Below are 72089 nucleotides of genomic sequence, written 5' to 3'. Positions count from 1 at the left end.
GGAAACGGGATAAACTGAGCCGGGGCTGCGGGAAAGTTCTAACGAGATACCGTGGCCCCGGAACGCAAAGGACAACTGAAGGAACGAGGTGGGTTTTAGTCAGTAAAAGTCTGACACTCCCTTCCGTTCCACCCAGAGCGGGAGAGGTCATTTGATGATTTCCCATCCTTAAAAAAAAAGACTTTGTATGACAACTTTCAGTCGTCTCTTTAACATACATAATAACATACATAATTATGTACATACATGCATAACATTAATAACATCACGCCTTTAAATCCCTATTTTGTGTTAACACTACCCATACAAACAGCTAAAAGGAAACAAGTGAAGAGACGAAATTTGTCCGCATCCATTTTCACCTAAATTCTTGACGTTAATGAGATTTACTTTTTATTATCAGGTCAACCTAATAGCCTCACATGTACGTATAACTTCGTAAGAATTTTCTTTCAACTCCTAACCGTTGAGGAGTTGTACCTTCCATCATCAGCTCATTCACATGGGATGATGACTATCAGACGCAAATACTTAAACAGAAGGAAATCCTGTAAGGCCTCTTCGTCCTATAAATCCTGTTTTTTTTTTCTTTTGAGACGATGATTTTGTCTCGCTTTACTTTTTCTATATAGATTTGTATGTATACTAATATTATAAAGAGGAACAATCTATTTTTTTATATGTTTGTTTGTTTACACATGTAATCGATAAACTTCGAAACTACTGAATCGATTTCAAACATTCACCATTAGAAAGCTACATCATCCCTGAGTAACACAGGCTATATTTAATTCCAGTTGTAACAAGATTTCAGCCTGTGGAAGAAAAAGCCCTGTCGAGATCATTAAAAAACGCTATATATAACCGAATTACACGTGGGCGAAGCCGCGGGCGGAAAGCTTGTATGCTTATAAAATTGGGATTCCTCTTGTGGCGAAGGGCAACCTGTCACTATTTGAATCTCAATTCCATCAAAAAAATATATGAGTATGGCCTAACAGTCTCAAGACTGTCGGCTCTTTCTACCCCGTATGGGATGTATTATGACGTCACGCTACTGCGGTTTCCCCTGCGCCCCTCTTCATAGCTCGGGAGCCCTATAAAATCTTCTCTTTTGGACTACTACAGCACGCACCAAATTAAGTAGCTCGCTCTCCTCTAGCGGCTACTTGCTAGATCTCGTGTCTATGGCTAAACCCGCGGCCTCTAATTAAAAAAAAAATTGTTCAAATAAAGGCTGATGCAGTTATTCTATGGATCATTAAATTATCTCTCATCTCTCTTACCTGCGACGTTCTACATAAACGTCACAGTATGTACTCCCTACCGCGATTTGAAGAGTTGAAAACGTGCTAAAATTAATAAAAAAAACAAGTATTACCTATGCTTTTTTTAAACGTTTAAAGGCATTTTAAAGGTTCAAAGGCAAGGCAATATATTATCATAGACTGTTGGCTCTGTCTACCCCGCAAGGAATAAAGACGTGACTATATGATGATGAATGCATGAATATCATAGACCATAACATAGTCCAAGGAACACAGAAGGAACAAAAGCTGTAGATGCTTTAAACTCTATGTCATAGTCAAATACTTCTCTAGCAATTTTGAGGAAGCTTTTATCGGACTAAAAAGTTGTGACTTTCCATTAAGTAGTTTGGAGGAGTCCATAAAGATCGGTGCAAATATTAATTCATCTCTAAGACATCCTTTGATCAGAATTAAAGTGAATATTTGGCTACTGTTATTGGTTGGGTCCTGGGGAATAAGTTGTTTTTTTTTTTACCGAATAAGTACCGTGTCAATTTAATCTAGATTTGTATAGCTGGTCGTGCGTATGACCACTTTCATGGATACTACATATATGTATAAATAGTCACGTCTATATCCCTGGCAGAGTAGACAGGGCCAACAGTCTTGAAAAACTGATAGGCTTTGATCGGCTCATTTGCTTAGTGAAGAATTGAGATTTCAATAGTGACAGGTTGTTAGCTCATCGCCTAAAAGAAGAATCCCAAGTTTATAAGCCTATTCCTTAGTCGCTTTTTACAACATCAAAGATGGAGTGAACCTATTCTTTTTTCACTTGTGCCGGGAACCACACGGCTCGACCACCGCTCTTGGATAAAAAATCTATATCAAACAGCTGAACGTGGCTTAACAGTCTTTTCAAGACTGTTGGCTCTGTCTAACCCGCAAGGGATTTAGACGTGCTGTATGTATTTATATATACACTCATAGAGAAGGACAATTTTGGAGTCACGTATTTTAAATCTGAATCATCTTTCGCCCAGTGACATGAACTCGTCCGTTCCCAAACTTTATCATTTCATATAAAATACCACAAGATTGGAGGATTCCCTGAGGATTTTAACAAGGGCAAGTGAACTTGAAAGGTTGTGTTGATCTCAAACCAAGATACGTATCGAACTTATGGGAAGTCCTTTCAAATATGTATTTGCATTTCGACAGGAGCCATCTTTTGGAAGTGGGACAGATTGTACCTTTATTTAGGGACGATATAGTAAAATTGTTATGGTTTGTTGGCTAAATTCTTGTGCGGTTACAGAGATAGGTAAAATATCTTTTTTTATCTGGAATTTGGATCTCACGTGAAGACCTTTTCATCAATACGATACATACATAAAATCACGTTTATATTCCTTGCGGGTAGACAGAGACAACAGTTTTGAAAATACTGATAGGCCACGATAAGCTGTTTGGATGGACTAGCAACCTGTCACTATTTGAATCTCAATTCTATCATTAATCGAAACAGCTAAGAGTGGCCTACGAGTCGTTTCATGATGTGATGCTATGTATGTATGTATTATAGTCTCTGAGCTAGATACAAACAAACAGACAGAGTGGAATTCACGTTTTTTTGGTTGACTAAGGACCGTTGAACGGTCAGGGACAACGCAAAAGTTATCATTCCTTAAATCTAACGTAAAATTCTTACTAAAGAAAGCGCTTCAGAATACTCGTATGATACGATTAACAAAATTTTACTTGCGAAATTCATATCGCATTCGCAACCAATCGAAAATAACGTTGGAACCATATAAACGAATCAGTATTATGAAATTTAATTAGGGCGTATCAAATTCAGTGCGGTGGGAAGCCTAATATATACTATTATGATCATTTCGAAACGTTTTCGAACGTAATACCTGATTCCCGAGGCAGCCAAATTCTCTACTCGGGTATGTTCTAATGAAATCCATGAGCAGCGCCGACGCCGACTAACAATTATAATTACTATAACATGGAACAATGACCTGTGATAGTTTGCATCGCTAGACTTGTCTGTAAAAAAGAGATGGAGTCTTACGCAATTATACATACATATAGTCACGTTATCCCTTGCGGGGTAGACAGAGACGGTCTTGAAGAGACTGGAATCAGGTATTCGCAATCATAGTTAAAGATAAAGGGTATTTCTTTGGACTCCAAATGGATAATTATTGTGTTAATTTATCAATAATTTCTAATAGCTCAGCTTTAAAGAATGAATGAAAAGTTATCGAACTAATGGCTCTTTAGTTTTTCTTAAACCTCTAATGAGTATTTTAATGTCAGCGTTGTTAGTAAAATCAAATTACTGTCTTATATGTTTAGTAGGACGGCCTCTGTGGCGCAGTGGTGAATACGCTTGGCTGTGACACCGGAGGTCTCGGGTTCGAATCCCGATCAGGGCATAATGAGGAACGAACTTTCTCTGATTGGCCTGGGTCTTGGATGTTTATCTATATAGGTAGGTATTTATTATAAAATATAGTATCGTTGAGTTAGTATCTCGTTACACAATTTTCAAACTTACTTTGAGGCTAACACAATCTGTGTAATTTGCCCCATATATATCTATTTATTAAACGAAAGAAAAGAAAGTATTGCACTAATTCTGTCATTAAGAGTACTGAATTTTACGTTTTAAGTCTAGTGCTGAAAATTAAAGATATCGCTGAGGATGTAACAGTACATACATTTACAAACTGAGGAATATTTGCGGAAGCTAGTCGAAATACAACATTTACGTGGTGTGGTATTTTGAAAAGGTATTGCTAAATAATCGATTATCTATTAGTGACGTTAGTATTTTGCTACATTGGCCATGAATCAGAATTTAAAAAGAGTATATTTAAATATTAACTTGCTTGATTTAAATTGTTGATTTTGATTTAAATTTGATGATTTTTTTGTAAAAAGAGCTATTTGTAAAAAAATATCTTGATTTGTGTGATCAGTAAAATTTATTATAGACTTTTATTTTTACGTAAAGAATAATAATGGGGCCTCCATTATTATTTTTTACGTAAAAATAAAAGATTGGGAAGAAATTTTGATAAAGACTTCTAATGCTTCAAAGCAATGGGTACTATGCAACAAGTTAAAAAATATAACTACGGCCTTCTGTCTATTCTATCTATTCCCTAGAAAGTTCATTAATCACATATTTAACATAGTATATACTTACGCACGACTATATTATTTGCGGGGTAGACAACGCCGAACAGTTTTGGAAAAGACTGACAGGCCACGTACAACTGTGTAATTATGGAATTGAAATTCAAATAGTGACAGCTAGCACATCGATTATAAGCAGAATCCTCCAGTTTATAAGCATTTCCCTTGGTAGCCTTTTACCACATCCATTGCAAAGATATGGTCCTATTCTTAAACAACCGTTGCAACCAGGACTTAAAAAAGTCGTTTCTACCAACCCTTGGTCCAATCGCAAGTATTCCAGACTAAATTTTAAACGAGCCCCAAATTATCCCGTTTTCGACTCGAAAGTTTAAGTTTCAAGAGCAAGTAGATTAGGTTTATATTCTCCCAACACAATTTCCCGGTCGGTTGGCCGCGTATTTCCAATAACCACATAGGATATGTCTGGAACCGAGTATGTTTTGTTTGCATAGTCGCGATAACACTTTATCACTTCTGAATAACGAGGAATAACAGTGTCCTATACACATTTGTCGTGGCTTATGGAAAGATAGCAATCTTGTAGGTTTTGTATTAATAGAGACGTATAGCTTGGCTGTGTGGCGGAATAGTAATTTGATTTTGTCCATACTGATATTTTTACTAACAATATTGATAGAGTTTTCTTTTGAAACTATCTTTCAGCTGTATGGCTTCATGATTAAATTGAAATTCAAATAGTAAGTAGCCCATCGACTATAAGCAGAATCCCCCATTTTATAAACATTTCCCTTGGTCGTCTTTTGTGACATCCATGAAAAAGATATGGATGATATTATTATCTATCTATACTTATAATAAATCTGTAGAGAGGTCAATTCTGTACATGGAATATATTTTCAAAATAACTATCAGGGAGTCATTAGTGATCGATACTGATGCCAAAAATGCAATCAGTAAAATTTTTGTCTGTCTGTCTGTCTGTCTGTCTGTCTGTATGTTCTTTATAGAAACAAAAACTACTTGACGGATTTGAACGAAACTTGGTACAGTTATTCTTCATACTCCTGAGCAGGTTATAGTATACTTTTCATTACGCTACAATCACTAGGAGCAGAGCAGTGAAAAGAAATGTTGGGAAAACGGGAGAAGTTACTTGATTTTTTAAGCTTCCGTCGCGTGTGCAGCCTTAATGGTTAAAGATACAGCGAAACCATGTATAACGGAAATATTCTACATTAAATTATTAAAAAAATATCCCAAGACAGCATAAGTCTATCTTTTTTGGTTGGCTCACAATAACACGTATAATTCCTAATAGCTTAGCAGTTCGGAGATTTCTGATTATATTTCTTTACTCTGACGTTTATAATACCAATAACACTCTCACTCATTCGTAATTCTTAAAAATTAATATAAGTACTGTTGGCGCTTGGGTCTTGAAATGAATGATTCCTTTGGTTCAAATGCCTGTGTAATTCCGTTTATTTCTTTTGATGACAATATTTTTGCGAAATGAGGTTATGGCGAGCACAAGATCTAGCGTGATTTTTTTGTGAATTAAGGAAACGGATATAAATGCAATAGACAACCGCCGCGTTGTCGTTCAGAAACTAATCCTACAAAGTTAAACATTGTCTATGAAATGGTGTAAAAATATTAAATTAATATTCTTTATTTATGTATATATGCTCCAACATGCCCCCGGCCTTGGAAGCTCGTGCTTTCAATGTGTTCTCTGCTACTCGAGCAAAGGACATATCTTGCTGTACGATCGTTTGACAATGCCCGTCGAAGTCCGTATGTCTGCCACTCTTGCAACGCCATCCTTTCCTGGGAAGATGTCGATGATTCGTCCAAGATGCCACTTCAAAGGCGGCAAATTATCATCCTTGATAACGACGAGCATTCCGGGCTTCAACGGAGTATCATCCTTTGTTCTCTTGGTCCTTGCTTGTAGTTCAGAAACATATTCTTTAGCCCATCTGGACCAGAAATGCTGGCGAATCTGTTCCACACGTTGATAGCGAGTAAGACGATTCGTCGAAATTTCAGTCACGTCTTCACAAGCAGGCGCAGTAAGTGGACGGCCAAGCAAAAAGTGAGCTGGGCTCAAAGGAGTGAAGTCTTGCGGATCTGTGGACATAGGACTAAGGGGACGGGAATTCAAAACGGCTTCAATCTGAACCAAAACCGTGCTAAACTCCTCAAAGGTTAAGTGTGCATTTCCTACGACACGTCGTAAATGATACTTACAGGATTTCACTCCAGCCTCCCACAAACCACCAAAATTAGGAGAATATGGAGGAAGAAAAGTAAACTTGATATTTTGACTTATTGCGTAATCTATTATCTCCGATGAGCAATTATTTATAAACTTTTTAAATTCATTCATAAGCCCAACAAAATTTCTACCGTTGTCGGAGAATATTTCTAAAGGTTTGCCACGTCTGGATATAAATCTTTTTAATGCAAGTAAATACCCTTCAGTGGACAAGTCACTGACTAGCTCCAAGTGAATGGCACGAGTCACGAAACAAATAAAAATACAAATATAACATTTTGTAGTCCTCGAACCTTTACCCCTACGATTTAGCATGAGCATTGGCCCGGCGTAATCGACACCACAACGCATAAAAGGAAAAGTAGCGTCCAAACGTTCCATTGGTAAATTCCCCATTAAAGGAGTTGGAGTTTTTCCCCTTAACCGCTTGCAAACAATACAATTATGTACCACTTTCCTAGCAAGATTCCTACCACTAATAGGCCACCAGGTCTCTCGCAAATTGTATAAAAGCGCTTGTGGAGCTGCATGTAACAAACGGGTGTGCTCATACCGAAATAGCAAAGTAGCAAAAGGATGGCTACCAGATATGAGTATTGGATGTTTTTTATCCAACGAGAAAATTTGTGAATTGGAAATACGACCACCTACACGTATTAATTTATTGTGATCAATAAATAAACTTAGCTTTGCTAAATTGTGTTTATGTCCTAAACAATTATTTTTAGTAAGCGACATGTATTCAACTGGAAAAGATTCCAATTGAGACAGCCTAGCTAAAGTTATATCAGACTCTCTCAATTCATCGACACATAGGACGCCTGATCGCGGGTTATTAGTATTGCGTGAATTATAAATAAACCGATTTACGTATGCGACAGCGCGTCTCATGCGATTAAATTGAGAAAATCTATAGAAGGGAAACAAGGAAGACTCGGAAACTTTATCAGGCACAGCAGAAAGCGTCACGCCCGATTTTAACTCTGGTAACTCATCAGGCAAACCATTTATAAATGAAGGCACCAGATCGCATCTAAAATCGGGCTGGCGAAGATAGGCCGGGCCCTCCCACCATAACGTAGAAGTTGAGAGATCTTCTAGCGACATACCGCGGGACACTAAATCAGCTGGATTATTTTTTCCACTTACATGACGCCAAGGAAGTTCCCTCGTCAACTCATGTATTTCTGATGTCCTATTTTGTACAAAAGTTTTTTGTAAGTTAGGTGGCATGTGTAACCAGCCTAGTACAATTGTTGAGTCAGTCCAAAACATAATATTTTTAAATTGTAAATGAAGTGCCTTATTCACTTTGTCGTATAGCCTTGCACCTAATAAAGCTCCGCATAATTCTAGCCGCGGAATACTAACGGGCTTCAAAGGAGCAACCTTGCTTTTTGAGCACAACAGTCTCACCAATGAATTATTGTCACTGCTGACTGAGCGTACGTAAATACAAGCGCCGTACGCTACTTGCGATGCATCGGTAAAAATGTGTAACTCCGAATGTGTAGCAGTAGTGTTAATAACATGACGAGGCACACGAATGGTGTTAAGTTCCGATAGGGCGTTCGCAAACTTAGTCCATGTAAGTAGAACATCGCTTGGCACCACATCGTCCCAACCTAATTGCAATAACCAAAGTCGCTGTAATAATATTTTCACTATTATTATAATTGGACTAACTAAACCAAGGGGGTCAAAAATTTGAGATATGTGTGATAAAATACTACGTTTTGTTATCTTGTTAGTGTCACTCTTAAATTGCGTATTAAAATAAAATTCATCACTAGTGTTGTACCATCCTAAACCCAAAGTCTTGCACTGAACAGTATCACCTAATGTTAACTCCTTACCTGCGCTGAACGGACCTGATGACTGATCACATTGAAAGTTAAATGTCCATTTTCTCAATGGAAAACAACCGGACTGTAAACACTTTGAAGTCTTGTTACAAAATGATAATAATTCATGTTTATCATCCCAACCTGTGATCATATCATCAACGTAAAAGTCCTCAGAGATGATTCTCTTTACATCAGGGTCAGTACACTCAAGTGCCAGCTGTTTGAGGCATCTAACAGCAAGATAGGGTGACGCTGCCATGCCGTAGGTCACGGTGTTGAGCTGGTACATACTTAAAGGCTCAGAAGGATTATCCCGCCAGACAATCAGTTGCATGTCGCGTTGTGACTCATGTAATAGGCACTGCCTGTACATTTTTTGTATGTCTGCACACGCAGTAAACCTATATCGTCTAAACCGCAATAAAATATCAAATAGTTCACTTTGTAGTGGCGGCCCGACAAGCTGAATGTCATTTAAGGATACTCCATTACTAGTAGCAGCACTTCCGTCAAAGACTACTCTCAATCGGGTTGAAGAGCTATGCTCCCGATATACACCATGGTGTGGTAAAAAATAATGTGGTGTTCCATATGAACTTACCTTTTTCATATGACCCAAATCAAGGTATTCATGTATGAAATCAGTGTATAATTTTTTATAAGTAATATTACGTTCGAGGCGTCTTTCTAAAACTAAAAAACGAATTTTAGCCTGAGTGTACGACTCGCCAAGGCTAGCTGGTGACTTCTGAAGCGGCAGATGTACGCAGAACCTTCCATCACTTGTGCGCGTTGTAGTGTTAATAAAATGTTCTTCGCAAGCACGCTCGTCGTCCGTGTGTGTGAGACTAGCCTTAGGCAGTTCCTCTAGTTCCCAAAACTGCCGTAATTGTGTTTCAATAGCGTGCGAAAAATTACATTGGAAAGACCTATCAATATTGTGCGTATTACTGTGTATAGGCCCTGAAATTATCCAACCTAATTTTGTGTTTTGTAAAACTGGGCCATTTGGTAACCTTATTTTACCTTCGCATAATAAATCCCAAAATATTTCTGCGCCAATCAAAATGTCAATATTGTGGGACTCGTAAAATAATGGATCGGCTAGCTGTATATGTTCAGGGATGAATAGTTCGTTTTGATCATATGCAACCGCCGGCAATGTACATGAAATGTAAGGCAACACAAAACATTTTAAACTCGTAGAATAGGCACCGGTGCGCGATCTTATTTTAACATCACAGATCTGTGTTGAGTTTGTAACCGAGTTACCTATTCCTCGTATTTCACAAGTGGACTGTATTAAAGTAACATTAAGTTTTGTACATAAATCCTTAGACAAAAAACAAAGTTGACTTCCTGAATCGAGAAGACAGCGTGCAATATGATAATTATTGTGATTATCCGCTATTTCAATCATAGCAGTCGATAATAAAACAGAATTTATACTTTTAACTGATTGATTATTGAACGTATAGCGAGTGTTATCTATGTGCGGCTTGTTTACCTGTGCCGTGCTAGACCGATGCATGGGGACGTCGACCGCGGGGACCGCGGGGGTCGCGGGCGCGGTCGGTACATCTCTCGGCTCACGATTATTGCAATTTGAATGAAGCGTCATTACTTGAGCGTCATTAGACGTGTCACTATGAATTAGCGTATTATGTTTTCTATTACATTTTCGACACGGACCAAACTTACATGTTTCTAACGTATGTCCAGAGCGTAAACAGTTCTCACACAACTTGTTGGTAGCTATAAAGTGTAGTTTAGTGTCTATATTAGCATCCAAAAACTTTGGACAGGAATACAGTGCATGATCATTGTAACACATTAAACATGGCTTCTTATAGGTAGTGCGACTTTGTTGTGACTTGGTGGAGACATTGCATTGAGCCTTATGTGTAGTTTGTTTTTTGGAATCAAGATTAATCTTACTATGAGAGGCTTGCAATGTTTCCAACATCTCAGCACGGTCCCTGAGAAAGGTGAGTAGATCATCCACCTTTAGTGATGATTTAGTTTCATTGTGTTTACGAATAGTACACTTATATTGCTCCCACTCGCGTTCAGTAGTTTCATCTAATTTAGAAGTGACTATGAATATGACCAGTGTATCCCAGTGCTCAGTGGGTTCACCAAGCATTTTTAAAGCTCTTAAATTCTTAAGTATTGTATCAATTAGGCGCCTGAGCATGTGGTACGACTCCTTAGTTAATTTCTGAATGGTAAATAAGGCCTTAACATGGTTGTGTATTAACATACTGCTATTATTGTATCTATTGAGAAGTAATTCCCATGCTATAGTATAATTGCTGGCTGAGAACTCCACAGAATCTATAACCAACTCCGCACTGCCCTTTAATGAGGATTTCAGGTAATGAAATTTTTGAATATCGCTAATTTCATTAGAATTATGAACTAAAGACATAAATGTATCTCGAAACTCGAGCCAATGCTCATATGAACCATCGAATGTAGGCATAGATATGACAGGTAATTTAATTGATTTTATTTTACTATGACACACACTGGAGCCATCAGAGACTTCGGCTCGGTTAAGTAAGTATTCAGCTCGTGACAAGGCACTATAATAGCTATCCTCAAATAAATCTCGTTGATTTAATTGGCAATCTAAATCAGAGTCTATCACTATCTTCTCAATCATTGTTTGAATATTATTAAATTCAGTAAGTAAGCTGGCTGCGCCTTGCATACGCAGTTTTAAATCAATGCATTTTTGACTATTTAATTGATCTCGAGTTATGCTATTAATAAAGGTTGTTAGTCTTGTGAGGCGACCTTTGATTATGCCTCTGCCTTTTACTAAATCAGTCAACTTCTCACTATCTTTGTCACAGAAGGCGGTAGGGGGCCTACTGTACGGAGACCTATCGCGAGATTTAGGCTTAGCTTCATCATTAACTAGGCTCATTTTGGTTGTTTGTGAAAGGACTTACGGTTTGTGAATATTCCTGTTCGTACTGTGGCGTCAGCCGATGCTAGCAACGGCACAAAGCTGACTATAGCGATGCACAAGAACTGAAATATGAACAAAGCACGGTATTAGCACAGATTGAACTCACAGGGACGAGGTTAGGAAGGATGGCTGGCCGTACCGAATGTATGCAGCAGTTCCTCCGACGTCTTAACCTCGCTGGTTCTATGTCTTCATGCGGCGACGAAGGTCCACAACGTATGTTGGCGCTTGGGTCTTGAAATGAATGATTCCTTTGGTTCAAATGCCTGTGTAATTCCGTTTATTTCTTTTGATGACAATATTTTTGCGAAATGAGGTTATGGCGAGCACAAGATCTAGCGTGATTTTTTTGTGAATTAAGGAAACGGATATAAATGCAATAGACAACCGCCGCGTTGTCGTTCAGAAACTAATCCTACAAAGTTAAACATTGTCTATGAAATGGTGTAAAAATATTAAATTAATATTCTTTATTTATGTATATATGCTCCAACAAGTACCTATTCAATAAAAAAAAAAATCATCGAAATCGGTATAGAAACACCAAACTTATACATGAAATAAAATACCCTAACAAGCCATCGCGCGTAAATACTGAAACGGTTGCCGCGCTCGACGCGGCTAGCGGCGGCAGGGATAAAAGGGGCAGGAGGCGAGCGCAAGCTTCATGACCAAGGCAGCCAGGGGGAGACCTCACGTAGTTCTCTCCTCCTGAGGCCTCCCCCTGAGGACGAAATCGGGATCTACCAAACGTACGTCAGATCCCGCCTCACATACGCGGCCCCGGCGTGGTACGCATTCTGCTCTGAGACCAACAGGAGAAGACTCAGCGCCCAAGAGAACTAAAGTCTCAGAGCAGTCGTCAGAGCTCCGCGCTACGTGAGGAACTCGACGATCCTCAAGGACCTGAAGTGGGAGAACTAGATCTTCGAGAGAGCGGACGCGTCATCACACAGCCACCTGCGCGGCATCGCGCCGCTCCACGCCCGCCCTCCGGGCCGTCGGGTGAAACTCTCCCCTCGCTGCCTTGCGGCAGACGTTGTCGACCAGTGACGACGCCGCCGCCGATGGGAACTCCCAGTGTATGAAGACGTGAAGACCCAGGCCGTTACGGCCGCCCCATCGACCTGCCTACAGTCGTAGGCAGCGATGATGCCATTGAAGAGGGCTAAAAGCCCTGACCAATCTACTCCGACTCCCCTAAGGGAGTATGGGAAGACCCGAAGACGACAAGATAGTATTGCACAGGCGTTTCAACTTTGTTTTCATTTATTTTTCTTTTGTAAGTTGTAGGTACATATTTCTGATTATAATTCTATTAGAATATTTTTTTTTTAGTTTAAATAGGCACTTAGATTTATCTATACTAATATTATAAAACTGAAGAGTTTGTTTGTTTGTTTGTTTGAATGTGCTAATCTCAAGAACTACTGGTTCGATTTGAAAGATTATTTTTGTGTTGAATAGACCATTTATCGAGGAAGGCTTTAGGCTATATAACGTCTACTAGCAACTATTAGGAGCGAATAAATAATGAAAAATGTGAAAAAATCGGGGAAGGAGCATCCTTGAGGGCTTCAATGATGCCCAAAATAACTATTCCACGTGGACGAAGTCGCAGGCACAGCTAGTTAACAATATTGATAGGAGTTTACTTTTGAAACTATCTTCGTAGCGCGGTTTCGCCTGCTTAGAGTTTCGATTTTTATTTTTTAGTGCTACATTTAAGAGTTCTGTTTGAGAGCTGCGACGGTCGAACGGTTAAAAGTGCTAGACAAAAAAGCGTGATATACAGGTTTAAATACCACAACGGCCATGTACCAATGGCTCGTTTCGGAGTAATGTACTTTTGTTTCATTGCATTTAACATCATGAGGAAACCTCCCCTTATGAGGAAACCACAACTGCAGCTGGATTACTGGGTATACACCATGATTTAATAAGATATATGGTTCCCCTGCAAAGATTTAAAAGGTCATATGAGAGTCCCATGTTGTAAAAATCTGACTCGCGCAATCCAGTCGCCTTTAACGACATCCATGGGATAGATATGGGTTGGTCTTATTCAAAAGTGGAGGGAACCATACGACAAATAGTATATATAAATCTCTAGGGAAATGATAAATAAGTCGTTTACAACAGTTAAATTATATCTGAAGTGGATTTACATTTCATTAGGTCCTTGTTCTGGACCAAAAATCTCTACACGTGTTAATTTTCGTAATAACATTTCCGACTATAACATAAATTTTAACGGTAACACACAAACCGCACAGCCTTTTCCGTATTTAATTTAATTTAATTCCAAAAAATTAAAATTCAAAACAATATAACACCCGCCCGGTGACGGTCGACGTTGGAAACGGAAAATTTAATTTGTTTTAACTGGAATAATGTGTAAACAAGATTAGCTTAATTTAAGCGTCCTACACAAATACTTTGATCTTGTTAGCGTTGTCGCTAAACTGGGTTTATTAAACCAGTTACAATGGAATGCAACGGTTTAAGCATAACACAAGAGTGGTTACACTAAATTATTTGATTACGGCAACAGCTGATTCCATTTTTAAATACGTTATGACATCTTTTTTTTTACTTAGGGTATAAGTAACGGGTACTTAAACGTGTCGTAACGTTATTTAAATTGTAACTGAGCGATTTAGAAATTCGCTATAAAGGATCTATAATATAACCGACAAAAGCATATTATTTTTAGAATTACTATTTGACTGTATGTTTGAACTCGCATCACTGAGAAACTTTTACTTCGGTGTGATTTTCAAATGTTTGGCTTGGTCTGACTTAAAATCCTGTATATAAAAATGTCTGCGTCCACTCTCCTAAGAAAGCCATAAAGAGGGTCAGATGTTTTTATTGAGATTAACAGTGTACTCTCAGTATGTTTACAGCGAACGAAGTCGCGGGCAACAGCTAGTGGGTAATTTCTTTTTCTCATCTAAAAAAAAACATGCTACAATTTGCAACTATCGACAGTACACCCTTAGACACCTTAACTGCGCGGTTAAAACGTTAACGGCTGGATTATCACATCACTATCAGAATATCGACACTTTTATGGCTATTCCAATAGTGCAGTGTAAACTTAAATATAACGCTAAAGGTTATATCGTGATACCTTCGGCTGAATAACATTCCTAGACTGAATATAGTACACGGTGTTTATACGGAGAGGAATGTACCAATTATAAGTTCAGAAGATTACATTCAGATGGACGGCTTAATGATGGAATTATGATTCAGTAATAGATAGTTACAGGTGCTAGCTTATCAACTAAAAGAAGATAATTACGTTAATTAGACTATGACCAAGGACCCTGGATTGGATCCTAAACCATGTTGGAACAATGCTAACACACCCAGTTGCCTGAATGTCACCGTAATTGCATCTGTCACTTAACAAACTAATAAACATAACTTCGATATAGTCATTGGCCGAGACACAGAAGCTAATATACACAATTTTTTAATTTATGTACTTATGTAGATCAAGGAAAAAAGCAACCAGCCAACAATCTGAATGGAAAGTGCTTATTTCTTTAATGGCCTTAACGACATTCCTGTGAAAGAGATTGAGATTCTAAAGTGCATTACAAATAGGTAGGTATATGTAGAATACATTTTGTCAACTAAAAATTTTATGAACATTACATCCTTAGGGTAAAACACTCCTCCCAAGCTTACGGGAAAATCATTATTAATTTACTAGAAGTATAAAGTTGACAGACAAAGGAGTGAGCCATCCATCACGAGCTTTAAGTTTCTGAGTAAGTTCTCAACAATATCTAATACCCACTATCAAGAAGCCTTTGTTATTCCGCTAGGGGAAATATTGTTTCTGCCTTTACGAGTCATTGCTAAGTATGATTTGTTGTAATGGTTAATTAGTATTATATTTTATGCAGTTTGTCTTTGTCACTTGATGGTACTATAGTTTCACCTTCACCGCCCGGGGATTTGGCCTTTGGTCTACTTCAACGCTCATCAGGTTAAGTAGCTCGCTATCCCCTGGTGGCAACTTGCTGGATCTCGTGGCTATAGCTAAAATCACGCCCTTTTAGAGATCGTAAATCTAGTCATAACAAAGATTGTAGTTATTCTAACAATTTTTAAATAATCTCTTATCACTCTTACCTGAGACGTTTCATTAGTCTGTAATATTTTTTCAATCTCAATTCTATGTCTAAAAACTATTTTAATCTCAATTCCATTTTTTTACAGCTGAACGGAATCTTTAGTAATTGTGAGACTGTTGGCTCTGTCTACTCCATAAGGGATATAGACGTGATTATATGAACGCATGTATGTATTTCCTTTAGATATGAATTATTACATTCTTTCCTTTCAAATTTCAGTCATACATTAAATTATATTTTTATCAAACAAAACAAAAATAAAATATCTCATCTTTCGATCTTAAATTGAAACTTAGCATACTGGAAATATTCCCACTGGAACGAAGCCTCAACTAAAAACTAGTCCCTACCAAGGTCCCCTCATGCCCACTTCATTTCGCCTCCCAATTAACGGATGGATGTCATCTTTTGCGTCTCATTTATCCGGATTAGTCTAGTCGCAACTGCCCGGATCCAGTTATCGCCGGTAAGCGCTACCCGGTTAATGGCGGCAGTGCTGTTAATTAGCAGCGTCTATCCTTACCAGTTATGTCTTCATTATTTTTGATAGTACCGGTTCGATGCAGTTTCAAGAGCGTCAACCGACAAACTGTCAAGGAGCCCGAAAAAATTCATTTATTTATTTATTTACGCCAATAATACAACGTTAGTAGTACACCTCTTAAAGAATATGGCAAGGAATTCTTATATAACAAAATAAAATCTTGACAGTCTTCATCTACACTTATATATATAATATATAATATAATAATATTATAAAGAGGAAAACTTTGTTTGTTTGGTTGTAATGAATAGGCTCAAAAACTACTAGACCGATTTTAAAAATTCTTTCACCATTTGAAAGCTACATTATCCACGAGTAACATAGACTATATTTTATTTTGGAAAAAAATTGGGTTCCGTAATATATTTGGATTTTTCGGACACAAACTGAAAAAAATCAACCAAAAAGTTACTTATTTTGCGTACGCTGTCTAAACTACAAAAGATAGAACCATAAAATGTTTTAATTAATTGTAGATCTTATAAATATCTACAAAAAAGTCCGCGACACACTATACCTATCTATGTCGAGTGAGGCACAACAACCACATTTTTATTTAAAAATCTTGAATTTTTTTTGGTCTACATTTAAACGCGTTTTTTTTACTCATGCTATTAATCCTTATCAAAAAAAAATTTCATCAATAAGTACAGTTTATGTAGATAATATTTGGTCTTTGAATGATTAAAATTGGACGTTTGGTTTTGAACTTGTGGTGAAATTAAAATATTACGATTTCTGCTGCACGGCCCGTTGCGAAGTGAGCAAGACTTAGTTAGCCGCTTTGCGGGCGATCCTTTAATTAGTTTTAATAGAGATATATTTAGTATCGGCTATGCATCCGTGCGAAGCCGGGGCGGGTCGCTAGTACAAAATAAACTACACTCAATGATCAAACTGGATAAGCTTGTGTCTTACAAGAGCATAGAAACGCCTGCATACTAGCAGCGGGACTAACTGGCGTTCCTTTGGGACCTATTGAGAGGAAATCTTCATGACAATACAATGGAACTAGTGGCATAGAAAGGCATGTCGTCTCTATTTGTCTTTGTGTATCTATGTTTAATATATTTATACTTTTTTAGGCGATGGGTTAGCAACCTGTCACTATTTGAATCTCAATTCTATCATTAAGCTAAATAGCTGAACGTGGCCATTCAGGCTTATCAAGACTGTTGGCTCTGTCTACCTCGCAAGGGATATAGACGTGACCATATGTATGTATGTATGTTTAATATAAGAGTAGGACTAAATATTCCAATATCTATGATAAGACAGAGGGCTGTTTTTTTTTTAATAATATTTTTTAATGCATTTGTAGTAATTGACACTGCCGCCTCTACGTTTAAAGGAAAGACACAATACATTCAAATTACTCTTTTTTCTTGTTAGTTAATCAATTATCTAGAGAGGTGAAAATGTAAGGAAGAAGAAGAAGTCTGAATAAACAAGATTTCTTGATTCCACTGACATGGGTTACAAAATAAATATGATTGAAAATGAAATAACAACAGATTTTACTCTCAATTGATTTTAACGAGATTTTTAATCAATCTTGTAAATAGCCAATTAATATAACATCAGTAGGTAATACAGCTCAGCTTTTATCCTCATTTAAATACAAATGGACCATATTAATTAACCAACAACCAATACCCCAGGAACCAACAACCATACAGCTGAACGCGGGTTTTTATGTCGTTAAGACGTTTATGATGTACATACATATGGTCACGTCTATATCCCTTGTGGGCTAGACAGAGCCAACAGTCTTGAAAAGACTGAATGGCCACGTTCAGCTATTTGGCTTAGTGATAGAATTGAGATTAAAATAGTGGTAGGTTGCTAGCCCATCGCCTAAAAAAGAATCCCAAGTTTGTAAGCCTTAGTCGCCTTTTACGACATCCATGGGAAAGAGATGGAGTTGTCCTATCCTTTTTGTATTGGTGCCGGGAACCACACGACACTTTTATGTTGTGACGTGATTATGTTGTTATTATTAGTTAATTTCGTGATTTAAATAAAGGCACAGGTTCAAATCCAATAAAATATAATTGTTGGGTTAGTATGTCGTTACACAAGTCTTGAACTTACTTCGAGGCTAACTCAATCAGTATAATCTGTCCCGTGTATAATAAAAAAAAACTTCTAGAACGTCCTTTATTTTTAAGTATTCCATGTAAACTATTACGCAAATGTATAACAAACGCATTAATCTCGTACTGAATGACTTTTTAAAAGGGCTTACATATTACGAGTGAATTTTTTATGAGAGGATATTTGCGTTTTTAACGGAATAAAAGAACATTTTACATTGTGATATTTATCAGCACTGCAGAAAAATACTACACCATCACACACGTCTAAATGCATTCATTGATTAGACATATTGTAGGAGATGTCTTAAAAAGAAATGGCTACCTGAATAACCTATAAAAGTCTACTGCTGGACTAAGGCCTACCCACAAATTGGGGGGAATTTTGGGCAGGCGGGATGGAGACCACAGTGTCTATTGATTCTGGTCTATGTTGTCATATCAGCGTAGGAGGCGCTGTTCCTACCGCTTAAACCCTTAATCGCCTCTTACGATACCCACGGAAAGATATGGGGATTTTCTACTTTGCCGGCGCCACATGGCCTTGTTAATTGAGTTAATATTGCAAAATAAAAGAGAGAGAAAGATGGTGTCATGAAGGCAGCCAACGATATAAATTTTGCCAAAACTTTTAAAAGAGGCGTAACAAAAAAAAGGCGTAACGAATCACCAACAAAAGAAATATGTCTCCTTAATCTACTTTACAACGTGAAATAAAATAAACCATCCATAATGGCCCAAAAAGATCCAACCCAGATATGCTCACGCGGGCACATTTACCCAAAAATGACCCACGGCCCGCGAAATAGAAGCAATATTTACAGCACCCATTACTGGTCTTTATGTGACATAAATGTGCCTGTAATCTGGTCATTTTTTATGGCCATTTTAAGTAATGTCTAGTGTTGGGCACTTAATCACGTGGCGAATTTGCATAATATGTAACAGGACGCAGTATGGCTGAATAAATTAATGCCTGGATTATATTTTGGTTGACTCCCCAAAAGTGGAGAGTTATGCTTTCAATTTTGGCGTATGAGATTTACATTATTTTGTGGTTAAACTATGCATGTGTATCACAGGTGTACCAACTCACTCTCAAATTTTCGGAACATGATTTGCTATAGCTTGCTTTTTTCTGCTTTTTTTATTTTTATTGCTTTAAATAAAACCTGATTTAGGTACTTTCAAATATTGAATATTCAACTTTTACCGAAATCAATGTTATACAAATCTAGATAAATTTATTTAAACAAAGCTAAGCTTTATCTTTAACACTTAATAACATAACTGAAATTTAAAAATCATTTCCAAAGGCATCATTTCCATATAAATTTCAACTAATTTTTCCCTAAAAATCCCTAACCCCCAAAATTATTACCTATTTTTTTGTACATCGGTAAAAGTACCATGAATCCAATTACACGTGATGAAAAGTCACTGTGCGCTGAACACCGATCGATTTAACTTGATCCGTTTGATAAAGGACTTCGTCTTTATTGAACTTTCTATTCAGCGGCTCACAACGCAAAAAGTTGAGACTGCTAGCATTTAAAAGTATCTTATAATTGTATTTCATAATATAATCGTCTTATCTTCGTATGTTTCCAATTGTCCAATTTTGACAGCCTCTGTGGCGCAGCGGTAGTACGCTTGTCTGTGACACCGGAGGTCCCGTGTTCGAATCCCGGCCAGGGCATGATGAGAAAAGAACTTTTTCTGATTGGCCTGGGTCTTGGATGTTTATCTATATAAGTATTTATTATAAAACTATATTATCGTCGAGTTAGTATCTCGTAACACAAGACTCGAGGCTAACTCAATATGTGTAAAAAAATAAAAATTATACTCCATCCGTTTTTGCGCTTCGGACCGGGTCCGCTTTAAAACGGGTCAAGTTATGTACTTAATCTCAAATCCCTATTGAAAATGTAACAACAGATCAGGTTATTATTATATTACATACATATTATCACTTCTTTATCCCTTGCGGGGTAGACTGAGCCAACAGTTTTTCGAAAACTGATTGGCCAGCTGTTTGGTTTAATGATAGAATTGTGATTGTGTCACTATTTAAGTGACAGGTTGTTAGCCCATCGCCTAAAAGAAGAATCCCAAGTTTATAAGCCTGTCCCTTATTCGTCTTAATAGGAACGAGATGGAGTGGTCTTATTCCTTTTTTTTGACGGTAACCACACGACATCCTCGCAAGGAATATAGACGTGATTATATGTTGATGAATGTTTATTCTGTAGATGGCTTACATGCAAAATTGTGAATATTCAACATTGCGGCGTCTTTACTTTTTCCCGAATCACACGTGAAAGCATTCGAGTGTAATAAATACGGGGAAAGTTGTTTTGCGTGTTGGATTCTGGTGAACTTGAAATAATAAATAGTTAGGAATCCAATAATATAGGGTTCCAAGAAAAACGATCTTTAAACGTTTCGAGAAGTAGTATTGTGTCTGTTCGATGTTGTTTCTGAGTAGGTATTATCCTTCACAAAACATTTTTTTGTTTGTTTTTACGTATTATTACCTTCATTTTTATTGCACAGAAATTTACACAGTTACAAGAAATGATGCATACATATAAAAAAAAAAATATCACTTGCAATGGCGGATTTATCCCATGAAGAGATATCTTAGCGGCAAGTCGCTGTATTATTAGCATACATACATACATATATATAGTCTCGTCTATATCGCGTCAGGGTAGACAGAGCCGAACTTCTTAAAAATATTGAAAGGCCACGTTCAGCAGTATGGCTAAATGATGGAATTGAGATTTAAATATTGACAGGTTGTAAAACCATCGTCTACACGAAGAATTTCAAGTTTATTAGCCTATCCCATAGTCGCCTTATACCTTGTGATTTATATAGAGTGGCCCTTTTTTGAAGTGGCCAAGTGAACCACACGGCCTATATAGACTAAATGAAGGAAATTCTGCAGTGCAGTTTATTACCACTTCTTCGGCACTGACGCTTTGGAAGCGGCAGTAAATATAGTTTGAAGTAATTTATTTGACGTCAACCAATTTTGTGCAGCCAAAAGATATGACATTTATTAAATGATATGAATAGTAATGAATAAAAGCTTTGATTTTGAATATGAATAAATAATACATCTTAAATATCAATAAAAAAATGCTGTTTTTTCATTTTCAAAGCACACACTCGCCGTTTAATCTACAAGCGGAAAATGGCAAAACAACGTTATCTCGACGATAAGTGGCGTTATTTACTTAAGAACATCGATTGTGGGGCACGATCTTCCACCGGCTTTCCCCCAAAGCTTCGGCGACACTTGTTCATAAATTAAGTGAAGCTCACTCGTTCCCCGTTATCTTTATTAGGGTCCCTGCCCACTCGCCGTGGAATTAAGTAATCACACGGCTAGAGGCGAATTGATCTTGGGATTCTTAGCAATAACCATTCGCAGTAAGGTTGAATGGGGGATTGTCTTTTTTTTTAGTAGTTTTTTTTTCTACTACTTGTGCCGTGTGGTTACAGAATAGAACAAGTCCATCTCTTTCCCATGGGTGTCGTAAAAGGCGACTAAGGGGCAGGCTTATAAAATTGCGATCCTTTTTTTATAGGCGATGGGCTAGCAACCTGTCACTATTTGGATCTCAATTCCATTATTAAGCCATGCAGCTGAACGTGGCCATTCAGTCCTTTCGGGACCGTTGGCTCTGCCTATCCCGTAAGGGATATAGACGTGACAATATGTATGTTTGTGTTCTCCCATGAGAGGAGGCCGGTGTCCGCCCACGTTGTCTTTCCAGAAGTTTGAAAGTTCGGATTTAGAGCGAAATGAAAAACAAATATCTTTTTTCACTAACACAAAGGTAGCCAACCTTTTTTAACAGATTGCTTAGCGATAAGTCACACGCCTTTGCTCAACATATTATTAATGTACGTTTCTACTAATAAAATTTAGTTGTGGACAATAAACATACATACCTACATATATAATCACGTCTTTTTCCCTTGCGGGGTAGACAGAGCCGACAGTCTTGAAAAGACTGATAGGTAACGTTCATCGCTAGGTCAACTTCTAAGCTATAATATTGTCTTCCCCCGGACTCAAGATACAATGTCACCGTAATTTCATGTACATCGGAGGTAGGGTCAGATTTCCCTCAGGATTAGGATCCTGTAGGTTCGATTCATGTGTGTACTAAGCCTAACTCAAATACAGACTATCTGTTTGTCTCGCCCCGCATTCGGAGTTGATAAGACGCATTGGATTTTCTACCTCAGAAAGATAAATGAATAAGTACTGAATGTAAAAATAATTCCGTAGGTCAAAGGCATACCATGGGTTCCTCTTCGAAGACGTGAGGATGAAACAGCACCGGAAGAACTATATCTCTATTCAAATGAAGTCGTAAAAGGCGACTAAGGGATAGGCTTATAAACTTGGCCTTCTTCTTTAAGGCGGCGAGCTAGCAACCTGTCACTATATGTAATCTCAATTCTATCATTAAGCTAAACAGCTGAACGTTGCCAATCAGTCTTTACGAGACTGTTGTCTCTGTCTACCCCGCAAGGGATAAAGATATCATTATATGTATGAATGTATATATAATAAAAGAAATTGTATACAGCAAAGTCCAAAGTAACATAAATAGTACTTTTAATGCGTTGATCTCCTCAACTTTCTTTTTTGTTGTTAGTAAAACGTATTTTATTTTAACTAGAACTTTCATTGGAGTACATTCGTCCTATAGCGATAATAATATATGCTCTTGATATCCCTAACCGCTCAACTCAAATAAGAGCCTGGAACTGCCCGCATCACAATACGAAACAACTTTTTCGTTAACAAATACTCCGGGCCAAATATAAATGTCAACTCTTAGAAAATCAAGCAAGCTATGGGAACAGACTACAGATGACTGATGATAAGGAAATTGAGGAGTTTTATTAACGATAATAAACATATAATCACGTCTACATCCTCTGTGGGGTAGACAGAGCGAACAGACAGTCATCAAAAGACTGAAAGGCCACGCTCAGATGTCTATTACCAAACAATATTAGTGTACTTATACATATGTCATTTTCACGCTTAAAGTACGATTATCCTACTTCTTCTATATTATAAATGCGAAAGATTTTATGTCAGTTTGTCAGTATAGATGTTTGTTACACTTACGCAAAAACTACTGAACCGATTACGATGAAATGGTATGTGGGTAGCTGAAGACCCAGAATAACACATAGGCTACTTTTTATCCTAGAGTTTCCGCGGGATTGATAGCGTTACCATGTCGACGAAGTCGCGGGCGGCCACTAGTTTATTATCATTCGAATACATGAAAGTAGTTAACATATAATTAACCTGTCATTATTAAAAACTCAATTCCACCATTTAGCCATCTCCTATCTCGGGTTTGCTGGAAGAGAAATTATTTTAGAAATATGCATAACCTATGTTTCTTATGTTAATCATTCTCGATGTTTTCGGTGTACATAAATTAGTAAATAAATAAGCCATACTGCTGAACGTGGCCTTTTAGTCTTTTTAAGAGTTCTCTGTAAGGGATAAATACATGTTTACTGATTATTTTTATGCCAAATTTCGTGGAAACTTGGAAACGTTAAACTTTCAAGGACCAAATTTCCAAAGTATTGAAAAAGGGAGATGTAGGATGTTAAGAGTACCCGTAATCGTCGAATATGCATGAAAAGAGTAATGAGTGTAGAGGAAGCGGGAGAGGTCTGTAAGGATCGTAGCAAGTGGAAATCTATAGTCTCTGCCTACCCCAATGGGGAACAGGCGTGATGGTATGTATGCAAATTTCGTGGAGATCACTTCAATGGCTTTGATGTCAAAGACAGACAAACAAACGCGCTTTCACAGTTATAATATTGTAGAATAGAATGGATTGTACAGTATTGATGAATGTATACGGATTATAGCAGTTATTTTTCTAATACATACATAATATAGTCTGTATCCCTCGCGGGGTAGACAGAGTAAAAAACCTTGAAAAGACTGATATGCCTCGTTTGGCTGTTTGGCCTAGTAATAGAATTGACATTCAAACAGTGACAGGTTGCTAGCCTAAAAGAAGAAACTTAAGTTTAAAAGCTTATCCTTTAGTCGCCTATTACGACATCCATGGGGAACAGATAGAGTGGTCCTACTCTATTTTCTATTCGTGCCTTAACATAACTTTTTCTAATAAATAAAATTGTTAAATTTTAGTCATAAATTAGTAGTTTTTGACTGATTCACAAAGGTTTTAATTATTTATTTTATTAGATAATTTAAAATGAATTAATGTAGATAAGACTTAATATTGACTGTCTGATTGACTGAAGGAGTTCCCTTCATGGGATAAGTCGGCCATTGCGTGTTTGCAGTGATTTAAATATTTTCTTACTATGAACTATATTTTTTGTAACTGTGTTAATTTGTGCGCAATCATTAAAATGAAAAATATCATAATATCAGTAGATGATATTACGATAAAGTACTCGGCTTAACAAAGATCTTTTATTTTGACCACAAAACCTTCTTTCCACAGTATCCAGTAAATTCCTAATTTACCTCCGGCCAAAATTAAACGATTGTATGAAATGGATTTCTGACAACAATAGACAGGAACCGCTTCGGTATAAAACATTGATCGTATAGAACTATTACATACATACCTATTGCCTTAGACTTTGTGCCGTGTGGTTCCCGGCACCAATAAAAAATGGAATAGGACCACTCCATCTCGTTTCCATGGATGTCGTAAAAGGCGACTAAGAGATAGGCTCATAAACTTGGGATTCTTCTTTTAGGCGATGAGCTAGCAACCTGTCACTATTTGAATCTCAATTCCATCATAAAGCCACACATCTGAGCGTGGCTATGAGCCTTTTCAAGACTGTTGGCTCTGTCTACCCCGCAAGGGATATAGACGTGATTATATGTATGTATGTATCAGTCAACAGTCTTGAAAAGACTGGAAGGCCACATTCAGCCGTATGGCGTACGACAGAATTGAGATTCAAATGGTAACAGGTTGCTAGCCCATCGCAATCCAATTTTATTTGCCTTTCCCTTAGTAGTCTTTTCAACCATTTGCACCCTCCACTCATGTTTGTGGGACCCCGGGCCCGCTTTCTAATGTTTTTCTTTCTAGTTTGTCTGGTCTGCGTACTGAGTTTCAATTCTCCCATAATATGATTATATGATTCTGTTGGCTGCAACCAGTTTTTCTGGCAATCACTACACAGAATAAAGCTAAGTCGCTTCCCGCGTCTGTATGTATGTAAGCTTAGGTCATTTATATTATACGTATTTATTTAAAAACTTTTATTAAAATTTTGGAATGAATAAAATTAAAACTAAAATTACCTACTTGTAAAAAAAAGATGATTACAAACTAAAATTAAATTACGAATTGTGCTTTCCCTGCATACGAGTAGCAATTAGCATCAACTTGCAGGAGTATGCTCAGAAGGCTAGCAGCTTTGCCATTTTGGAACTTATAAATACACAATGGCTTTTTATGCAGTTTTGTTTAATAGATAGAGTAATTCAAGAGGAAGGTTAATATGTATAAATTCAACTCGTGCGAAGCCAGAGCGGGTCGCTAGTTAATAAATAAAATAAATCTTTACTTCCACGTTCTCAATGTTTTACACCGGAATCGTTTTGTTCTTTTATGATCATTATGTCACACATATAATGACAAATTAAATTTAATTATGCCGTGTGGTTCCCGGCGCTAAAGAATAGGCCACTTCATCTCTTTTTTAATGAATGTCGAAAAAGGCGACGAAGAGATTGGCTTATTAACTTGAAATCTTTTATTAGTACCCGAAACCGCCGAGCTTGTATGAAGAGAGTTATGAATGTGGACGAAGCGAAAGAAGTATGCAGAGATCGTGGCAAGTGGAAAGAGGTAGTCTCTGCCTACCCCTCCGGGAAAGAGGCGTGATTTTATGTATGTATGTATGTAATCTTTTATTTATGGGATGGGCTAGCAACCTGTCACTATTTGAATCCCAATACAATTCTAAAGCCATACAGCTGAACGTGGCCTTTCAGTCTTATTAACACTGTTGGCTTTGTCTCCCCGCAAGGGATATAGACGTGATTATATGTATGTAGGTATACTAGTAACATCACGGGCAAATTTTGCAAGGAGTATTAAACAGATGTTTTAAGTATTAAGTAAATGTTTTAACTTGCCAATTTTCCTTATTACTTTCCTTTTGTTTTTTATTCTCTTCATTCACATTCATCAAAAAATTTTCATAGGTCATCAGTCTAGGGTTCTTTGAACTGAACTTTCATCAGAATGTTAACGACTTTTTATGTACATACTAACAATTCTATAACAGAAACAAAAAGGCTACTTTTTACAACTTATGCAACTAAGGTACAGTGAGATAAAAGATGTTTTTATTCGTTTTATTAAGAATTTTTCTCCTTGTGCTGTGTCAATGATTAATTAGCCTGTTCTTGTTGACGTATCGACAATTATAATAAAATTTACCTTCTTTTTATCTTCTGCCATATTTAGAGAGTCTTCGGCAACTGTTGTTAGGTCATCCAGAGTTATAGTGTTAGGGCATTGAGGGCAGGTCAACAGGTGCTTCATTATTTGGGGCGAGGTGCCACATCTAGTTAAGTTTCTTAAAATTATTTGATTGTAAACTCTTTATTCCACATAAAACAGTAAAATATCAAATTAAAATTTACACGAATACGCACAACGCAGGACTTATCCCAATTGGGATTTCTTCCAGTCAACAAAAATAAAAAGGAACATACATAATTAAAGAGGCAACGCACATAAAAGCATTGAGGATAATCAATTAATTTCTAACCAATAAATGATAAGCATACATAAATAAAAAATATATAAACTTACATAAATATAATGTACTTATATTTAAGTAAGTTTATAGATTTCTCCCAGTCAACGAAAATAAAAAAGAAAATCCATAACCATAGAGGTAACACACATAAAAGCATTGAAGATAATCAATTAATTTCCAATTAATTAATGGTAAATAAACAAAAATAAAAAAATATATAATCTTTCATAAATATAAGATGCACCAGAATACAGTCTTTTGATTAGTGTTTTAAAAGAACTAAAGTTAAGAGCAGATCTAATTTCTTGGGGAAGGTTATTTGTTTGTATATTCGTCATTTTATTGTCTCCAAAATCAAATGAAAAATACTCCTTGTTCATAAAATAGAGCAAACTAATCAGCGTCAATTACCATAACTCACATTGTTTTCGAGTCGACATTACAACTTTGTAGTCTAATCGAGAAAATATGCAAATTCAACGAACGAAATTAATTTTCATCACCGGAATAATAGCATTTAATGGCGTCACTTGAAGCGCTCATGCCGTCTTTTAAGATATTAATTTTGTCAACGGCCATAACAAGTTTATGGGCCTTTCAATATATTACTTAATTAATTCCAGGCACCTAATGTAAGAGCCGTTTTTAGTGTAAATGTTCGGACTCTAGAGCGCGCATATTTCTCTCTATTGACTGGTGAGAGGCTAGTAAAGGACAAAAGAATTTTATTTAAAACGACCAAAAATTTCCTTATAAATTACGTTTTTGTATGGGAGCCCCCTTCAATAATTACTTTATTGTTATTTAATAATTTATTTTGAGAGGATACAAACTAATATTCTGTGCAAGATTTCTTAGTGTTAACCTGTTACGGTTACTAATATTGAGCAAAAAAGTACGAAAAAACAAATTATTATTATTTTTACTATATATATTTTTTAAATTTTAAGTATTTGTTGTTTTAGCGACAAAAGAAATATATAATTTGTGAAAATCACAGCTTTCTAGCTATCACGATTTATAAGATACAGCCTGGTGACAGACAGACGGACATGTAGACAGCGGAGAATTGAATATTTAAAGTTATATAAATAGAATAGAATAAGTTATTTACACTTTTAGTACGGCACCCGAAATTTTAGATGTTAGAAGAACCCATAATCGTCGAGTATGTATGAAAAGAGTTATAATTTTGTTAAATATAATATAATAAAATATATAATATAAATATAAAGCTGGAGAAGTCTGTAGGAATCGTAGCAAGTGGCAATCCATAGTAAGATTGGTATATTTTAGTTATTGAAAAAGATAGGAGACATATTCTCAGTCAATTTTATTATTTTGGGCGCTCTTGTGATGCTATATTGCCTCTGTGGCGACGTTACAGCCAATTTGTAAAGGTGTATTATAAAACACACCATGTTATAGGTTTAATTTAATGCTAATTAAAATTATTACCTATCACTTAATTTTAATATAGATTTACAGTGACAGCACATTAATATTTGGTATAAAGTTATGGCCTGTTCATTACTTTGAAAAAAGAAATGGAAATAAAATGCTAAATAAATAATTTTAAGTTCTACAAAGTCGCAATGAAATTATACTTTTATACTTATTTAAGTGTCGGTGGAATGGTTAAGATGCCCGGCCAAAATGCGTTAATAATGTGTGGGCACAGGTTCAAATCCTACCTCGGCCTTGTATCAATGACTCATGAGTTAAGTACATTAGTTTTGGTTCTAACCAATGCTTTTGGGTTGTAAAACATTGCGAGGAAACCTGCACATTCAGGTAACTGAATGTGTAACCTACCATGACCCAATATGACTTAGGTTCCCATGCAAAGGTTGCGGAGGTCAGGTCGTTTCGTGTAAAAACGGGACTCACCCAATCCAGGAGTTATGGTCAATGGCGAATTCAGAGCTCTTCTCCAGAGTGGGAGGACGCAACCAAGACTTATTCCAGAAAGGCCTCTGTGGCGCAGCGGTGATACGCTTGTCAGTGACACCGGAGGTCCCGGGCTCGAATCCCGGCCAGGGCATGATGAGAAACGAACTTTCTCTGATCGGCCTGGGTCTTGAATGTTTATCTATCTAAGTATTTATTATAAAATATAGTATCGTTGAGTAAGTATCTCGTAACACAAGTTTCGAACTTACTTCGAGGCTAACTCAACCTGTGTAATTTGTCCCGTATATATTTGTTTATTTAAAGAAAAGTTAAGAGTGTACCTTTTTCATAATCATGTAATAATTTATAAGAATGATGCGGTTCCCTTCATTTACACATAAAACGAATATCCCACATAGACATAACAAACATGGTACGCTACGCAAATAATAAAAATTCAGAATGTCTCCATAAAAATCATGCGAAAAAGTACTATACGCCCACATAAAGTTTACCCTTGCGGTATAACCCGGCCAAATAATAGAGTGACTATTAACCGACGGAGTAATAGAGTGACGACGACTCGTAATTTGTAAGGAGCTGAATTAAATTGCCTTCCGTATAATGAGCCTACTTGTTAATAAGGGCGAATCACGGAAGTTCTTGGAATGGTAGGTACCTTGGTGAGGACTTTTTTGATGGTTCCCGAAGTAAATAATTGGTAGTTAGCGATAGGTAGGGACGTTTGAAAATGTGCTCGATGTTAACGTTTTCTAAGTATTTGTATGTGGGATGCGAAAACTTTGATGTTTATTTGATTAAGGTTGTAATAATCTGAAAAGGCAAAGGTTACAATAATTTTAGGAGCATCGTACAGTCAAAATTACTGAATTAACAGGTTTAAGACAATCATGAATACATACATACATACAAACATAGATAAATCAGGCCTCTCTCCCGGAGGGGTTTGAATAGGTACAGTTTATTATATTCAAGAATAAAAAAAAAATATTGAAATTATTTATGACATAAATTATGACATCACAAAATTTTAATATGAATCCTATAGAAGTAAAGGAAAAAGGAATACCTAAATCGGATTCTTTTTTAGGGTACGTAAAAGGTATGGATATACATATGGGATCTCATTACTAAGCCTCCGCTGTCCGTCTGTCCGTTTGTATGCTTATATCTTTAAAACTATACTTTAAATATATACTTTAATAGATAGATGCTACCCGTGCAAAGCCGGGGCGGGTTGCTTGTTTAATGTAAAATACATACATATATGTATGCACGTCTATATCCTATGCAGGGTAGACGTAGCCAACAGTCTTAAAAAGACTGATTGTTTATTATAAAATATACCATCGTTAAGTTAGTATTTCAAAAGTGCTGCAAGCATATCTTAATTCTTTGTCATATTTACGAAAATATTACTATGGTATTTAGAAATCTATACTAATATAATAAAGCTGAAGATTTTGTTTGTTTGAACGCGCTTAACTCAGGTAAATTTAAAAATTTCAGGTTCGAATTGAAAAATTATTTTTGCGTCGAATAGACCATTTATCGAGTAAGGCTATATAACATCACGCTGCAACTATAAGGAGCAAATAAATAATGGAAAATGTGAAAAAAAGGGAAAAATTATTCATCCTTGAGGGCTTCAATGATGCCCATAATAACTATTCCACGCGGACGAAGTCGCGGGCACAGCTAGTATATAATATTTGTACGATAAAAGGTATAACGTTCCTGGAAAGAGTAGGTGTAAGTGTTTTTTGTCGTGTGGGAGGTACCTTTTACTTTTGTACACATTCACCCATAGACAAGACAAACAAACAATACAATTGAGCGTATATATGTATGTATTTATCACCAGTGACGTCAAGAATTGGGCGGTAACATGTGAGAACTTATACTTAACTTACTTGATATGCTTCTTTGAATTACCTGGTTGACTGGAATAAATCCCTCACAGGGATAAGTCCGCCCTTGTGCATTTTTATTTTTAATATATTTTTATGTACTTCTAAAAATTTGTTATGTACGATAAAATATTTACAAACAAACAAATTTACATACATATGGTCACGTGTATATCCCTTGCGGGGTAGACAGAGCCAACAGTCTTGAAGAGACTGAATGGCCACGTTCAGCTATTCGGAGAACTTATACTTAGAGTATAAAAACAATATGGAACAAAAACCGTGTTGGATCTTTAGAAGGTCATGGTAGGAAATTTAAGTAGTATGTTATTGGTTTCTTGACAAAGAACCCATACATTCATCACGTACCTATATGTTCCTTGTGGGGTAGACAGAGCGAGCAGTCCTAAAAGACTGAAAGGCCACGTTCAGGTCTTCTTAATATTATTTGCAAAAGAATTAATGTAAAAAATACTCATACATACTTATATCAAATGTTTATCTCCAAAAATGTATTAGTTTCTCGCGAAAAAATAATTATGAAAAATTACACATACATGTACCTAACGTTTTTATCCCTTACGGGGTAGGCAAAGTCAACAGTTCAGGGAAGACTGAAAGGCCTGAAAGGCGTTGGGCTAGAATTGAGATTTTGATAGTGACAGATTGCTAGCCCTTCGCCTAAAAGAAAAATCCCAAGTTTATAAGCCTATCCTTCAGGCGCCTTTTACGACATCCATAGGAAAGAGATGGAGTGCTTTTATTCATTTTTCTTTTGGTGCCGGGAACCACACGGTAACGAGATAAAGACGTTATTATAATTATGTATGTATATATGAAAAAAATAAAAGCTTATTTAAAACGATAAACCTTACAACTTAATACCTAACTCTAAATGAGATCAAAGCGGGAATGTTCCTAGTTTCAGTTGAGTTTTGAATGTTTAAGACAGAAATCTGAGATTGTTAGCAAACTCAGGTGTTTCTGCAAATCAGGCTATTTATTTGTCTAGGTACACTTACTGCATTTTTATAAGAAAATATTAATATACATACATACATAAACTCACGTCTATATCCCTTGCGGAGTAGACAGAGCCAACAGTCTTGAAAAGACTGATGGGCCACGTTAAGCTAATTAATTCACCTGTTCCCATTCGGAGAACACTAGCGACATCTTGTGTGCCGTAAATAGCACAAACGTTTCCTAACTTAATGACGTCACTTACGATACGAACAGTAGGTAATCCAGTATCGCACAATCAGAAATCCAATTAATTACCAGAGATGCACACGAGATTGACGCTGCGTTTGATTGGAGACCGTTATAATTATGGTTCCGATGCGTCTTGCGCCAGGAATTGCATTGTTACTAGTTGTATCCCGAGAGTGTGGCCGCGTGGGAATTAATACAAATTTTATAGAGAGCTTTGATCTCTTTTGGGGTCGATCGCGCCACGCATAATCTCAAAAAGACGCGAAGGCCATGTTCAACGCTATGGTTAATAATGGAATTGAGATTTAAATAGTGACCGATTGCAAACCCATCGCCTAAAACTAGAATTCCAAGAATGAAAGATCTCTGAAGTGACAATTAAAATCTGATTTTGAATCTGAGAACATACAAACACAGAAAATATACATTATATGTGTTCTTCTCTTGGCCTTGTCTGATAGACAAGGATGGAAGATTCTTTAAAATATAAGGTGAAAGACATACTGAAAACGATTATCCAAGCGCTACCTGCTACTGGTTACTAGCCCTAGTTCAGGTCAGTATAAATTTTACAAGTCTCACCTCGAAATACACAAGGGAGGAAAGCTTTGACTAAAAGCTGTACTACTTACGGTATAATAAATCATATTCTTTGTTTGTTTAATTTCAAATAAGACGAAGAGAAAATATTTGAAAGACTAAATTAGGAAAATTATAATAATGATCTCAAAAAAATAAGTTATATCGAAATCATCCCTCAGGCTATTAGAAGAGCTTAATTGAAACGCTTGAAAAAATTAATAAAATGGTTTTGGAGACTTGCCCGTGGCTATGGACAGGCAGTACATTGAAACTTCTCATTTAATTGCTAAGTTGAGCGAACAAAGTTAAAATTTTTGCAAATGTCTTACCATTTTTTTAAATGATGATACTGTAGACTGTTTTTAAGTACAATTATATGTACCTATACTTCATGTAGTCGGTGACAGAATGCTTAATAATACGGACTTCAACGCGTGAAGTCCGGCGTTCAATTTCTATTGCGCCGATATAATACTCGTTGTGACTTAACTACGATGAGAGAATACAAGTAAAGAAATGAGCGTGTTATGAAAACTGAATATGATACCACAATATAAATACCTTACATATATACCACTGATACCAACAGTTCCAAACCTCCTGAATTTAGAATCAACCTGGAGACCAAAAGTGCAGTTTCTCTTGATATATTACGTCATCTAGTAAGTCAAGGAGTAGGAATGCATTGGCGCGCTACTGGTACCAGGGCAGCATAAAACTGCGAAGTTTACTCCGAAGTACGCAGTGAATGTGACGACTTGGCGCAACTCGGCCGGTAATGAGCTTGTATGTCTGTCGGTTTAACGTTTCCTAGCGCATTCTGTATTCCTAGTACTAAGCTACGCTCTGGGAAAAAAATTAAGACGCCACAATAGCAATAAAATAACCAAATAACAAAAGCCATGATAATTTTTAATAGGAAAATAGATATAATAAAATTTAGGTACATTGGTGTTTCATCCAAATGTTTCAATTTGGATTAATAGTCAGGTTTTAGGAATCCTCTCAGTTATTTCAAAAGTAAGCTCTTTGTTTACGTAATAGAAAACCATCGCGATACATGAAACTAGAGGTCTTCTCACCTCTTCACAAATAACAGCCTTTTAAGGATATAAACCAAAAATTCTGCTTATTTTTAATTATTATAGTGTTTTATTGTATTACTACTAACAAGAAATCTATCTGATATTTAGCCATAATGCCAATATTTGCCATCGTATTCTTTCTGCGCGTTGTACGCTGTCAAATAAATCTCGTTATAGTGTCACTATCACCAGTTACAGCATCACGTTCACCAATATTTATCGCTTCTTTATTTTTTTTTATTGTGTGACGATGTGACCCAAACAAATTTTTTTCTAGTATATTATTTTACATTTTTTACATATGTCTTTATTTTGTGCCCTGCCTTTACTTTTTGCGAGTCCTAGGAAGCTGTTTGAGTTACAAGCGCCGTACGTCTTTGCGGCGTTGTCTCGTCGCGTGAAATTAGTGTTTCTGTTCTTTGTGAATTTAGTGGCTTGTTCTCAGTTAATTAAGTTTTTGCGCTCCGTGAATGCAAGCTTATAATTGCAACAATTTTGAATCTCTTAACTTTACAAGTTAGTTTAAGAAGTAAATAAATAAATAAATAAATATATACGGGACAAATTACACTGATTGAGTTAGCCTCGAAGTAAGTTCGAGACTTGTGTTACGAGATACTAACTCAACGCTACTATATTTTATTATAAATACTTATATAGATAAACATCCAAGACCCAGGCCAATCGGAGAAAGTTCGTTTCTCATCATGCCCTGGCCGGGATTTGAACCCGGGACCCCCGATGTCACAGACAAGCGCACTACCGCTGCGCCACAGAGGCCGTCAAAAGTATATCTACTTAGTTTCTACTCTTCTTTAAAAGTGCGGTGATTATTGTTTTAAACGAGAATTATATTAAAGAAAAGATTTTATTTCCAAAGGTAACGTGATGAAATCAACCGTCAAATTTCCAGAAATTTCGTTCAGTCCGAGAGAATTCAACTGAAATGAGTTCTGGTACACACAAGTTTGAGCTAACTTTTCGGAAACTATGTTAATCAGCGGACAAATGGCTTGATTGCAGTCCGGCTCCTGGCTAAGTGTACTTGTGAAAATTCTCACTTGTAATACTGTTATTTTAAGTTTGTACTTCGACTTAGGTGTATGGCTTATTATATTAGTATAGAACGCCCGTAAATTCACCCGTGTAGAATAGAATATCCCGTTAATGATCGATGATCAGTCAATGAGTGTACTCTTTTATATGATTTACATTGTACTACAACATGTATCAATTTAAAAGCAAGTAATGCAACGCAATAAATAAGTGCAAAGAAAACTACAAAAACAGCTAAGTAAGCGGAATTACATGAAGCTGCATGATAAAGATAATATTGAGGTCTAATTTGTTGGGCGTTTTTAATATCGGAAAATTTGAATCCAAGAATCCTACCGCGAAGTGGGAAGGCCTAGACGGACGTATTTTGATAAAATCGTAGACGTCCTGACGAAAGGTCAAGAGTACTTGTAATTGACGAGTTTGCTCGAAAAGAGTTATACAATTCTATTAGAATTAAGTCTGCCTATTGTACTTTACAAATTGTAATTATTACAATAAAGAATAAATAAATATGAATGAAATACGCAGGGATCGCGGCTCGTGGAAAGATGTAGTCTCTGCCTACCTCTTTGGGAAACAGGCATGAGTTTCATGTATGTATGCTAAATTCAGCTATCTGCAGACATAGAATGGCGACCTAGAGCTGGAAAGAGGAATACTAGCATACTATTAGCTCGCTGATCCGACGACATAAAAAACCATGCCGGGATAACTTTGACCAGAAAAACCTTTTGACAGAGCTAAGTGGAAAGGCATTGGAAAAGCAGTAGTGAGCGAATATATGCTGAAGAAGAAGAAAATGCAAAAATCCGAGGCCTTTCTAGTACAAACATCAACTCGTTGGCCGTTTCCGAAATCACTTACAAATGGAAGAATTATTTCTCCATTTGCCCTAATAGCGAAAACTGCATCAATTTTGTGCAATGGCAAAAACAAAACAATTTTCAAGTCGACTGCAGCACGGAACGGGAACTACTCGACTTGTTTCCACCGAAATTTACTCATTATTTTCTAGTTAGTACTCGGCATTGCTTATTTTTAAGTTTGAAGCATTTCTGTAGTTATTGGGCAAGATTTGTTGGTCTATTATTTACATTTTCCCATTGTTTTTTAAACTTCTCGGACTGGGGATTAAAATAACGAAGCCAGTTTTAATTTTGTTGAAATACATTAGTTTTTTTCTTGTTGTAATAAAATTAGGCTAATAAGCTTGGAATTCTTCTTGTAGGCGATGAGCTAGCAACCTGTTACTATTTGTATCTCAATCCTATCAATAAGCCATACCGTGGCTTTTAAGTCATTGTGAGACTGTCGGCTCTGCCTGCCCCATATATGACGTGATGTATGTATTTGATAAAAGTTTATAAATAGAATAGAATAGATTTTCAAAATTGCATACAAGGTATCACTTATTGTTATTATATATTAAATTAAAACTTATACATTAAAATTTTGGTTATGACTAGAATAAATGAGGATTTTGCTGTGAAAGTAATACGTTACGAGCAAAATCCGCCAATTGTGCTATACACTTGTATTTTGTACAATAAAGTTTAAATAAATAATAATCACTTTATTTATTTAAACTTTATTGTACAAAATACAAGTGTATAGCACAATTGGCGGATTTAATGATAGAACCATTATCTACCAGTCAATCTTTACGGTGTAGATAGAGCCAATGGTATTGAAAATATTGAAGGTTAAGCTTAATGTTGATTTATTTTAATAAAAAAGTTCACACCGAAACAATTTACTGTTGTTTAGAATAAAACAATTTGATTCCGTAGAAATACAATCCAACTTTGAGGCTGGCCCAAAAAAAGTGATTCGTCCAGTATATATTCATCTTTTTCTCGAAAGATTATACTAAATATATTCTGAATCTTTTAATCTTGCATTTATACTGAACTGCATAGGGCTGCAAATTGTCAATAGATAGCGTGGCTCGGACAGCTGAATAGCTATTCAGTGGACGAAATACCTATTCAGTATAGCACCAGGATTTAAAAATGAGAGTTGAAAAGCAAGGATAAATCAATTAATTGGTCGGTAGATTTATTTCTGTGGACGTTATTTTGGAACTGGTTTAAGATTTAAATGATTTAAGACAAAAATTGCAAGTGATATAAAGTCGAAAATAAGAATTTCCAAGGAGGGTTGAGGTCAGGCAGGTGGCCGTTCGTAAATCTTATGCCAATCAAACACGAGATCACTGTGCCGTGTGGTTCCCGGTACCAATACAAAAAAGAATAGGACCACTCCATCTCTTTCGTGGCCATTCGGTCTTTTCAACACTGTGTTGGCTCTGTCTACCCCGCAAGGGATATAGACGTACCCCGGGATACGAAACACTTCTGTGGAGGGTGCAACAGGGAACACGCAGGGATGAGAGAGGGAGAGAGAGAGAGAGATAATAATAATAAATAATTTGGGAATCCGTGATATGAGTGAGTTTTCCCTTAATTTCTCTTATAGATTCACTTGTATTTGACAAAAAAAAATTACTTTATACCAGATGAAATAATTACGATGCCTAGTTAGAAAATGTGAACCTATCTATTATAATAAATTATAAAATTAATGAAGTTTTATCACTGTTTTTTTTTATTAAGATATTTTCTTTATTTACTCATAACTGTGTGTTTCATGAACAAAAATAATAATACGCTGATACCTTTAAGTCTAAAATAAGTACCTTTAAAATATTGTAAGTTATATAATGTCACTCTTAGCACTGACGCACACCTGTGTCCATTATCTTAATAATTATTAATAGACATCACTTACCAGCTTCCCTGGTAAACTCTGAAGAGCTTTTAGAAATAATTTTCTTTAGTTAATAGATAAAGTTTCATCGAAGAAAGCTTGAATTGAATCTCATTTATATACATTAACCGGCTGCATCAATTAATACTGATTGTAATGAATACTATGCTTTTGATTATGAACTAATATTAGCTGCGCCCCGCGGCTTGGTTGACAGGTTGCCAGCCTATTGCGTTTAAGAAGAATCTTAAGTTTACAAGCACATCCCTCAGTCACCTTTTACGATATCCATGGGAAAGAGATGGATTGATCCTATTATTTTGTGTATATTATGAAGAGAAAAAACGTACAAATTACAAGGAAGAAAAAAAACAACACTAGTATTTTTACTCAGTTTGGGAAAAGGCTGTATGCCTTAAGGTCTTTGTCTAAAGAATATACTAAAAAAGCACGTGGGCGCTGAAAAGCAGTTGGCACGTTCTGTACTTTCACTATACTCCCAGACCGTCATGAGAACCCTACATAATATCCAAGAAAATAACTCCTAAAATTGGTAGCGTAACAAGTAAACTGCCTAATACCTTAATTCTAGTCAATTGCGGCACATAATGAAATATACCCGCAGCAGGTAGCTTATACCAGGTATTTCTTATAAGGCCTTTCGTTCGTGGTACCTACTCGAAGCAAATACTTGACTGACATTTAAGTCGACTCATTTATTATTATCACTTGTTGGACGATATACATACATAACATTAAATCACGCCTCTTTCCCAAATACGCATTAGGCAGATGTTTTTTTTTACTTGCCATAATACATGCATACTTCTTTCGGTTCGTCCACATTCATAACTCTCCTTCGTGCAAGCTAGTTGGCTTACTATACTCCGAGGCACGAGTTCAGAAAATATATAATTAAATAGATATTTCAATCCTTAAAGCTTAAGGGTTTTACAGTAAGTTTTCGGTATTGGGTTTGCTCAAACATACTTCATTGTTAAAACAAAAGATGTTTTCGAACTTGAATTGGTGAATATCACTAATTCAAGTACTGGTCAGAAAAATGTGATCCCTTGTAAAATTGTTGGTCTTAGTCGCCAACAGTTCTTAAAGCGAAAGAAGGTTTTAATAGATTTGTTACTTAGAAATATGACTGTTGATCGGCAATCGGTTCAAAAGGAGAACCCAAAAATAAAAGCGTAGATACAGCAATTTGTTACAACTACTACGGTGTGCGATACGGTCGGAATAGCGTCAGCATCGTGTCGGTATAACGTGTGAATGCCCTATACCAGGTATTGCGCATAATTGGAGTTTATGCAGAACCTACGTAATTTAAATTTCATTACAGCACCTTCGCAACCAACCTTGACGGAAAACGGAGGTAAACCCACTTTTGTTTACTACGCGTTTAGAAAATATTAATTTTCTAGCGATGAATAAAGATGATGGAAATAATATAGTCTAATTAAATATAATATATCCATCATCTTTATACATCACTAGAAAAATAATATTTAAATATTATATATTATGTATACATATTTATTAATTTATATAAGCAGCCACTTTCAGTCAATTAGGCTCAAACAGATTTATGTGGAAACTGTTATATTTAATTGCTTGATGTTAGTAAATATTTTCTTCCTTTTTATAAGTACTTCAAATGTGTGGTTATGTTCAACGCTGAATATTAGGAAAAGTAACATATTAATAGGAATTTATGTTTGTATATTCGTAAAAACGAAGGTAAATAATTGAAACTAAAGTTAGTTTATTATTCTTATTTAAATCCACTCCACCCATTATCGGTACATACTTACTAACAGTGAAAAGTGTGTGTATGTTCATTAAAGTTCGCACAAACGTAATACTAAAAAAAGAGACCTTTCATCGCGGAAAAGTATTATTCCCGTTGAATTAAAAAAGAAAAACAAAGTGAGCGTGATACCACGCGAAAAAGGAACAATAAATATATCAATTTGCAAATTTAGAGTTAAAGTTGTACAATTAGTCTTAAATTCTCAGAACAAATCGAGCAAATGTTTCCCTTTAGCCCGCGAGACAACGCCAATAGAGCTAAAAATATAGCGAAACGAACACAATATTAATACCCTTTTACTTTTATTTACCTCGTCCATTTTCTCCAAAGAGTTTTAATAAAATTACGGTCCGAAGAGCGTGTTTATTAATTAATATCCTCCTTGAATGCAGAAAAATGTTGAAATACTTCTTCGTTCAGCTATCGGGGTTCTCTGAGTAAATTCTTTGAAAGGTATTGAATACCTTTAATTAATTAGAATTGTAGTCACAATACGAAGCGAGTCCAGTGGCCATTGATCTACGGTCCGAATGTAATCGCTCTCAATGTAGCTAATTAAGCTCGAAATCCTTGAGCGTGTATCGGAAACGGTTGTTACTTTTTCCCCAAATTAAAGGTGGTTCTCAATTTATTATACAGTACCCGGTTGACCGAACTTTGCTCGGTCTACCAGAGATGGCGCTGATATCGTTTCTTAAAACGCGGTTTTTAAAATGTTTATATATCTTGAGAACCGAGCTTTTCACGAACTTAGGACCCCTAATCTGTAACTTTCATGAAAATCGTTGGAGCCGTTTCCGAGACTATGCTTAAAAAGTTTCCACGGTTTCACCAATATTAACATTTCAGACAAAAAAAAATCCCATAAGTGGTATAACAAACAATGCAAGTTACTAACTATAATGTTTTTAAATCTGTGTAACTTACAGAAAAACTTGACGGAACTTTTTTGAAATTTATAAGTATCAAATATAAGTACCTACTCTAGATCTTTTCTCCAGAAATATCGCGTAACAACACGAAGACAGCGAAGTGTGTATTCAACAAAACATTAATTATATAATGCCGTATACGAAATATTTCCGGTGATCAAACAGAATTCGTGTTATTAGTACTAAATCAACACATTACCATAGTAATTTTGTTTGATTCTGTTATTAGAATACGTAATTGCATATTGATCCGTAGCTCGATATATATAGAATATACAAGTTTGATACTTTGGTCCCTATGCACTTGAAATTAAGGTAAATTTTTAGGGAAGAAGCACTATAACTATTCAACTCGAGATCTGTGTTTTTCTTTTGTCTGAAATAATTACTTTCTAATGCTACATTTAAATTTGGTTTAATTTTATATTTATTACAAAAATGATTACATAGAGTATAGTGTATTACTAGAGCGTGCAGTCGACGGTTAAAGTGTTCGTCTAAAAAATTTGATTCATAGATTCAAATCCTACTGTGGCTACCTTTTTTTACCTTTAGGCTATACCTACACACTTAAATTAGTTAATTGCTACCTGATGCTCTTACGATGAGTAAGAACATTGTGATGAAACTTGCACATTTGTGCAGCTGTATGAGCGCGCTCAATGATCATCATGATGATCTATCACGATCCAAAATGTGATAGGTTGCTGCAAATGTTGCGGAGACCAAACGGGAGTCGCTCCATGTAAAAACCTGACCTACCAAATACAGGAGCACCATTCTCCATATTAGGATTTTATACAGGGTGTCTGTTAAATCAGGTTACATATTGAAAAGCGGCAGTCAGTATCAGATTCTCGTTCCAAATAATATAAAAAAGGGTGTTACAATTTAACCTATTTATCCAATACGAACAAGAAGACGATTTTACAGCGCATCGGTGCCGGCAGCGAGACATCTCGCTGAATGCGCGTAGCGAGCGCACGATATCCAAATATTCTGATACTTTAAAAGACAAAAATAATTACCGTACCGTGTGGTTCCCGGCAGTACCGTGTGGTTCCCGGCACCAATACAAAAAAGAATAGGACCTCTCCATCTATTTCCCATTGATGTCGTAAAAGGCGACTAAGGGATAGGCTTACAAACTTGGGATTCTTTTTTAGGCGATGGGTGAGCAACCTATCACTACTTGAATCTCAATTCTATCATTAAGCCAAATAGCTTAACGTAGCCATTCAGTCCTTTCAAGCCTGTTGGCTCTGTCTACCCCGCAAGGGATATAGACGTAATCATATGTATGTATGTACAGAAATAATTGAAAATAGTGCACATTTTGAATATTTTTATGTTTTAAAATTGGGTGTACTTTGTTTATTTATAAAGTTAAGCGTGTTCATGTTGGACAATGTCCTGAAATATGTAACGCGATTGACCAGACATTTTGAATAGTGATAAGAAATGAATAACCAATAGCACAAATTAATACGAATCCGCGATATCTTTTCGTTCCAATAAGCATCCCTGCTTGATCAATTAAGCAAATTTCTACTTGACTGACTAGTGTATTATTGATCAACCAACGCTCAAGGGTCCACGGTAATGTAGAATAAACATGGTTAAGCCTGTTCAATTAACAATAATTAATGACAATGTGGCATTCATTACAGATGTGTAAATTATTGAATAGCTGCTTAAGTTACTTGCTAGCCTTCGGCTTGGTTGACGGTAGTTTTATCGTAGTTACGGCGCAAAATTAATTGTACACATAATTATATAGCTTTAACGACTCTAACCTTTAGGGATAGACAGAGACGAACCGTAACAACACTCAGAGCGATACGATCAGCTAGATTGTTCTATGTTGTTTTGATGATGGTGGTATGAAAAATAAAATAAGTAATTATAACTTTCAAAACCAACAATGATGCAAGTATTTTTCTCTCTTTAAAATTTTACAATCTCAGGCTCTGTTTATTATATATTTTTTTCTTTTTCAGTCTAACAGATGACCAATCATGATTGTGCAAGGCAATCTAGTTGAAGAAAGTTGCTAAAAACAATTAGTTGATGAGATAAAGTAAAAAACACCCATAGGTGTATATTATATATTTGAACATTACATTTGGTGCCTTGTGGTTCCCGGCACCAATACAAAAAAGAATAGGACCACTCCATCTCTTTCCCATGGATGTAGTAAAAGGCGACTAAGGGATTGGCTTACAAACTTGGGATTCTTTTTAGGCGACGGGTTAGCAACCTGTCACTATTTGACGTGGCCATTCAGCCTTTTCAAGACTGTAGGCTATGTCTACCCCGCAAGGGATATAGACGTGACCATATGTATGTATGTATGTATGTATGTATGTATGTAAACATTACATTAAACGAATAATCCGTCATCGTTGAGTCGGAGGCTGTATTTACGCTCTAATCCATTAAAATTTTTGCTTGCGCGATTCAGACTCTTCGCTGCAGTTGGCTGACCGCGTCACATTTCGCTGTGATTGGTTGAAGACGCGTGACGTTTGAGATTTTCAAATTAAATTGTACCAACCGTATTGCTTCTAATTTTTAAAATAATTCAAAAATAGTCATTTGAAATTAGAACAACGACCGCAGAGTCTAATGTACTAAGTCTACTGTCCAGATTCCTAATAATGAACCTATTGAAACATTCTAAATTTGAAACAGCAGCCCGCTAGTCTATACATCATAATCTACGTGGCATGTCGCCTATCCCCCCTCTTGGGACGGTCGCTTGCAATATTAAATTCAATTTACGTGTCTTGATTAGTTTGGCAGTATAATATCGTTTATTATATGCAGGCTTTTGTAATTCTGAGGTGCTGGGTTGTGAAGACTCAATTTAGAGTTTGGTGTTAGAGTTTGTACGCAAGGGGTTTGGGTGGACTATATTGGTGGAAGAAAGCATAGGGTATTAGGTTTAATTAATTCAATTTATTTAGAAACCGACGAGGTAAGATGAAGAGACTATTGAATATGGATGTAGGGAAAGAAGTATCAAGATATATTGGAAAGATGTAGTCTCTGCCTAATCCTCCAGGAAAAAGTCGTGATTTTATGTATGCTTATTCAACATAATATTATTTGATATGAAAAGAATATCACTTCTAATACATATAAGTCATTATCTTATAGGGTAGACAGAGACACAAGACTCTGAAGTTAACTTTAGCTGAAAGTCTCAGTGATGAAATTTAGATTCAGAGATAGTGACAGGCTGAAAGCTCATTGCCTAAAAGAAGGTTCTGAAATTTATGAGCCTTAACTTATTATCAATAAGGATAATAAAAATTGAAATCTCTCCTTTTGGATTATCGTACTTTATAATACTAGTTAAACTAGTGCTTTAATCTCCAATGTCAATTGACCTATCTTCGGCACGTAAACAACTTCAAACAATATTGGATCTTATTGTTATTCCTATAAGATCTAGCGTCTCACTACAATTTGCATTCTATACATTTCACGCTCGAAGCATCACTTCATTCGTTCATTTCGTATTCAGATGGTTTAATTGCAAGTCTGTCTTGAACATAGAGTAAGAAATATGGAAATAGATAGTCTCAGAATAATATTACGGTATTATTTGTGTTTGTATCGGTAACTTGACACTCATAGAGTGGTTCTATTCTGAAGTGCTAAAAACCGCACGGCTAATTCGGACTTTTCAATTTATCTATCTCAACAAATTTGTGTGTAAGCAATGCAATCGAAGCTCTGGGCCAATTAAGTATACTTTCATCTATGCTCTCTTCAGAGGAACACAAGGTTTAAGTGCCGTGTGGTTTCCGGCACCAATACAAAAAAGAATAGGACCACTCCATCTCTTTCCCATGGATGTCGTAAATGGCGACTAAGGGATATACTTATAAACTTGGGATTCTTCTTTTAAGCGATGAGCTAGCAACCTGACACTATTTGAATCTCAATTCTATCTTAAAGCCAAACAGCTGAACGTGGCCTATCAGTCTTTTCAAGACTGTTGGCTCTGTCTACCCCGCAAGGGATAATTACGTGATTTTATGTATGTATGTAGCTTACGGATTCAACCAACAACAGTCTTTTGCGACTCAACCACCGACTTATATGACTGCCGTCTGACTTCTGCACACTTGCAGCTAACTTCACTCATATTCGATGATCGCGATTTCAATATGGTTTATTGTCCTTTCCTTCCAAGATATATTACATCTATGACATTGCGTTTGGGATGCAAGCGGCGTCTTGTCTTGTAAAACATAGTTCCACTGATTGGAGGGTGGTGAGAACTTGTTAGCATGCTTGTTCTTACCGCGAATATAGTTTCACCTTGCCACCCCCGGCGAAAAGATTAGTGCTATATATTTCACTCATATGTAGTCGTAGATTTCACAATAGGAATGTTAAGGCGTCTTACTGATGTTCGTAATTCCTAGAATTTAAGGATAGGATCATGGTAAAAGGTTGGGCTCCTTTTTCTGAGACTGGGATTACCGCCAGGAGAAATTTTTATAATTATACTATTGTTGTAACCTTGCGTCGAAATAAGATTTTTACTTTATGATGAAACAGTCCGTCCGCTGCGTGGTTCCCGGCACCAATACAAAAAGAATAGAACCACTCTATCTCTTTCCCATGGATGACGTAAAAGGCGACTAAGGGATAGGCATACAAACTTAGGATTCTTTTTTAGGCGATGGGTCAGTAACCTGTCACTGTTTAAATCTCAATTCTATCATTAAGCTAAATAGCTGAACGTCCATTCAAGACGTATGTAAACGTGACCATATATATGTATGTATGCAGTCCGTAATATTTTAAGCAGTTTCATATTGGCCATAAATGAAAAAAAAACTATCAAATAAGAAAAAAATATAATAATCATATTGAGTATCTAATGATATCATTCATATTGACATCAATCAACAAAGTTCGTTCAATTTAATAATTTTATTATCCGACCAAAAATAAAAAAATACATATACAATATACTTCTATTTCCTTCAGTAATTTTATAAATAAAAGACATGAGTCAAATAATGCGAAGCATTTCACCAACGGCGGTGCAAAAACCGACGCCTGCAAATTTTCCAGAGTTTTTGCCGTATGCATGTGGACAGTTAAGTGCTCCATTTGGTGTATCTGTCAAGGTTAAAGTGCAAGGTAAACATATTTTTATTACTCTAAGTATGACTCTACTCTAAGGCCAACATCATTTATTTATGCTCTCATTCTCATCTTTCTCATTCGGAGCCTGGGTTATCTTTCCAGACTTTTTTCTTTCCACTTTGTCCAGTCTACAGCAGAATCTGTGATCATGCATTTGTCCCGAAGCGGTATCAACACACTTATAATTAACACCTCCTTTTCTATCAAGTGAGCTGTATTTGCTTTGTAAATCAGATTTCCATTCATCTACCCAACAATCGAAAGTATTTTATGATTAATGAGGTATATACCTACCAGCCATACACATAATATACAGAGTCGAACAACTAACCACTTTATCTGTTACTATAGATGTCACAGGAGACGATAACAAGAACGGAAGCTAACAACTACTTAATGCATCAACATATACATAAATATTATATAGCCTCTTTAATCATGATGATTTATCAGTAATAATGGATGTGTTATTAATTTGACAGATGAGTATGTGAGCAAAGCGGAAGATAAAACTAAAAAAGGTAAAAAGTCAATGGCAGTTCTTCAACACAAGTCTGCATCAGACGTGGTGACAAGTGGACTCGACGCAGTAGCATTCACTGATTATGACGATGATGAAATAAAGGTCACAGCTGTAGTTGATTCGACCAATCAACTTATAGGAATTTCAATGCACCGCAGCAGAGAAGCACCGCGTTTGATTTTTCAAATATTAGGCCTTTGTGTACCATTTTGTTCATATCTCACTTCATTGGTATTAGACACCTGCGCCCTAACCGGTTGTATACTTCATGAGATCGCCAAGTTTTTACCACAGTCGCAGATCACAGAAATTTCTCTAGATAACTCTCCCATAGTAGCTTCTGAGCGGATCTACTACATGTTATTGGAACGACAGACAAATTTGCGGAACTTGTCATTAGCACGATGTAACCTGTCCGATCAAGACTGTACAGTATTGTTCGCCCAATTGTTGCACCCTTTGCCGGCTTCAAAAACACTAATGACCTTAAACCTCACGAGCAACTTTATATCTGACAGAGGAGCCCGAGCCATTGGTGATTGTTTACGTAGTAATAGAACCCTACAATACCTTAATCTAGCTGGAAACTACATAAGTGATGATGGCGCTGTAGATATTCTTCAAAGTTGTATTGAATTTCCACTGACTGCTGATGAAATAATGAAAAAGAAACAGCGATTCATGGACTATTTGAAAATGCGCCAGAACGTTTACAATAGATTTGTCAAGGAAATAACTAATACTTTAACGGGAAAAGCTTTTGATGAATTTAGCAAAACAAGCAAGCGAAAAGCATTGAAAGGTAAGGATAATAGAACCCCATCATTTTCACAGTTACCAAAAAATTTGAGCGCAGGAGCAATAGCAACAACAAAAGCGGAGATGATGACAGAAGAATTTGTCGGTCGATATACTGATCCATTCAGTATGGAAGAAACAGTTTTTCGAGACAGGTATATATATTCCATTGGAAACTTGGTTCTTTGTAGTTTGAACTTGGCATACAATAATTTGGGTTATGTAACTGTAAAGAAGTTGCTAGAAGTAATGAAATACCAGAAATCGTTAAATAGGAATTCTGCCGTGGGTTTGTTGTACGTGCAATTGCAGGGGAATAATTTGCCGATGTGTGTTGAAACAAACATTCTGCTAGATTACTTAGAACAAGCTGTGATAGCGCGAATGCAGCGTATGCAGTCTCCACGTCGCGATAAGAGCAGAATAAGAAAATTGTAAATACGCAATATCCTAATTTTAAATTGTCCGAACTTGATGACTTAGATAATTTTAGATAACTGTTTAATTTTAATTAGATTAACTTAATTTTAGACTCATTTACGTGGTGTTTCTAGGTTTATATTAGTTTAATTTGTTATTGTTAATATTGCAGTAAGTATTTAATAAATATTTGAAGATTTTAAAGTTATTTAACGTGTAATTTTTGGTTAACCACTTTATTCTCTTGGTATTAAGCTTATTGGCGATAAAGAAGGTATATTGTTTTAAAAAATTTGAAGTAATAGTTTAAAGACGCACCCAGAAATTCGCTCGGATGAGAAATAGAATCGTTAGACCCTGCAGATTGGTCACGTACAAGTATAACGAAGTATTGCGCTGAATCACTGCATTTCCTATTTATTACGACAGCAATGAGATTATTAGGATTACACTGTAATATTTCCCGAGTTCCGGAGAAGTTTTCCAAGAACTTTTTCTCATAACAGTTAAAGAGATTACGGTATTGATAGCGCAAATATCATCTAATCTTACCTTTATACGTTTCCGTTTCATTTCTTAAGGTTCTTGCTGACATGTTTTATTTTATGGGTTTTGTTTTATGTTTGTTTGTTACCTCTTTATGGCACACTAGGCTACGCTCTCGGCTCCGCCCGGTTTGAACGATATATCCCGTTAGTTTCTGTTCACGCGGGAATTGCGGGAATCCAATCCATAAAAATTATATATTTTTTATTATTTACAAGTACATTTTCAGTAGTATTCATTTATTATTACTTAGCGTTCACTTATTAAGCACAAAACAACTTAACTGATATAATCAAAAGGCTACAATAATTATAATAAATAGGTCAGCTATCGCTACTATTTAAAGCATATCCATGTTCCATCCATTAGTTACTATAATTATCGTCATGAATTAGAAAACCCTTTTACATGCTGACTTATATTTTTGTGTAACATCATTTCATTATGCATTTTACTTTTTCGATCGATTGTTATCATATTCGATAAAGAATGAGCAAATATTAAAGATGAATAATTTTCCCCGTTTTTATAACATTTGCAATTATTTCTTCGCTCCTTATAGTTGCAGCGTGATGTTATATAGATTAAAGCCTTCCTCGATAAATGGTCAACTAAAACACAGAATTTTGTAATTCAAACCAGTAGTTCCTGAGATTAGCGCGTTCAAACAAACAAACAAACTCTTCAGCTTTATAATATTACTAATTTATTCCACGCCGATGAAGTCGCTTGCACAGCTAGATAAAAATAAAATAAAAATAATATTATTTATAGTTTTAATACAGATATTATCATCTTCAAAGGTATTACGTAAGATAAATTGAGCGCAGCATTAATCAAGTTTCGGGCAGTCTCCACCAATAAGGCTGTATATAACTCAGCAAATCTAATTTGGCTCTCTCGACCCCTGCAGAGGAAGGGTTAAATGTATTACACAGGGTGTTAATATCACAGGTGGCCATTGTTCGGCTTTATATTGATGATTTTATCGTATGTTGTTTTGCAAATTATTGCATTTGCTATTGGTATTAGTTTTGTAATTAAAATATGGCCGCTGTACAAGTATTGTAAGGAAGAATAGATTATTTTTTACAAGAGGTGTTAAATGCGCTCGTAACTAACCTTTATTTTATCATAGTTTCGAATCATGTTACAATGTTACAACTATAATGCAACGAGACAGTTTAAAATCAGCCGAGAAGTCACCTCGTTCAATCCGGCCAATTTATATTTATTTAAAAGCCTTTCAAATATTTAGGTATACGAGTAGCCGAAACAAGAAGCTGGAGAGAATCTAACGGAATATTAAAGGCAAAAGCTTTAAACGCTATGTTTCATTCAATGCAGGTCAATGGCCTTCCTAATGGGTAGCTTTTAACTGGCACAAGCGAATCTCATATCGTTTTGTTATATATATTTTTAATATTATATGTTAAAAAAGTGTTTTATATTATTTACCGTGCCGTGTGGTTCCCGGGGCAAATATAAAAAAAGAATAGGATCACTCCATCTCTTACCAATGGATGTCGTAAAAGGTGACTAAAGGTGTAAGGCTTATAAATTTGGGATTCTTGATTTAGGCGATGGGTTAGCAACCTGTCACTTTTTGAATCTCAATTATATCAAAAAGCCATATAGCTGATCGTGGCCTTTCAGTCTTTTCAAGACCATTAACTTTGCCTACCCCGCAAGGGATAAAGACATGACGATATGTACCTACTATGTATGTATATTTTATGAATGACTAACCGATTTATGAATATGAATAAAACGGAAGAAGTATGCGGGGACTATGGCATGTGAAAAGATTAAGTTTCAGCCTTCCCTGACAATAGTAGTGTAATATAAAAATACACTTAAACGATAAAAATCATGCCGAAAAAAAAAATCGTACCTCACAAAAAATAAATTCGGAAAACATAATATCTAGAGAGTATCATGATAAAAACTGTAAATGCAATAAAATCATAAATATCGTAGTGCCAACGTATATTAAATTACAGATCATAAAAATCTATCTTACAGCCATATATATATTTTTTACTTAAGACATTTCCAATCGTTGTAAATAAAGCCCTACACAGTACCAAATAAAACACATATTACAAACACTGAACTTACTTCAGATACAGCACCTTTGTGAATACGAGAACACTCCCAAAGTTAAAAGTTGCCAAGTTTATTCGCCTTGGAAATTATCTATGTATTATGTTACTGAAAGGTAAACTTTAACTTATTTTGTATCGTCTGAAGCATAACAGCATGAACTTCTAAATAAAATAAATTTATGCTACGTGCTCCGAAGACTGCAAAGTTGTCGTAGGTTTTTGGTGGGATAATATTGTGATATATACAATTTTATTTTAATTTTTTTGTTTTATAGCTGAACGTGGCCTATCAGTCTTTTCAAGACTGTTGACTCTGTCCACCCCACAAGGGATATAGACGTGATTATGTGTATGTATGTATGTATGTTATTTTACATACATACATATCATCACGTCTATATTGACAACAGATCCAACAGTCTTTAAAAGTCTAATAGACCGTGGTCAGCCCATCACCTAAGAGTCCAAGTTTGTATGCTTATCTCTTAGTCGTCTTAGGTTTTTGGTGGGATTATATTGTGACAGTGTATAAATACAGTTTTATTTTGCAACCATATATATATATATATATATACTTACATCTATATCTCTTGCCGGGACAACAGATCCAACAGTATTAAAAAGTCTAATAGGCCATGTTCAGCTGTTTGGCTTAATGATAGAATTGAGATTCAAATAATGACTGACTTTTGGCCAATCACCTAAGAATCCAAGTTTGTATTCTTATCCCTTAGTCACCTTTTAATACCATTTTTAGCACCCTTTTTAACCGGGCACCTTACCGATTCGACCACCGACGCTTTCTCTAATAATTCTATAATTAATAACTTTAAATTGAAAAGAAAATTCTTTGATCTAGACAAACCTGCACATTTTTAAGAAATACATTATTCCCAATTGCACAAAACTAAAAAAAATATCTGAAACACGCCACATCAAATTCCACAGAAAATTTTTATTTTGTGATACAACTTTTGTCTTTCTATTAGTTATGAAATTGCGAAATTTGTAAATTGTTTGCCCGAAAATTGCCATTTTCCCGGCGACAGTTTTCAGTTTAGGAATTGAATTTTTAAATTAGTTCAAGCAGAATGTTCCCAACATCGACACGGTGTTACAAAATGTCGACGTTACAGAACTAAAGTTCTGAATTAAATATAATTCACTTTACCTATAGAGTTGGAATTAGAAATTAAATTTAAAATATATCCGAGGCTTAAAAAGTTTTCTTTGCATTACAATATATGTAGATACGAGTATTACCTTCCACACAATATCTTTGTAGCTGTGGTTCCTAAGACGCAGAGCTACCGATAGCTAGACGGCAGATTTTTACCTTGCGACAGTATAGCCTGAAACTTGTTCCCACTGTTAAACCTGTTGATTTATTTTAGTAAATTCATTCATTTATTCAAATAATCACGCAGTCTTGAAAGACTGATCGGCCGCGTTCAGCTGTTAGGCTTAATGATAGAATTGGGATTGAAATAGTGACAGTTTGCTTGCCCATCGCATATAAGAGGAATCCCAAGTTTATAAGCCTATCCCTTAGTCGCCTTTTATGGCATCAATGGGAAAGAGATAGAGTAGGACCACTCTATCTCTTCTTCTTTTATATCGGTGCCGGGAACCACACGGGTTGGATGAAAAGAGATTCAGGCTTTTTCCTTTAGTTTAATGACCTCAATCTGCCTGGTAATAAGCAAGATGAGGTCAAAGGTCGCAAGCTCAAATAATGCCTATTCACTCTTTCCTTGAAAATCCCCAAATTAGGTAATCCCCGAGGTAATTTCTGCAGGCAACTGTACGTATGTTTTTTTACATGGAAATTTCAAGCCTCTTGTTATCCGTACCTTTTTTACTTTACACAGAATGTTTCCAACATCGACACAGAATAAGTTCTGCCTCCAATTTTATAACTCTTTGTCTGCTGATGCCTATTTATAACTTTTCTGGTTACTTTTGCAGTTATTTTTATAGTTTCTAGGTTTCTACGTGAAAGCGTGTTTGTTTGTACGTATAGTATGGAATAAAGAAAAGGACATAAGGTACTTTACACGCGGACGAAGCCACGGGCGAGAGTTAGTAACAAATATCAGCAACAATGACTTAAACATCATACTCGCAAAAGAACTGTTGTTCACCCTTGCCTCGACTTTGTATATGATCCTCTTATTGTCAGGGTGGGTGGAAGAGATCCCACTTAGGGATAAGCCCGCCTTTGTACGGTACTGTTTTTATTTGTAATGTACTCCTTTAGTGAACAATAAAGCATTTACATACTTACTTATTTACTTAATGACATATAAATAACAACGAAGAGCGTATAGAGTATCAACAAACATATATAGTCTCGTCTATATCCCTTGCGGGGTAAGAAGAGCCAGCTGTTCTGAAAATACTGATAGGCCACGTTCAGTTGTATGGCTGAATGATGGAATTGAGTTTCAAATATTGACAGGTTGCTATACCATCGCCTACAAGAAGAATCCCAAGTTTACTGGCCTTTCCCTTAGTCGCCTTTTACAACATTAGTCATCAATGTTTAAATAACCTTTTCAAGTAAAGAGTAACTAAACAGATTGTATGAATATTTTGCCATATTCATACGTTGGTAATCCAAAGCGGCAAAAAATTGTGAAAAATTATTTATTATGGATGAAAAATATACGGTCGAATTGAGAACCTTCTTTTTTAAAGTCGGTTAAAAAGAACAATGTAGAAGATCGCGGCAAGTGAAATACCTATATAGTAGTCCTGTAGTAGTAAGTACTCCATCCATCCATATAATCACTTTATATCCCTTGCTGAGTACATCTGTTTTACGACATCAACGGAAAAATTAGTCCTATATACTTTTCTATTGGTGTCGCGAACCACACGGCACATGGCGTTATTACAATGACACGTATGTACGTGTAACAGCGAAAGTTATAACCCTTCTTTACCCGGGGTGGGCAGATTAATTTTTTAAGTGCTGTCAACTGTGATACACATTTCCCGTATCACTTAAACTTTTAATAAAGCAGCTAAAGGAATTTTAATCGTGATACTTTAATTAAGCCGCGGCGCCCGCCGGCGGCTCAATCTTTTTTTTTTTTCATCCAGCCTTTATATATTAATTAAAGGAGCCGCGTTGGAACAAGGAATTAATGGATGAGCTATGACTTGCCACTCCGGATTTGGCTATCCGATTTAGTAGCGAAACCCTTGATAAATTATTTCAAGTTTCAGTTATCAATATAATTTGATAGTCAGCGATTTTTCATCACAACTCGACGGTGTTAAATGATATTTTGTTGATGATTATGAAAAATTAATGCGCTGTTTGATGGGAGATAACAACTTTGGGAGTATTTAAGCCGAGAAAGGCTCATTCCGGATTTGTTCTGTATTCAAGGCAATTTGTTAACTTCGCGAATTTGTTAAGTCGTGGTTCCGAAACGCGTTTCAGTTGCAAACTTGTCACTTAGTCGCTTGTCCGTCATTTTAGATGTTAATATTATTTATCATCCTTCCAGAATTTCGCCCAAGTTGCGTATTCTGTTGTTAAACGTACAACATACATACATATAATCAACAGTCTCATAAAGAATGCAGGCTACTGAACGGCAAAGATGGAATTGAGATTCAAATACCGACAGGTAACTAGCCCATCGCATAAAAGAAGAAACACAAGTTTATAAGCCTATCCCTTAGTCACCTTTTACGAAATCCACGGAAAAGAGATGGAGTAGTCCTATCCAAAAGTGCTGGGAACCCGGCACGCTCTCTTGTTGATTTGATGTTGATGATGCATTTTCTTAGTCGAACACTCTTGTCAGAGTGGTTGTGGTTAGACGAGGTACATGGAGAGGTGATCGGCGGGTCGTATTCTTTCCCGAGGACTGTTCTCTCAGTGATGTGCTTCCATTTCTGCCGGTTACATACGTTGCGAGTACACTGGACCATGGTAGACTCAGTAGCTTTTTTGATCAGGTCAGTCCAGCGAGTTGGTGATCGGCCGCGTGTTTGCCTTCCACCTGGTTGCGTACACATACCAATGTATAAAATTACATTTCGGACGTTTCTTTCGTCTTTTGTACATACATACATACATACATAAAATCACGCCTCTTTCCCGGAGGGGTAGGCAGAGACTACCTCTTTCCACTTGCCACGATCTCTGCATACTTCCTTCGCTTCATCCACATTCATAACTCTCTTCATTCAAGCTCGGCGGTTTCAAGTACTTTTGACCTGACCCTTTACCAGGACGTCCTTAATTTGATCAAGATACGTTCGTCTAAGTCTTCCCACTCCGACGTCTTTTGTACATACATACATACATACATATGGTCACGTCTATATCCCTTGCGGGGTAGACAGAGCCAACAGTCTTGAAAAGACTGAATGGCCACGTTCAGCTATTTGGCTTAATGATAGAACCGAGTTTCAAATAGTGACAGGTTGCTAGCCCATCGCCTAAAAGAGGAATCCTAAGTTTATAAGCCTATCCCTTAGTCGCCTTTTACGACATCCATGGGAAAGAGATGGAGTGGTCCTATTCTTTTTTGTAATAGTGCCGGGAACCACACGGCATACGTCTTTTGTCTCACGAATTAAATTGCTTTACCACATCTAGCGGACTAAATCTGTGTTTGCTTACTTTATTGCATATAAGCCAACCAGTCGCCGCACTCTAGCACTGTAATTGTTCGTGTTCCTGTCCTCACTTCTAGACGTACCAGATGTTCACAAGCACACAGCGTTGTAAGAGGTTCGCCACTTAATATTTCTTACAAAGTAGATACGCATTTGAATTTATTAACTGTTTTTGTGATCTGAGTTTTAGAGACTTAGTGAGTTAAATGTAGGTATGTGTTGTTTTTTTATAAGTACTACAGGACGCCCGTGCCTTCACCCGCGTAAATAAAAAAAAAACACCATTCCTGAAGGAATTTTGGAAAATCCTATTTTAGTGCACCAAATTTCAAGCTTTTGGATTCAGAGGTTTGGTCTGTGCGCTGACATATCAGTCAGTCATTCAATTTCTTAAATTATATATATAAATACTAGCTGTCCCGGCGAACGTTGTTTTGCCATATAAATATTTTTTTAAATAATTTCTAGTAAAAGAAAAATGTAAAGGCTGGACAACCCTTATCACTAAGGGATATGTAAAATAGATGTTGGCTGATTCTTATACTTACTCAATATGCTCACAAAAAATCATGAGAATCGGTCTAGCCGTTTCGGAGGAGTACGACAACGAACGTTGTGATACGAAAATCTTATATATAAAATTCTCGTGTCACAACGTTTGTCTCCGTACTCCTCCAAAACGGCTTTACCGATTTTAACCAAATTTTGCATGCATATTCATTAGGTCTGAGAATCGGCTAACATCTACCCCTTTACCCCTTTTTCATACCCCTTAGTGTTAAGGGTTGTCCACCCTTAAATTTTTTTTTAATTACGTAAGAAATATTTATATGGCAAAACAACGTTTGCCGGGACAGCTAGAAGATTTAAATAAACACAAGCATTTTTAAAAAACGTATTCTAATAGTCCATTTGAACGGAGGCGTAGGTAATACTTATACATACCTATAAATCACGCCTCCTTCTTGGAGCGATAGGCAGAGTCTACATCTTTCTTGCCATATCCCTACTTACTACTTTCGCTATGGAAAGCTACATTTCTTACCTTTACGACCAGAAAGTATCCACGCCCATATATTTGCCATTTAATCGTCTTCCTAAACGGGAGTTCCCCTCGTACCATCATTAATTAACCACCGTTTTTACCCCAAAAGGCCTGTCCACAATGAAAAGTGGATATTGAAAGTATCTTGTCCAAATTGTTTGTCTTTAATCATGAATTAGGTACCTGAGAGAATACTACTTGTTAATTAAGTGAATCCTTAAAAGGTCATTTACAAGGGTTATTTGTTCTCGCTAAGATATATAAATTTGATGAATGATACATACATACATATAATCACGTCTCCATTCCTTGCGGGGTAGACAGAGCCAACAGTTTTGAAAAGACTGAAAGGCCACGTTCAGCTTTTTGGCTTAATGATAGAAATGATAGAACTTAAATAGTGACTTAGTAGCTTCACAGAAGCATCCCAAGTTTATAAGCCTATCCCCTAGTCGCTTTTAACGACATCCATGGGAAAAAGATTGAGTGGTCCTATTCTTATATTATTGGTGCCCGGAACCACGCGGCACATTTGATGAATGAAGATGTAGTAATAGAAGTATGCAGGGATCGTAATAACGTGAAATTTATTCTATTTATTATCAAAATTCTCGTGATTCAAAGAACATAAATTTTCCTATTTTGTATATTTGTTTTTTTTTTTAATAATAACTTGTGTGCGTTTGATCTCAATCTGCCTGGTGATAAGCAAGATGAGGCCTTAGGTGGTGCACGCAGACTCAAATAATGCCTTTTCAATCTTGCCATGAAATTCAGCCGGACTCTGTCATTCAGAATATAATTTAGCCCTAATGTCTTTGTGTCAAGTTGGTACATTTTAAATCAAGTAATTACCCAGTCGTCTATTTTGAAAAGTTAAATTATTAATAATTTAAATTATTAATAATTTAAGTTTGTGTCCATTATAAATTTGGAATAGAATATAACACCAATAATATTATCAGACGAAAATTATTGCCTAATGTAATATAGGTACCTACGTCTTGATATTATTCTGCGCCAATCTAACTCAAATTTATCGATCACGAAACCATTAAATATTAATAAGAGAATATAATTTCACAGAGCATTCGTAGACTTGCTTAAACAAGCACCTTTGCTTAGATCCAACCAAATAATTCAATTTCAGTAATTTCATTTTCTCAGATAGAATAAGAGTGTTTTGATTGTGTTTGCAAGTCTCTAAAGAAAGTGCGTTCCAGACAAAAATTTAGGTTCTAGAAGATAAAAAAGTTCTTCGTCGTCATGTTTATTTTAAATTATATTTTTCGGATTTGGAATACATAAAGTATAAAAAGTGCTTATCGGTAAAACGTAACAAGGCCATCTAGTGCAAATAGGTGGAACTAAACTTATTTAAAATGCAACAGCTTTTTAGTTGGTTCATTACGTCTTCACATTTTAACTACTGAATCGGTTTTGATGAATTTTGACTTAAAGGCATACATTTTATAAATCAGTCCTTAGATCCGAGTGCACTTTCTGACATATGAATAACATATGGCTCGAATCAAATCGACGAATCACGTATGCGAGCAAATCTGTGTGCCAAATCTAGTATAAAATAAACAGAATTTGATTCATTCGTCTGACTGTCTCCAGCCATTTAAAAAAATATCTCATACTTGTAAAATGTTGTCACCAAATGGATTTTTATTTCAGCTGTTGTGAAATTAAATTATTTTGCTTTTATGAATAAAAATGTTTAAACCCTCTTTATGAATACTTGTAACTTAAAAACATAAAGGGTTCGCGGTTGGCACCGTCGTTGCAATTTTACTACAATTTTTTTTAATACACTCGTGGAGTACATTTTCATTTGAATTTTTTTAGTTATTTTATCTGTGGTCTAATTCTATAATGTCGGGAACCACACGCCACTCTTAGGCGAGGCAAGGCAAAGCAAGGCACTGTAGGCAAGGAGTACATTCTTCCATACTTCTTTTGCTGCATTTACATTTCTATTTTAATAACGCTACAATTATTCTGTGATATTAGTACGAAAGTATGGTTAGCATATACATAGTCTAAGAAGTTAAATATCGATCAACATTATCATTGCATTATTATCGAGACAAAATCGATTCGTATCGGCATTGTTACCAAAAAGAGACTGTAAATAATGACAATGGATTACACTGTTTCTCCTTTTTTATTAAGAGGGAGCAGATTAGGCCGGCAAAAACACTGTCACTGTTGTTTTTGTTTCACAATGGTCGGATTTCGATTAACATTTTCTGTTCAGTGAATCGACATTCGTTCGTTTTTGTGATGTCTCCATGTTTGACCCCCGACGACGGTAAAAACGGGGTGTTATAAGTTTTACGTCAACTTTAAAAAGATATTCCTATTTCTTATGAGCTAGATGTACTTACCTGCTATCACAAGTTCCCGAGTTCGATATTTGGTCAAGTCATATTATAAAAAGGGCTTCAAATACCATCTTAGTTAATACTTAATTAAGTTCTGAAACACTATTTAGTGTTCTCAAAGAAGGTAATTATATAAGCTCGCTCGAACCTGCTACAATCCCTAGCGGGGTCTACGGCGTAGCGGGTCTACAGCGTAGCGGGTTCTACGGCGTAGCCGTTGTTAGTATATGATTTACTGATGTACGGATTTAGTGTCACCACGCTTCTAGGTTAAAAGTTAAGTCTATAAAGTTTATTCTTTGTTGCATAAGTAGGTCGCTTAGTTAAGAAAATAAGCTTAGTTTTCTATTGTGATGACAAAAAATTTAAAATATATTAAAATCGCCAATAAAGCGATGTCTTTCCGCAATCTTATTTGAGGGTTTGCCCAATTCAACGCTCTTTTATAACTCATTAAATAAATAAATATATACGGGACAAATTACACAGATTGAGTTAGCCTAGAAGTAAGTTCGAGACTTGTGTTACGAGATACTAACTCCACGATACTATATTTTATAATGAATACTTATATACATAGATAAACATCCGTGACCCAAGCCAATCAGAAAAAGTTCTTTTCTCATCATGCCATTGAGTTATTTCTCCTGATTTTTATTTGAATGTGGATGACAAAACTATTTTTCAGATGGAGCTGATGGAAAAAATTTCAATTGGTGTTGGTGGAATATCGCATTGCTGGTCAAAGTCTTCCCCTTTTTCCATTACATACATACATAATCACGTCTATATCCTTTACGGGGTAGACAGAGCCGACAGTCTTGAAAAGACTATTAGGCCACGTTCAGCTGTTTGGCTTAATGATATTATTGAGATTCAAATAGTGATAGGTTGTTAGACCATTGCCCAAAAGAAGAATGCCTAGCCCACAAGTCTATCCCTCAATCGCCTTTTACGACTTCAATAGGTAAGAGATGGAGTAGTCCTATTCTTTTTTCTATTGTTGCCGGGAACCACACGGCTCTTTGTAATGTTAAAAGATAAAAACAAAAATATAAAAGGGTTGATAGCGTTTTGACATTTACCAGGTCGTTTCAAATGTCCATTTCAAGGACAGCATTTGACCTCACTTGTGACCGAGGTGAGGGTCAGAATAATTAATTAATCTACCTTAATGTGCCTTCGTGTTTTATACACTTCATTTGGTATTGTGTATGAAACTATTGCCTGAATTGATTCGTTAACGACATCACTTGTTATAAGTAAAAATAAATATATACGGGACAAATTACACCGATTGAGTTAGCCTTGAAGTAAGTTCGAGACTTATGTTACGAGATACAAACTCAACAATACTATATTTTATAATAAATACTTATATAGATAAACATCCAAGAACCAGGCCAATCAGAAAAAGTTCTTTTCTTATCATGCTCTGGCCGGGATTCGAACCCGGGACCTCCGGTGTCACAGACAAGCGTACTGCAATTAAAAATGTTAAAAATATAAAACATTGGTACAGTACAAAGGCGGGCTTATCCCTCAGTGGGATCTTTTCCAGCTAACCTGACATTAAGTAAAAAAAAGTGATCGTACTTTGATTTAATCGAATATGCAAGTTTTAGCGAAAAGTTACGAACTTGCATCAAGCGTATGTAGAAAAGACAGAATAGACGTATTTAGTGTTTAATGTACAATATTGTAATAAGCGACTAAGGGTTAGGCTTATGAACTAAGGATTCTTCTTTTAGGTGATGGACTAGCAACAACAATTCCATCATTAAGCCAAACAGCTGAACGTGGCCTATCTCGCTAGGGATATAGACGTGATTTATGTATGTATGTTATGTTTAAATGAATATCTTGAAATAGTTCATGTTAATTTAACAAAATATTTGTTTAGAAGATCTTAATTAATAGGGTTTAATAATAAAATGAAGTAATATTGCGAGCTATTAGCGTTTACGAGCCATCTTCAGATTTAAGCCGCTTACAGAAATCAACGACAGAGCTGAATTCACAATTTAGGACACTCACTTCGTAACTATGATGGAGTTTATTTATAAACATACATACATATAATCATGTCCACAACCCTTGCGGCGTAGACAGAGCAAACACTCTTGAAAACACTGAAAGGCGACGAATTAGAACTTCACAATATAATATAACACTCAGAATTAGGGATACAAATATGAGAAATTATGCCGTCGCAATCAAAACCATCAGTTGTGACGTCAAATTAGCCAAAAGTTAACACTCAAAATACACACAAACAAACGCACGGTTAAACGCAGACTCTCCTTTTATCTATGGTCTTATTTATAGTTTTGTTTTTATGTTGAAAACAATAGATTCTTTATCCAATAAAACTTCACCGACTGCCAATATCCAATTTGTACGGCGGCGGGCGGACACGTAAAAGACAATATTTTTTTAAGATAACACAGTCAGCTTCGTAATTTTCCGACGGTCCTAAGAAAACACCAGTACAGAGAGGCCTTTTGATAATAGTCTAATAATATCTGGCGTGTTATTCCTTGTACGAGTATGTTTGTGTTGTCTTTTGTGTTACATTGTTTATTATTTAGCAAGAAAAATGCAGTACATACTACATGTATGTACTGCATTTTTCACGTCTATATCCCTTGCGGGGTAGACAGAGCGAACAGTCTTCAAAAGCCTAGGCCACGCTCAGCTTTTTGGGCTTGATCGTGACCGGTTGCTAGCCCATCGCCTAAAAGAAGAATCCTATATGTATAAGCCTATTCCTTAGTCGCCTTTTACGACATCCATGTGAGAGAGTGGTCCTATTCTTTTTTTTATTACAGCCGGGAACCACACGACACGTAAAAATGCAGTATTCGGTGTATAAGTTGAATTTAAATGGCTGCAATTGTTATTTCAGATGATAAATAAGTAGACTACCATTAAGTACGATAAGTATGCACACGCCATACCGCTCCAATATTCATCTCACCTCTCATGGGCCTACTGGAAGAGATTTCTATTGAAATAAGTAGAACCTCTGTACTACAATTACTGTATGAAATGTTCCTGGATATAATGTTGTGTACATAAATAAATAAATAAAATAGTGTTTTACCTCGGATCTATAGACTTTTGTAAACATGAACTTTATATTTATAAACGTACATACATAAAAACACGCCTCTTTCCCGGAGGGGTAGGCAGAGACTACCTCATTCCACTTGCCTCGATCTCTGCATACTTCCTTCGCTTCATCCACGTTAATTATTCTCTTCATGCAAGCTCGGCGGTTTCGGGTACTTTTGACCTGACCCTTTACCACGACGTCCTTAATTTGATCAAGATACGTTCGTCTAGGTCTTCCCACTCCTTATAAACGTACGTGTCTAATTTTCTGTTTTATAAGAATTTGACCAAACTTCAAGTTGTCTTTTGCTACACACTCATTTCACGACTTTGTATCTTACGGAATGGAAACAATCAAAAATGCTAAGACGTTTTGCTGGATTTTTTACAAAGAAAATTCAAAATGTGATACGAAAAAACACATTTTATTACTTATTAATATATCAGCAATGAAAATACTTGACTTAGAACAATTTCAACTTTCTAGTTATCCCGATTTAAGAGATACAACCTAGTGACAGACAGACGGGCGGCAGGACAGACAGACAGCGAAGGCCTTTCTATAGGGTCCCGTTTTTTCCCTTTTAGGTTTGGAACCCTAAAAAGTTCTTTTAACGAGACGGAATCTATCTCTCAAAAATCTGATACAGATAACGAATAAGAAGCGAATAATTCAGTGACGATCGCTTAAAATAAATTTCCGGGAAAATGCCAATGTGCTCCTATTTTTATCACACATGCTCCAAAATCCAGTAAACTGCTCAGCCGATACAAAATGAATAATTCAATCTATTTAGTCGTATTAAAAATCTCTTTAAGAGAACTGAAATAGAAAGTGGCGTGTGGTTCCCGGCACAAATAAAATAAAGAATAGGCTTATAACTTGAGATTCTTCTTTAAGCCGATGCGCTAGCAACCTGTCACTTTATACGAATCTCAATTCTATCAGTAAGCCAAACAGCTGTATGTGGCCTATCAGTATTTTCAAAACTGTTAGCTTTGTCTACCCCGCAAGGGATATAGATGTGATTATATGTATACGTATGTAAAAACTATCGCTGTTTCGCTTGTTATTATCACATGAAACGGGACAGCGTTAGTTTTGAGCCGGGGACTGAGAACTGGAAATGACCTTCGTTACCTCGCTAGACATTTAACTACATATATACATACATCCATATGTATGTATATATGTAGTTAAATGTCTAGCGTCTATATCCCTTGCAGGGTAGACAGAGCCAATAGTCTTGAAATCGCCACGTTCAGCTATTTGGCTTAATGATGGAATTAAGATTCAAATAGTGACAGGTTGCTAGCCCATCGCCTAAAAAAGAATCCCAAGTTTGCAAGCCTATCCCTTAGTCGCCTTTTACGACATCCATGGGAAAAAGATGGAGTGGTCCTATTCTTTTTTGTATTGGTGCCGGGAACCACACGGCACATTTAACTACTATACTACAAACGTCGTCAAACTGAACCTGCAACATGAACCAACGTATCAAATCACGGTAACAGTCTTATCATTCAAAGAAGTCTTATAAAAACGCAGATTACCGGCTTCACATTGGATTAGCTTAATACAGCCGACTCCAATATCCGACTTCGATGAAGATCAATCATTGATTTATATGGATTTGCAATCATCAGTATTGATTGTGAGATGTTACGTACATAGAGGATTAAGTTTGACCACGATTCTCTTTATACAGACATGTAATCACACACATACATACATACATATGGTCACGTCTGTATCCCTTGCTGGGTAGACAGAGCGAACGGTCTTGAAGACTGAATGGCCACGTTTAGCTATTTGGCTTAGTGATAGAATTGAGATTCAAATAGTGACAGGTTGCTAGCCCATCGCCTAAAAAATTTAATAAGTAATATAATTAATTAAAGTGTAAACATGTAATCACTTCGGTTTATTTTCACGTATTTAATAGACTAAGGTATAGGCTTATAAACTGGGAATTCATATTTTAGGCGATGGGCTAGCAACCTGTCACTATTCGAATCTCAATTCTATCACTAAGCCAAACAGCTGAATGTGACCTATCAGTCTCTTCAGGGTTGTTGGCTCTGTCTACCCTGCAAGGGATCAATTTTTTTTATAAAATACTTTTATTAGTTGTCCTAAAATATACTGCTTTTAGTCCTCCTTCTTTCTTCTATAGTTTATTCCTTCTTACAGACACTACCTTTAAAATTTCGAAATATGAAGTTTTATAAAGTTTAAAGTTACATTTAGGTAGGTATCGAGAAGCGTTGGTATAGTAATTCGATTAAGGCCACACTGGAGTACAAATTGGATTCCCGTATCGCGCCTCCACCTGGAATGGCTGAGCACCTAAAATAACATATCCTGTAGCCTTTTCCTCGAATCGCTTTGGATATAGGGATAAGTTACAGGGATATTTTTCCTAGTTAGCCGTGTAGTACCCGGTACCGAAATAAAAAACAAAAGAATAGGCCCACTCCTTCTTTTTCTCATACATACATACATATAATCACGTCTATATCCCTTGCGGAGGAGACAGAGGCAACAGTCTTGTAAAGACTGTTCAAAGGCCACGTTCAGCTGTTTGGCTTTAAGATAGAATTGTGATTCAAATAGTGACAGGTTGCTAGCCCATCGCCTAAAAAAAATAAATTATTTTTCTAGTATCAAGATCAAGTACCTAAAGTACAGAGTTGTCGGTTGTCGAGATCGCTCAGCAGAATGAATTGTGTCGTTGAATCTTACGCGTCACTTTTCCGCCGGCCAGGGTGATATGACGTATTTAGGATCGTGGATTTTGATACTTTTATTTTTTCGTACTTTCTGAAATATGTATGTTTACGTTTTTAAATATCCTTTAGATGAGTACACTTAACAGTTAAATTTATGCAGTTGAATTAAAAGTCACCCTGTATATTGCAATTTATTGTAATATCTAATAATATATATATGCCATGTGGTTTCCAGCACTTTAGAATAGAGCCACTCCTTATCTTTCCCATGGATGTCGTAAAAGTAGACTAAGAGATAGACTTTCAAACCTGGGATTCTTCTTTTTTTGTTTCTTTCTTTTAGGGCTAGCAACTTGTCACTTTTTAGAATCTCAATTCTATCATTAAGCCAAACATCTGAACGTGGGCTATCAGTATTTCAAGATTATTGGCTCTGTCCACCCCGCTTGGGATATGTATGTTAATTAACAAAACGCAATTTGAAATTCCGCAGCAATCCCAGTTCATAACCGGTGTTTTGAATAACAAAGCGAAGTGAGAATGATTACATAACGGTTAATTTTGTCTGTTTGTCATTTATTGGTCATGCAATCTATATGTATGTGTTAACACCAATCTGTGGGTTAAATTTGACCACTGTTGATATGTGTAACGTGGTAATAAATGGTGCCAGATTAGGTCATAAGTCATGTTGAAAAATTTTGTGTTTTTGATTGGCCATTGTCTGACATATGTATTTACATACATACATATTATCACGTCTATATCCCTTGCGGGCTAGACAGAGGTAACAGTCTTGAAAAGACTGATAGGCCACGTTCAGCTATTTGGCTTTAAGATAGAATTGAGATTCAAATAGTGACAGGTTGCTAGCCTATCGCCTAAAAGAAGAACTCTGTCTACCTCGTAAACGATTAAGACGTAATAATGTAATCGTAAACGATTAAGACGTAATGATGTAAACAGTAGGTATCGCTGAGTTTTTTTTAATTAACATCAATCGAATTTTCTCGCTCAATCTATGTATATTTCATACATTTGCTAAAGAAAGGTTTAATAGTAGATAAATGATAATTTTAAAACCCTTATTAATGACTTCTGTATAAAACTTTAAGACCTACATTTTTAACTCCTTCCCCGCCTTAGCTCGCTGAAAACGGAAACAATTTTGTGATGTTCCATAATAACGTAATCCGCTTTGTAGGGATAATAATCTGTTGCCTTTTATAAGGGGAATATTTAAAATAAATCATGCTCGCTAACAGACGTTTCGACAAATAGTCTTAATTGATTGATTGCTTAGTTGACTACAGATTTTTTTTTTGATTTTGTCAATCATAAACTCTTATTAACTAAAATTCTTCATTCGCTATCTTATCCCGTCGCTAACAGATCATCTATACTAATATTATAAAGCTGAAGAGTTTGTTTGTTTGAACGCACTAATCTCAGGAACTATTGATTCGAATTGAAAAATTCTTTCTGTGTTGAATAGACCATTTATCGAGGAAGGCTTAAGGCTATATAACATCACGCTGCAACTATAAGGAGCGAAGAAATAATGGAAAATGTGAAAAAAAAACAACGGGGAAAATCATTCTTTCTTGAGGGCTTTAATAATGCCCAAAATAACTATTCCACGCAGACGAAGTCGCGGGCACAGCTAGTATAAGTCGCCTTTAACGAAAGCCATGGGACTCTTTCCCATGGCTGTCGTTAAAGGCGACTTATAATTAATAATGACTATGATGAATATGACTTATAATTTTTATTATTCTTAAGTGCCAGGAACCACACGACTCTGAAGAAATTCCATCATTAAATTGCCAGCAAGTTATTGATACATACATACATTTATACGTAATAATTAAATCTTTATCCTAGACATATACAGCAGCTTTAAATAGACTGAAAGGTCACGTTCAGCTGTATGTCATGTTGATGAAATTGAGATGAGTGTGCATTAGAGTGCCGTGTGGTTCACGGCACCAATACAAAAAATAATAGGAATACTCTATCTCTTTCCCATGGATGTCGTAAAAGGCGACTAAGGGATAGGCTCACATACTTGGGATTCTCTTTTAGGCGATGGGCTAGCAACCTGTCACTATTTGAATCTCAATTCTATCTGAAAGCCAAATAGCTGAACGTGGCCTATCAGTCTTTACAAGACTGTTGGCTCTGCCTAACCCGCAAGGGATATAGACGTGATTACATGTATGTATGAAATTGAGATTCAAATAGCGACAGGCTGCCAGCCCATCGCATTGGAACAAACTTGGTATTCTTCTTGTAGGCGATGGGCCTTTTATTGATAATTAATCCTACAATTGGACATCTTTTTAATCGCTAAAAGCTTAACATTCAGCCCGTTTTTCAGAACGATTGTACAAAACCACTCAACCCTTTTAAACCCCAATCCGAAGTGCGTCCGGTCGTTAGCAGCATTAATGGTATCTCGCCTACTCTGCCATGAAAATAACAAGGAACAAGCATTTTGAGACTCAATATGACAAAAACAGTATTGGCGGATTGGCAGTTTGCCGGTTTAAGGTGCAGTTTCATTGCTGCGGACCACACTATCTCGTTCCCATGGACGTCGTAGAAGGCGGCTAAGGTCTAGCTTTGTATACTTGCTATTCTTCTTTCAGGCGATGGGCTAGCAACCTGTCACTATTGAAATCTCAATTCTATCATTAAGCCAAACAGCTGAACCTATCAGTCTTTTCAAGATTGTTGGCTCTGTCTACCCCGAAAGGGATATAGACGTGATTACATGTATGTATGTTCATTGCTGCGTGTGTTAATTGACAAAAAAAAATATTACTTGGGTAGCACTTGTTGCTACAATGAGTTCCCTTTTACTAGAATCAGAAGGTTATGAGAGCGTTGATGGTTGAACTGTTAAGCAGCTGAATAGAAAGCGTGATGCAGGAAAGGATGCATATTCAAATCATCTCAATGACTCTTTTTGAGTAGCTAGTGGATAATATTAATTAGTTTAAGTGCTAACCAACGCTTTTACTGTGTGAGAGAAAACATCGTGGGGTAACCTTCACATTCACGTAAATGAATGTGAAACCTTAATCTAATATGAGTAAGATTCTCTTGCAAAGGAGGAGCTTGCGGAGGTCAGATGGGAGTCAGGATGAAAAACTGATTCTAGGCGAATCCAGGATCAATGTTGTAAAGGCACCACAGGCTCCTCTCCAGAAAGGTAATAATGTAGCCAAGACCATCGCCAGATAAAATAAGATATTTATTTGCCTACAGGATACATTAAATTCCTTGAGAACGATCTTCAAGAGGATCTTCGCGTCTGTCAAGCCAATTACCACGATTCTAAAGTGGGGCATCGGTTTTTACACGAAGTGACTCCAGTCCGACTTCCACAACCTTTGCAGGGGCACCTAACCCATATTGGATCATATGGTTACATATCCAGTTGCTTGAATGTGCAGGTTTCCTCGCGATGTTTTCCCTCACCGTAAGAGCATCGTTTAGTTATCAAACTAATGTACATAACTTGGAAAATAGTCATTGGTACTTGGCCCTGGCGGGATTCGAACCGGTGCCTATGCGCAACCGCGTTTATTAACCAGGCACCTTACCGATTCGACCACAGATGCTCTCTCTTTCTTTTAAAGATAAAGAAGAAATAGTAATCTTACCTAAAAGAGCTTCCATGTATAGTACGAGTATGATGTATGATACAATGTAAGGCATAATGTTAGTTACGGTAAAACCAAAACTTGTGCACCACGTTTTTAAGTCAGATTTCTTAACCGCTCGACCGACGGCGCTCTTATAAATTGTAATAGATATCGACCTTTATTTTCATTGTTTCCGAGCGTGAAATACCCTCGTATTTTCACTCCCCAGGCTGTCAGTGATAAATTCATCTACGCGTTAAGTTCGGAAACTCATTCAGATGGAATTAAACCCTCCAACCTTGACAAAGAAGTGGATCGGGAATTCAGATTATGAATTGGTTAGTTTCGGATTTATACATACATACATATAGTCACGTCTATATCCCTTGCGGGGAAGACAGAGCCAACAGTCTTGAAAAGACTGACAGGCCACGTTCAGCTTTTTGGCTCGATGATAGAATTGATATTCAAATAGTGACAGGTTGCTAGCAAATCGCCTAAAAGAAGAATCCCAAGTTTATAAGCCTATCCCTTAGTCGCCTTTTACGACATCCATGGGAACGAGATGGAGTGGTCCTATTCTTTTTTTTTTATATTGGTGCAGGGAACCACACTGCAATATACATCGGATATATACACTTGTCAATAAAGCGCATTGCCAATATTTGCTGAATGTTGGTCATTTGTTTAAGTATAAATTCCGTATCTTTATTTGGATACATGACATTACAAATCACATCAAATTGATTAGTGCCGTGTGGTACATACACTAATAGAAAAAAGAATGGACCACTTAATCTCTTTCTCTTTGTTATATCGTAAAAGGCGACTAAGGGATAGTCTTATGTAATTGGGATTCTTCTTTTAGGCGACTAACAACATATCACTATTTGAACTGAGATTCAAATAGTGACAGTCCATCGCCTATGAGAATAATTCTAAGTTTTTAAGCCTCCCATAGTCGCCATTTAGGATATACATAGGAAAGAGATGGAGTGGTCCTATTCATTTTTCAATTGGTGCCAGAAACCATACGGCAATACCAAGAACCACACAGCAAATAAAGTTTCGAAACAACTTTATTCACCCATCGCTTTTCGTGTTAGCAAGAAATTTTAAAGTTTACTCTAGGAAAATATTCCATACCTACGTTTTCGAACTCATGTTTTCATTGTGGTATACCCACGAGGGGCATCTATCAAAATAAAACTGAAAACTAACTTATGAATATTCGCTTTTGCAGTACATAAGCCTAGCTGTGTCAATCTCTTCTGATCATGCGCAGTGTTCCTTTTAGCGCGGGCTCGGGCGAGGACTTCAGTAATTGGCCAACCGCCGACCGGTTCAAACCGGCCGCCACTGGATTTTACTAGATTTCTCTCGTTCGCTGAGAATCGCGCGCGTTCTACACTTGTTTAGTGAAACTGTATAATTAACTTGAAACATTAATGATTAATATGGAACTTTGTGTGAGTGTGTTAAGTATGTAATTTGAAGTTGTTTTAATGTTAGTAATTAAATGTTTCAGTAAAATATAGATAGTTTCAAGACTTTTTGTATATAGTAATCATGTGTGTTTTAGTGTTATACCTGTTGTATGGATTTGTAAATATTGGTAAGTGGTATTTTATTTTGTGAATTTATTTCGATCAGTAGGTATATTTACATACTTGTTTGTTTGTTTATTGGACACAAATTTACACAGTTACAAGAAATAGTGCATAGTTATAAAAGAGATTAATCACTTGCAACGACGGACTTATTCCATGAAGGATTACATTGTTTTTCATTACATTTTTATCAGTTAAGAAACAGGCTGAAACATAACGTGTTGCTTTTATAAAAATCATTGTCTCTGCATTTTAGGTACAAAGATTATCTTCGTAGGTTATCAGACAAAATATGGTAATCAGAACTCGTTTTTTCTATCTTTTTTAATAATAGACTTCCGTGATTTTCAGCTGTGAAATAACGGCAATAGGTATACATTTATATGTACATATGTATTTTTTTTTTATTTTAATCTGAACGACTCGTTCCATTGTATTTCCAGTTATTCAAATTCAAACTTTTATTTGCATAATATGAGTACAACAAGGCCTTAAAATTATACGTCGATGGATTCTCAACAATTTAATTATCGTACAAAAAATAACATTACAAAAGAATTAAAAATTGGACTAGTGTGTCGTGTATCTGCAGTTGGTACTTTGAACTTAAGAAAAGTAATTAAAATTAATCTCTCTAATCTTTTTTATGTTAAATTGTAAAATAATTTTATGTATTTATTTATGATTTAGTCCGTATTTAATAAGCACATATAAAAAAAAAAAACAAATTAAGCACTTTAAAATATAATTAAATTATGATTACCTCCGCACTTTAAAAAATCACGAAGACATAATAAAAAAAAAAATTAATGTATCTGAATAATCTAAGGTAAAACTAGCAACATAAATTTGACATTGAGTGAAGTTAAAATAATATGCAAGCTTTTATTCCAACTGGTAAGTTTTGTTTAAAAGATTTATATTTTTTTATCTTTCCCATGAATATCGTAAAAGCCGACTAACGGATAGGCTTATAAACTTGGGATCCTTCAGTGTCACTATTTGAATCTTAATTCTATCATTAAGCCAAACAGGTGGACGTGACCTATCAGTCTTTTCAAGACTGTTGGCTCTGCCTAGCTCGCAAAGATATATATGTATATATATATATATATACGGGATTATATGTTCGTATATGTGATAATTTTGTACTGTAAAATTTCATAATTAACATAACATACTCGCTAATATAGAGACAATTAAAAGTCTCTGCTATCCTTTACGGCATCGTGACGAAAAAGTAAAAAATTTTGATTATTAGACTAATTACTTTAGGAAATTCTAACAAGGATACCTAGTTTAGAATGTGGATGAAGCGGAAGAAGTATGCAGTTATCGTGGCAAGTGAAAAGATGTAGTCTCTGCCTACCCCTCCGCGAAAAAGGCCTGATTATATGTATGATATTAGATATCAGAAAATTCTTAATATGATTCCTACAAGTCCCGGTTGAGAGGTAGAGGTGAGGATGACCTCTCTGAAGAAGAGCCCGGGGTATGCCTTTGACCATAGATCCCAGATTGGGACGGAACCACAAACTGGTGGGATATTTTACACTGTCATATATAAACATCGAAGATAATCAGAAAAGTTCATCATCATTTGCTCAAAGATCAAATCTAAGATATATGGTAGAAACACAAGGGCTCACTGGGAATAACATAGCGACTAACTTATAGCCATCATTTGAATCAGAAAAAATACCGAGCGGGAGTGGACAGTTTTTCCTTTCTTATTATCTATGCCCTTAATTACACAAATAAACCTCCTGACATTAGTATCGGCCACATCCTCTAAATTATTACACAAATGATATAAAATATAGCAACTCAAATATACTGCAAGATTAAAATTCATGACACTTTAAGTAGCTGCGAAGTCCACATTATTTCTGGAAGTGCATTACGTTAATGGCGCCGAGTTCATTATTTAGTTAGGCAACTAAATGCATCATAATTTAGCCAAGTTTCGGGACTTCTGGGAACGTTTTATGACTTTATTATCATTTCGTAGTATGCCGTGTGGAATAGAATATTTAGAATAGAACCACTTCGTAAGAATTAAATTTAAGAACGCAAAATAGGTATTTTTAATCGATGTCGTAAAAGGGGCTAATGGTAAAGTTCCTAAGTTGAGTAGCAATTCCTTGTCGCCTATTACGACATCCATGGAAAAGAAATAGACTGGTCTTATTCTAAAATGCTGAAACAACAAGCCATTCATAAAAAATATATATATATTTATTTGTTATTGAAGCTTTTTAAACCAACATAGTTATTTTAAATATTGTCTTAGTTACAGGAAGGTTTACCGCCTATCCTAATAAAGTAAAGATGAGTTTTTTTTTATTAACCCCATAATGTCAAACATTCAGATTTGACCATTCTCCGTTGAAGAAATTACTATTTCAACTTTTTTTTAAAACTGTAACTCCAAATAAAAAAAAAACATCATAATATATCCGTACTCACATACATACATATAGTCACGTCACGTCTATATACCTTGCGGGGTACACAAAGCCAACAGTCTTGAAAATACTGATAGGCCACGTTCAGTTGTTTGGCTTAATGATAGAATTGAGATTTAAATAGTAACAGGTTGCTAGCTCATCGCCTAAAAAAGAATCGGAAGTCTATAAGTCTATTCCTTAGTCGCCTTTTACTATATCCATGGGAAAGACATGCAGTGATTGTATTATTTTATGTATTAGTGCCGGGAACAACTCGCCATAAACATCCGTAATGTTTAACTAAAAAAAATTAATTAAACATAACAATATTGTTGGTGGCAACTCTTATTTCTTCCTATCGCTTTGTTAAATCGTTCTGTGTGCATTGTTATAATTACAGAATAAATAATTATAAT

The 72089-nt window shown here is 36.0% G+C and overlaps 2 protein-coding genes across 2 annotated transcripts; one reads left to right on the top strand and one right to left on the bottom strand.

Annotated features, from left to right (window-relative positions):
* Positions 1 to 6066: 6066 nt before the first annotated feature.
* Positions 6067 to 11889, bottom strand: LOC132901835 (uncharacterized). The gene has a single exon (XM_060944639.1). It carries the CDS (start codon positions 11491 to 11493, stop codon positions 6169 to 6171), a length of 5325 nt encoding a protein of 1774 aa, XP_060800622.1. The 5' UTR covers positions 11494 to 11889; the 3' UTR covers positions 6067 to 6168.
* A 33614-nt stretch (positions 11890 to 45503) lies between these two features.
* LOC132901862 (uncharacterized) lies at positions 45504 to 47392 on the top strand. The gene is made up of 2 exons (XM_060944772.1): positions 45504 to 45627; positions 46116 to 47392. The coding sequence occupies exons 1-2, from the start codon at positions 45504 to 45506 to the stop codon at positions 47390 to 47392; spliced, it is 1401 nt and encodes a 466-aa protein (XP_060800755.1).
* Positions 47393 to 72089: the final 24697 nt, after the last annotated feature.

The sequence above is a fragment of the Amyelois transitella genome, chromosome 6 (assembly GCF_032362555.1).
Source record: "Amyelois transitella isolate CPQ chromosome 6, ilAmyTran1.1, whole genome shotgun sequence".
NCBI lineage: Eukaryota > Metazoa > Arthropoda > Insecta > Lepidoptera > Pyralidae > Amyelois > Amyelois transitella.
This window is presented reverse-complemented; position numbering and strand designations above follow the sequence as displayed.

What these genes read in the sequence shown, in the direction of transcription:
- LOC132901835 (XM_060944639.1), bottom strand. Translation starts at nt 11,493, where the DNA reads ATGAGCCTAGTTAATGATGAAGCTAAGCCTAAATCTCGCGATAGGTCT.
- LOC132901862 (XM_060944772.1), top strand. Translation starts at nt 45,504, where the DNA reads ATGCGAAGCATTTCACCAACGGCGGTGCAAAAACCGACGCCTGCAAAT. An exon ending in TGTCAAGGTTAAAGTGCAAG is followed by an intron (nt 45,628 to 46,115) that starts GTAAACATATTT and finishes TTAATTTGACAG; the next exon opens with ATGAGTATGTGAGCAAAGCG.